A 70,683-nucleotide genomic window follows, 5' to 3' on the forward strand; every position below is an offset into this window, starting at 1 on the left:
AGGACACGGGTGAAGGGAAGATCCATGTCCACCACCAAGGTGCAAAGGACAGCTTGTTCCACTCAGGGTTTGGCCCTGCTGGGCCGGGCAAAAGGGATAGCAAAACAGTCAGAGCTCTAGAGCCAAGACACGTGTGACGGGTAGAGGAAGACCAACTGTGGGGGTCTCCAGCATTTTGCTGGATTTTCAAAGAGGGAGTAGACACTCTCTGTCTTGCTTTCACTCTGAGGAGTGTGTGGCACCTGTGACCACTGCCTACTGCTCACTGACTGTCCTAGGAGATAAAATGGCTTCAACTCCCACCGGGTTGACCTGTCACACTAGCCCACCTGGGATACTCCCCCTACTACTTGAAATTCCCAAGGCCAAGGCCATTGAACAGCTTCTCTGTCAGGAATTGGGGTGGGTGGGGGGAGCTCCCGAGAGCATCTTGCACAGAGTTCTCGGTTTAAAACCAGGATACTTGAAAGGCAGTTTGGACAATGAAGGGTGGAACCATGGGTGGCCTGTGGGCAGTTATAGCCCCAAGGGAGGCAGATCATTCCTTCTTGCTGTGCTCCAGGACACGGTAGGGAAGGCCAGGGGTGCTCCTGGAGCTGTGCTCCTCCTGCTCCACGGGCAGTGTGGCCGGGGTGTAGATCTCAGAAGTGCTATCCTTGTTCTCCAAGGCCCCGTAGGAAAAAGAAGCTTTGAGCTCAGGCTGGACCGTCATCCCCTTTGCATGCATGTCCTGCATCCCTGAAATGACATCCATGTCCCCAGTCATCACGGAGCAAGGGCTGCTGCGCTTCTCCTCTCTCCCACCAGACCAACCAGACCAACCAGAGCTCATGGACTGACCCAGTGCATCACTGATTTCCCAGATGCTTTATGTTTCAGAAGAAATGCTCAGATTTACACCGGAGGAAGGAGTGTGTTTGCATCCCGAGTGGTGGGTGGACAGAACAGAACACCATGCCCTGGGGGTGGTAGATGCCACTTGGCTGTGGAATTAACTCAGGAGCCAGGAGCCTTTTTTGAACCATCAAGGAACTAGGGAGACTTCTGCATCCTGGATACCCAACAGTGAGAGTAGCATTGTGATGACTGGATGGAGTGTTTGCCCTTTGATCTCAACATCCTACAACTGTATGCAGGGTGTGGTATGATTTCTATTAATCAGGACATGCTGATGATGACTTAAATTTACACTAAGGGGCTGGGAGTGGTGGCGCACGCCTTTAATCCTAGCACTTGGGAGGCAGAGGCAGGCAGACCTCTGTGAGTTTGAGGCCAGCCTGGTCTACAAAGGGAGTCCAGGACAGCCAAGGCTACACAGAGACCCTGTCTCCAAAAAAACAAACAAAAAAATTTACATTAAGGGAAAACAAAGACTCTAGCTTTGGTTTTGTTGTTGTTTTATTACCATTTTTAGAGACAGATATCCCTGGCTCACCTGGAACTTTCTACGCAAATCAGGTTGGCTTTGAACTCATTGCTTCTGCTTCCTAAATTCTGGGTCACAGTCATGCATCTCCATGCCTGGCTTAAAGAACTCAATCTTCAGTTCCTTTAAACCTTCTACAATCCTTCCAGGCAGGGGCACCTGACCACTTGGCGGGCAGGGGGTGGGGAATGGGGTGGGGTAATAGTAGAGGGAAGGGGGGGGCAACATTTTTCTTCACTAAATGCCGTGTCTCCCGTGAAACGATGGTACCAGTTGGCCTCTCAGTGTCTGGCATACCTTCTGCCCTGGGCTAACATGCATGGCTGGAGACCATTGTGGTGGCTGAGGTGTGCTGGCGTTTACATGATAACATATTCTGTTTAAAACATTCCCCCAAGTTTGTTTCATATGATCCTTAGGGTCATGGAGGAGGCCTAGAGACAGCTGGAGGCAACGTACCTGGGGGACACAGCTGTTGGGAGGCAGTGGCAGGGATTACCACCAGGGTGTTTAACCGCTAAAGCCTGCGGTCTTAACTGCAGTGGTGTGAGGCCTCCCTATAGACTGAACTAACTCAATCCCTAAACAATCCCTAGGGCAGAGATAAACTACTACAGGGTTCCAAGAAACAGAGCAGCCCTGTGCATACGAGTAAAGGGCAGCTGGGACCTAGCGCCAGAGCCTGCAGCTTTAATGCCAGCTGGGGAAGGCCTCTACCTTTCTTGTGACACAGATTCAATGGATGGTTATTTCAAGGGCCAGTGGAAGGGTCAGTCTGTGGTCGAGGCTGGGCTGCAGCTCCATCAGCACAGTGCTTGCCTGCTTGCCTAACACTCACAAAGCTTTGGGTTGGGTCTCAAGCGCCACATAAAATCAGGCATGTTGGCACACACCTGTAATCCTCAGGGTTGTGGCAGGGCAGGTAAGGGTGTCTGCTGCTTGGGGGAGATTGGCATAGATAGTTTACAGAGTACTGCATAGCTTTGAGTTTTGTCAACGCCTCCAGCCTTATGCCATCAGCCCACCAGAGTCCAATGGTGTGGATTTGCCCTGTAGAAATGGGGTGTTAGGAGTACATATTAGGGGTCTTAGGTTTGGGTTGGGTGACCTGAAGAAGGTTCAGGAAGGCCAGGCTTTGCTTTTGTCCATTTGACACTGTTAGGAAGTGGGGTACTTCTGTCTCTACGGACCTTACCGATTCTGTTATAGAAGACTGGACAGGGCGCAGGCTGTGTGTGGTAAGTTAGCCCTGACTGGTGCTCAAGCGAGGCTGGGATCGGCATCTCTACATTTGTGATTTGGACAATGATGGAGGGTTCCTGTCTATGTAGCCACCATGAACACTCCCTACAGCTGATGTTCTGAGAAACGGTTCTGTTGGGCCAGGGACAACAGAGCCATCAGAGGCTCCACTGCTCCTGATGGCTAGGGCTGCACAGCTCTTTATCTAGGAAGACTCCAGGGATTGGACATATCAAGCCCCTCCAACTGTATGACACCAAACTAGGTGGTCAAAGGCCAGACCATAATACCAGAGAAACCAGGTGACTGGAGAAGTGGCTCCACTGATGATTAAGCCGGCCAAATGCTGAAATACTGAGTGTGTGTGTACTACCACTGCCAGTACAAGTGTTACAGATACTGTTGGGCCAGGCTTTTTGGTTTGTTTGTTTGGTTGGTTGGTTGGTTGGTTTTTTTTTTTGCTTTTTGAGACAAGGTTTCTCTGTAATATCCCTGGATGTCCTGGACTCACTTTGTAGACCAGGCTGGTCTCGAACTCACATAGATCCACCTGCCTCTGCCTCCCTAGTGCTAGGATTAAAGGCGTGTACTACCACCACCTGGCTGGGCCTGGCTTTTTATGTGTGTGTGTGTGTTTATGTGTGTGTGTGTGTGTGTGTGTGTATGTGTGTAGGTCCTCATACTTGCATAGGAAGCATTTTATGTACCACGCCATCTACCCAACCCCAAAACTTCAAAGTTTTTACAACAAAATAGAATCGAAGGCAAAGTTAGCCAGGCATCTACCACATCTCAGGCATGGTGCCAGAAGCTTGGCACATGCAGCCCTTGACCCAGAAGTAAGGAGTCCCCGTGTATATGTGAGGGCGACAGGCCTCATCACACCACACAGTGGTAAGTGGCAGAGGCTGGATCTGAACCAGGCCATGTGAGCTCTGTTTGTCCAGTAGGATTGTCTCAACAGCAACAGGACAGGGTCTCCAACACTGCATTTTCTACTGTTCATGAGGTACAATAGCCACACCCACAGACTGGCCATGGAATCCTGGCATGGTGGATCAGCTGATGTCACCCCTTATCTCCCATAGAGAAACACATTTATAGGTATGTACAGAGAAACATGTGCAGGGAAAGACACACAGTTTATAAACACACAGACACAGGGGGACAGACACATACTCGCACACACAGAGTTGACACCTCACCTAGCTGGGATTCAGCTATCCAGCGCCCTCATCTATCCGGAACACAGCCGAGAAACAAGGAAGTAAGCAGAAAAGGCGTCTGAGCAGCCAGGTTCGACGTTTAACACAGCCCACGCACTTAACAGCCCGAGCCCTGAACTGCCAGGAGAAACCTCAGGGCCCCACTCAGCCACCCTGCAGTTATCCACACATGGCTGAGTTGGGTCAAATGAAAATGCTGACATGGGGTGTTCTCTACCCCTACTCAGGCAGGCTGGCCACAGCAAGCAGGACAGAAGGGCAGCTTTTAGTAGAGCAAGATAAAACAAACAAACAAACCAACCAGTAAGCAAGCGAACGCAGCTGGGGTCACTCGACATGGGAACATGTCAATCGGTCCGGAGAACACACTTGGGTCATGGCATCAAAGCCTAAAACCTGGGTCATGACACTATGCCACCCAGGCTGGTCTCGAACTCATGATCCTCCAGCCTCCGCCTCCTAAATGCTGGGATTTACAGGCTTATGGCATTACGAACATTTACCAACTGCTCTTGACTAGGCAGGTGTTGTATGTGGCTGACGTATGTGTTCATGCTTTGGTCACAGGTTATGTGACTGATGCCGTGGAGAGATGTGGAGGAAGATGCAGGGAGGACATGGCAGCCAGCCTACCTGGCACACCGTGCTCCTGAAGTCAGAACACTGAATTCTGAGGTAGCGTAAGTAGCCCACAGCTGGCCTATGGGTGAGTCTGCACTCTCCAGTCTCCTTTTTTAAAAAGATTTATTTATTATGTATACAGTGTTCTGCCTGCACACCGGAAGAGGGCACCAGATCTCATTATAGATGGGTGTGAGCCACCATGTGGTTGCTGGGAATTGAACTCAGGACCTTTGGAAGAGCAGTCAGTGCTCTTAACCTCTGAGCCATCTCTCCAGCCCCCTCCAGTCTCCTTTAATGCACGTCTTCCACACACAGGCCCTGGTGGTGTGAGCGTTCACTGTCCAACCTGAGGTAAGGCGCTAACCAACCACAGGCTTCCACTATATAGTGGTTGCTCACGTCAATAGAGCAGACGCTGGTCCCTGAAACTGTCTCTGGAGTGGCTAATGTCCTCACTCTTTACTGACCTACAGGCACTGCTGTCTTGTTGTGGGATGGCCCACTAAGAGAGAGGGGCCATCTTATTGTACATAGAATAAAGGTTATGTTGGGTTCAAGTGGTTATGCTAGTAGGCAGTCTGAAGAAATTATATCAGCCAACTTAACCCAGGCTAGCCCAGTCTTAAATGTTCCACTCTGTTCTTCTAGCTCACTATAAGCTCCACTCCTTCCAATTGCCTTGTATTTGACTGACTGGTAAGTGTTTATTCTCGCCAAGGTTGAAGCCTTTGGGCCTGTGTTCTCAGTGTGAGCTATCAATCCCCTGGAAAAGTGTGGTGACCCAGGAGCAAGGTTAGAGGGTTGGAAATCCATCCATGCTATTCCTCTTGCCCTCTGGGATCACTCTGTCTCTGTTTGCAGGCTCAGGGCTTGGCATTGCTGGTTGGAACCACACGTAGTGTGAACTGGGGTTTTCTTTCTTTCTTTCTTTCTTTTTTTTTTTAAGATTTATTTATTTTTTAATTATGTATACAGTGCTCTGCCTGCACGTACACCTGTAGGCCAGAAGAGGGCATCAGATCACATTACAGATGGTTGTGAACCACCAAGTGGTTGCTGGGACTTGAACTCAGGACTTTTGGAAGAGAAGATGGTGCTCTTAACCACTGAGCCATCTCTCCAGCCTCTTGAACTGGGGTTTTCTTTAGGGGACGCTATGACAGAGCAGGGAACTGGCATGGGGTTCTCGAGGCCGACTGAGATGCCTCAGCCATCGCCTCCTCTTCTGAAAGAAGAGATTGAGATACAAAGCAACAAAGGACAGAGCCAAACTCACACCACGGCACACCCTTTCCGCACCTCGCCCAGCGCTGGCTGTCTAGTTTCCAACACCAAGCAGCACTCATTCTACAAGGGCAGCCAGCAGGGCACCGGGGCTTTGTCGTTACCTGGCATGGCGTCCATGGAAATATACGGCTCAAACGGAATGGCCCTCTTCCTGTTTCGGGTGATCAAGAATACGCCCAAGAAGGCAATGAGGCACCTGAAGAGACAAGGAGAGGGAGGGGAGAAATGAGGCCAGGAGCAACCATAACGTCAGGACCCAAGGGCAAATGGCTAAGGGAAGGTTGAGGCCATGGGGCCTGCACCCAGCGATGAACGAGCTAGGGGGCGGGTGTGAGGGGCTGCACGTCCACAGTCCCCACAAGTTGGGTTCAGAGTGGATTTGAGTCTTCAGGGGAAACGCTTGCAGCCTGTGTTCTCAGAAGCTTGCCTTTTATTTTTATTTTTTTAATTTATTCATTTTTATTTTATATGCATTGGTGTTTTGCCTGCATGTATGTCTGTGGGTGTCAGATCTTGTAGTTACAGACAGTTGTGAGCTGCCATGTGGGTGCCGGGAATTGAACTCAGGACCTCTGGAAGAGCAGTCCGTCCTCTTAGCCGCTGGGCCATCTCTCTAGCCCCGAAGCTTGCCTTTTAAAAAGTTTTGCTTTGTTTTTCTTTCTTTTCTTTTTTGTTTCCTTTTCTTTTCTTTTCTTTCTTTCTTTCTTTCTTTCTTTCTTTCTTTCTTTCTTTCTTTCTTTCTTTCTTTCTCTGAGACAGGTTTTCTCTGTGTTAGCCTTAGCTGTCCTGGACTCACTTTGTAGACCAGGCTGGCCTCGAACTCTCAGTGATCCACCAGCCTCTGCCTCCCAAGTGCTGGGATTAAAGGCATGCGCCACCACGCCCAGCCTTAAAAAGGTTTTTTGTTTGTTTGTTTGTTTGTTTTCCCTGAGACAGGGTTTTTCTGTATAGCTTGCTCTGTAGATCAGGCTGGCCTCAAACTCAGAGATCTGCCTGCCTCTGCCTCCCAAGTGGTGGGATTTAAGGCATGCACCACCACCACCTGGCTTTAAAAAGTTTTTTTTTTTAACTAAAAAATTCTTTATGGCTTGAATTCAGTTGGTATATAAGTCTAGCAAAATGAAAATGAATAAACACTGGGAAGTCCCTGTATCTCCTACTCTGACTGTCTCAGGAGCTGGACTGTCTTGGAATGCTCCCTCAGGCCAGGCAGAGCGTCACAGTGAGACCGACACACACATTCTCTCCCTCCCCTTCTCCCTCCCTCCTTCTTCCTCTCCCCCCTCTCTGCTCTCTCTGTGCCTGTTTCTCTGTCTCTTTCCCCCCCACCCCCCACCACTATACACACAGGGAGAGGAAGAGAGAGGGATAAGGGGAGGGGGGGATGTGTGTGTGAGTCTCACTGTCGCTCTGGCTGGCCTGGAATATGCCATGTAGATCAGGCTAGCCTGAACTCACAGATTTACCAGCTTCTGCCTCAGTCTCCACCCCCAGTGCTGGGAGTAAAGGGCTGTGCCACCCAACCTGGCTTTTCTTTCAGTTTATGTAAATAAGCAGTTTCTCAAAATCATTACCTGCAGTAATATATGAATCCAAAGAAGAAAGATGGACGGCTTATTTATATTAATTTGTGTGTCTTTCTCACCTGCCAGGTCAAGATCAAAAGACTTCCATCCCTGTGGGGCAGCGGGTCTCAGCCTTCCTAATGCTTCAGCCCTATTTTGTTGCTACTCGATAACTATAATTTTGCTACTGTTATGAATTGTCATGTAAATATTTGATATGCAGGATAGACGATATGCGACCCCCTGTGACAGGGCCATTCAAACCCCAAAGGGGTTGTGACCCACAGGCTGACAACTGATGTTCTAGAAGGTTCTATGCAGCCGAGGATGGAGGGTGACCTTGAATTTCTGATCCTCATGCCTCTACCTCACAAGCGTTGGGATTAGAAGTGTGTGCCACAAGGCCTGGTTGTGTGTGGTGCTGGGGATGGAACTGGGATTTTAAGCACACCAGGCAAGAACTCTACCAAACGAGTCCCAGCCCCATCTTCCCGGAAGGCCCTCTGGCCTTTTCATGCTCCACCATCCCCAGAGTGTCCGCTCCGTGGCTTCCCTTCCCACAAGTTAGATTTATCTGATTTTAGGAATGATAAGAAGAGAAAATGATGCAAGCCTTCGGCGAGGGGGGGGGGGGGTTGCTGCTCACTTTTGGGGCCAGTAACCTCCAGCTTGCAGCTCTCCCAACTCCAGGGCCAGGGCTGAAGCAATGGGCGGGAGGCGAGGCCTGGAGGGAGCCTCTCGTTAGCCCTGGCCAGATGGTGTGTGACTCACCCCAGTGCAAACATGCAGACGTGCAGAGCTTCCTCCCCGAGGAAGTCCAGGTAGAAAATCGCACCTGGGAAACAAAGAGGGAGAGGAAAAGTTGAGACCACTTCCGGTCCTGCCCAGTGCCCACCCGGCTAGGCTCTGGCCATGCGTTCTTTCACACAGAGCACTAAAGTGACCAAAGATATAAAGGACTAAGACGTTCAGAGGCAGACAGTCTTCTCCGTCAGCCCTCTGAGGCTCTTCATATCTCCATATCAAAACAAACAAACCTGGCCGGACGGTCGTGGCGCATACCTTGAGTCCCAGCACTCGGGAGGCAGAGGCAGGCGGATCGCTGTGAGTTCGAGGCCAGCCTGGTCTACAAAGTGAGTCCAGGACAGCCAGGGCTACACAGAGAAATCCTGTCTTGAAAACAAAACAAAACAACCCAAAACAAAAACAAACAAACAAACAAACAAACCAACAAACAGACTTTTGGGTAACATTAAACTGTTCCAAACAGGAGAGTTCTCATACACGCTCCTCTCATTGCATTTCCTATCATTAACCACAGTTCACGAGAATTTTCCTGCCTCAGCTTCCCAAGTGCTGGGATTGCAGGCTTGCGTTACCCTCCCTGTTTGGTTGGTTTGTTCCTTCATCTCCCCGGTGCTCGCCACCCCGCCCCCATTTTTTGACAGCGTCTCATGTAGCCCAGGCAGGCCTCAAACTCCTGACGTAGGCAAGCACTAGCTGGAACCTCTCACTCTCCTGCTTCTACCTCCTAAGTGCTGGCTGCCAGGCGTGCGCAGCCAGACCTACTTAATGCGGCACGGAGGATGAATCCCAGAGTCGTGCGCACAGTAGGCCAGCACTCTATCACTGAAGCCCATCCCAGCCCCAGTGACCACAACTGTTGAAGAAGCCCTTGCCCAGGACCCACAAGCAGGAAGACCAGGGGCTGTTTGGATTGTACATGTTCTAATTCTAGAAGGGTTGTGTGATTAGAATGTAAAGCCGAGGCTTGGAGAATTCTCCGAGCTACAGAGTTAGCATATGTCTACTCAAATGCAAGCCTCCACGTCCGAATCCCACACCCTCCAGAAACTGCAAGCAGAACCAGGCAGCAGAGTCAACTGACAGGTAGGCCCCGCCCCCGGCCAGGGACCACGCCCCTCTGCTTAGGCAGGAGCCGGAAACCCAATAAAGGGCTTCTCATACCTGCTGTGATGGCCACCGTGGTGGACAGGATGTAACCAACACTGGCGATCAGGGAGGAGTCATAGATCTGAGAGGCTTGACTCAAAAACCTGCAACACACGGGGCACCGGGGTCATCAGGCTGCGGGGCTAAGAGTGGAATTTGGGGGTGTAAGGCAAGGCATGGGGGGTGGGGTGGGGTAGTTCTAGGTCTGTAAGAATGGCTTCTTCCTATTAGAGGGTATCGCGTATTCCGAGATTTGGGGTCTGTGCCTGGACCCCAGACTGAGGCCTGCCTATAGCACGCCTGGGACTGTGTGACTCTGTCTGGCCACTGCCATGCCCTTCTCCGCACCCCTGGTCCCCACCTCACTGAACAGAGCTGCTCCTGGGACCAGGCTTCGCTCAGGACTTGTCACATCCAGACCAATGTAGTATTTTTTAAAATATGAGAAATGTATTTAGGAGGAAGGGAAAGTGAGCATTGCTCCTAATTTCTATGTCTGTGACAGATGCCATCTTCATGTGTTCTCTCTGGTGACAGCAACACTGCACAGCTGCCCATGTGAACACCAGCCCCTCAGCTAACACTCTGTGCATGGGCTATGTTCCTGAGAGCTCAGGGGAGGACAGTGGCTCTGGGTGCTGGGGGACTGTCTTGACTAGAGCCGCTGGTTGTCTGTGTGACCCTGATCTCAGCAGAGAGCTGTGGACTTGGCAGCGATTCCCCTTGGTAGGGCTATAATGGAATTGAAGAGCTAAAAGCTGTAATAGTCAAAAGGGTAGTTGGGACAAAGCTGGTGGTGTGTGGGGACACCTGTGGGTCTCAGCTGCAGAGGCTGCAGGTGAGTCTCAGAACAGCCCAGCCGGACTGGGAGCCTGATGTCTGGGCTCAGCCCTCAATCTGTCCCTTCCAAGCTCCCTCTGCCTCATCTGTGACCTGGGACAGACAATATTATTGCCATCTCCACCCAAAGGGTGCCCTGAGAATCGGCGAAGGGGAGACCAGCTCCTGCTATGGCTCTCAAGGTCAAGTGGCTGGTGGATGCTCAGCCCAGGCCAAGCCTAGGAAACCTGACCTTCAGGCTGGCTCGGCCTCACCCGCCACCTTGATATCTGCAGGCTGACTGACTCAGGTTATCCGCTGCAATATTCATGGAGTGCTACTGGCAGGGGTCTAGGACTCAGAGGGGACAGGACCTAAGCCTCAGGACTGCAGAGCCTTATGTCAGCCATGCTCAGAGGGAGAAAAGAGCACGCACTCTGTGCAGAGTTCTCAAGGACAAGAAATGACATGTCAAGTGGGACGTGGTGGCACGTGCTTGTAATCTCAGCACTCAGGGAGGCAGAGACAGATGGATCGTTGTGAATTCGAGGCCAGCCTGGTCTACAAAGTGAGTCCAGAATAGCCAAGGCTACACAGAGAAACCTTGTCTCAAAAAACCAAAAAGGCAGACAAGCAAATGCCCCCTAGGTCACTTCAAGTCCCCAAGGTGGGGGGGGGGGGCTGCTCCTCATACTTTGAGGCAGAAGGTGCACTCAGGGCAGGGAGGTGGGGGTAGGGGAAGCTCAGACCCCCCAGGAGCTCATCTCCACCCCAGATGCTAAACTGGCTCCCTGTATGTTCTGGCTCCCCTACAACTTGAGAACCAAACAGAACCAGGCCCAGGAGTGGAGGGAATGCAACGCACGTGGCCTGATAGATGGCAGTGGCCACCATGCACACGAACATCACGTAGAAGATAGGGTAGTCCAGCTGCAGGTTGCCTTGGATGGAGAGCACCAGCATCCCTGCTACTGCCTTGACCGTCACCACCGTCATGGACCCTGCGAAGAGCGAGTGAGGGTGTGGGAGGGGGCCTCAAGAGGATGTGAGGAGTCAGATCCCGAATGGACTTGGGGACAGAGGTGGAGGTCACCAGGCAGGGGGCTCTGCTCCCTTGGCCACGTGTGTGTGTGCAGTGCCCACCTCTGCCCCATCATCCGGACTCTGCTTACCGAGCAAGGCCACCAGGAGGAGGATCACGATGATGCTATTGGCGTTCTTTTCCTTGTAGAAGTAGAGGAGCAGGCAGAACAGGACAATCGCCACCAGCTGCAGGGGATACCAGGGACCACCAAACTCTTAGTCGGGAATTTGATGTGTGTCCCCTGTCCCTCCCCAAGACCCGGAGTGTGTGTGGCAGAGTAGAGAAAGAGGAATGCGCCTGTTGGCCCAGTGGCATACTTGGCAAGGAGGCTACTGCAGGAGGATTGAGAGTTCAAGGCCGGCCTGGACTGCATGGTGATGAGTTCAAGGCCAGCCTGGGTAACTTGGGTCTCAGAATAAGAAAGTAAACGTGAGCTGGGTGGTGGTGATGCACGCCTTTAATGCCAGCACTCGGGAGGCAGAGGCGGGTGGATCGCTGGGAGTTTGAGGCCAGCCTGGTCTACAAAGCTAGTCCAGGACAGCGAAGACTACACAGAGAAACCCTGTCTTGAAAAACAAACAAACAAACAACAACAACAACAAAAAGTAAACGTGGTTGGTACAGACAAATGGGAGAGCATTTTCCAGGCCCTGGGCTCTATATCCAACACCAAACCCCAAACCAACAACAAAAACAAAAAAGCAAAATGCCACCCCTAGAATGGGGCACTTATTCAGGGAGCCATTTGGTGAGGTGACACGTGCATATTCTTGTCGCCGAGCCTCAAACTGGGCACAGCTCCCAGAGCAGAAAGAGGAAGGCAGGGTGTCGTGGCCCATGCCTGTAATCCTGTCACTGAAGGTTTTGAGCTGTAGGCTAGCCTGGGCTATGCAGGGAAACTATGTCTCAATATATCAAAAAGGAAGATGAGTGGTGAATCGGAGGGTAGCCTGGGCAACTTAGTGAGCAGCTGGTTCAAAGTTTAAGAAGTAAAAAGAGGACCAGGGGTATAGCTCAGGAGGAAAACTGCCCAGGTTTCATCTCCAGTACCACAAAATATAAAGATTAAATTAGAGCTGGAGAAATGGCTCAGAGGTTAAGGGCACTGACTGCTCCTCCAGAGGTCCTGAGTTCAATTCCCAGCAACCATGTGGTGGCTCACAACCATCTATAATGTGATCTGATGCCCTCTTCTGACCTGCAAGTGTACATGCAGGCAGAGCACTGTATATATAATAATAATAATAAAAAAGATTAAATTAGATGCATGTTGGTAAAATTTTGGATATAGAAAGATGAAGTGGAAATAACATCTACATCATAATTTCATCTCCCAGACCCAGAATGTCTGTTTTGCCACCTGCCCTTCATAGACACATGGGTTGTGCACACACCTTCACAGACCTCGGGAGACCCAAAGCTGGCAGTGTACTGCAGACGAGTTTGAATGGTGTCCAGGACAGATGTGGCACCAGCATGTCACGTGAACCAAGCATGCCTGCAAGCTCAGTGCCTCAGTGATCCCAACTGCTGGGCTTCTAGGCCCAGTGACTGGAGCTCGACCCCTTCCAGCCCGCTCAAACAGAAGGATAACACCTTCACTTACCATGTACAGGAGAAAAGGCCAGCTCACAAGATGCCTGGCGATGTTCTCGCCTGTCATTTTCTCATGACTATTAGGTGCAAAGGTCACTAGCAAGTAGGTACCTATGATCGCCAAACCGCAGCCAACAAAGGACAAGACATAGCGCCCTGTGGGGAAAAGCAGGGAGGGTAGTCAGAGGGTCAGGCATGGGCCAGGAGCGTAGGAGGGGGACCCTTAACAAATGAGAGCAGCCTTTGCCTGTGTTTTTATGCCAACTTGATACAAGCTGGAGTCATCTCAAATGAGGGAACGTAGTAGTGATTGACGGGAGAGGGCTCCGCCCATTGTGGGTGGGGCCACCCCTGCGCGGGTGATTCCGAGTTCTGTAAGAAAGCCCGCTGGGAGCAGAGGGATGCAAGATGGCGGCGCCGGTCCTGCACTGTGTCTGATCGGCGGGACTGAGCCGAGGGACGGGGCTGGGAGCTACAGAGCACCAGAGCTGAAGTGCCCTGGGTAAGAGGGGTCCACACCGTGTGGAGCACGGGAGGGTCTGGCCTCGGGCCATCCAGCTGGTCCTCGGTGGAGTCCCTGGGTCCCTGCCGGTGTGTGCCCAGTGTCCCGAGTCAGGGTGCATGCCTGCCTGGGATCTGCATCTACGCTCGACATCTTGTGTCTCGGACTGAACTGTGGGCTGCAGGGCACCGGCGTCTGGGTCCGCTAGCCCAGGGGAGACCCCAGGGTGTGGAGCACGGGTGGATCTGACCTCGGATCACCCAGCCACTCAAAGGAAGGATCCAGGGCCCAGACCAGCTTGGGCACGGTCGCCGAAGCCCTAGCCACTTGCCAGCCAGCGCGCAGGACCAAGCAGTGGGCCACAAGGCGCCAGTGTCTGGGGCTTCTAGCCCAGAGGAGACCCCACAGTGTGGAACACGGGTAGATCTGACCTCAGGACACTCAGCCAATCCACCGAGAGTTCGCTGGTCCTAGCAGGTTCAGGCGGTCTCCAAAGCCTAGCTAGCTAGCCACACGCCGGCCAGCGAGCAGCACCAGTGCTCTGTGTTTCAGACAGAACTGTGGACCACAAGGCCTTAAGGTACCAGTGTCTAGGTCTTTTAGCCCAGAGGAGACCCCTCGGTGTGGAGCGCAAGTAGGTCTGACCTCAGGACACCCGGCCAATATAAGGAAAGTTCCTGAAAGGGCCTGATCCTGGAAGGAGAGGGGTCTCAATCTATAGCAGCCACTCACCTAGGAGCTGCTCTCAACCGCCAGTGAAGGACACCAGAAACTACCACCCAACGCCCGAGACAGCAAGATGACTAAACGCCGCCGACGTAAAAACACAAATAACAAAAGCAAAAAAAATAATATGGCATCTCCAGAACCCAGTTATCCCAAAGCAATCAGCCTTGGAAACTCAAACGCAACTGAAAAACAAGTAATTGACCTTAGATCCTTCATAAGGAAGATGATAATGGAGGAAACGAATAAAATCCGTAAACAAATACAGGAAGATCTAGCCAAACACATTGAGGATGCTAGAGACGACATGAAGAAAGCACTGGAAGAAATTTGGGAAAATGGAAACAGTTGGGGTGAAGGAATTCAAGAAAGCAGACTGAACAAGCCACAAGGAGCAAGCCAGTAAGCAGCACCCCTCCATTGCCTCTGCCTCAGCCCCTGCCTTGCTTGAGTTCCTGTCCTGACTTCCTTCAGTGAAAACTATGGATGTGGAATTCTAAGGCAAATAAACCCTTTGCTCCCCAACTTGTTTTTGGTCATGGTGTTTCATTATAGCAACAGAAACCTTAACAGGCACCTGGCACGGTTTGTATTTTTGGTTGCTAAAAATAATAACCTTCCTTAATGTTTTTATATGTGTGTATGTGTATACATATATATATGTATATATTATTTTTGTTTGTTTGTTTTTCAAGACAGGGTTTCTCCGTGTAGCCTTGGCTGTCCTGGACTCACTCTGTAGACCAGGCTGGCCTCGAACGCCCAGAGACCCACCTGCCTCTGCCTCCCCAAAGTGCTGGGATTAGTGTGCACCACTGTGCCCAGCTGACTATGTATTTTTATATGTGAGTGTTTTGCCTGCATGTATGTGCACTAATGAGTACCTGGGGCCTTTGGAGGTCAAAAGGCATCAGACCCCCTGGAGTTACAGACAGCTGTGAGCAACCATGTGGGTGTTGGGAATTGAACCCAGGTCCTTTCCAAGAACACCAAGTGCTCCTAACCACTGGAGCCATCTTTCTAGGTCCCTTTAGAGTGTATGTGTGTGTTTAACTTATTGTTTACTTGATTTGATTAGTTTTTTTTATATTTATTTATTTATTAAGTACACAGTGTTTTGCCTGTATGTATACCAGAGGAGGGCACCAGATCTCATTACAGATGGTTGTGAGCCACCATGTGGTTGCTGGGAATTGAACTCAGGACCTTTGGAAGAGCAAGCAGTGCTCTTTACCTCTAAGCCATCTCTCCAACCCCAATTTTACAATTTTTTAAAAAATTAGTTTTTAGTTGTGTGAGTATTTTGCCGACATGGAGTTACATACAGATGGTTGTGAGCCATCATGTGGGTGCTCTGAACCAGTCCCAGGTCCTCTGCAAGAGCAGCCAGTGCTCTTAACCACTGAGCCATCTTTCTAGCCCATTGCTTTAAGATTTATTTTTATTTATGTGTTATGCATGTGTATTTGTATGCCACCTGTATGTGACATCATGGTACTGAGGGAAGTGCATCAGGGCAACCCTTACACGTGCTCATCGTAAACTTGGTGCACATTTACTCCCTTAAAATTGTAATAAAACTAGCTGTGATGGCGCACACCTTTAATCCAAACACCCAGGAGGCAGAGTGGATCTCTGTGAGTTGGAGGCCAGCCTGGGCTACAGAGTGAGTTCCAGGACAGCCAAGGCTACGCAGAGAAACTCTGTCTCAAAACAAAACAAATGCCAGTCTCCAAAGGGTCCCCATCTACAGGCTGAGAACCCTGGTGTAAAGGCTCTGTAATTTTGGAAATAATGTTTTGTGGCCATTCTAGGAGTGGATTGTGTTTCACTCTTTGTTTTTTTAGTCCTGAGAGAGAGGAACCCATAACTTTAAGTACTGGGCAAGCTCTCCCATTGAGCCATACCCCCAGTCCCCGCGTGAACATTACAGGGAAGTTTCAAACCTAGGATCCCTTGATGAGCAAGCTGAACAGGAAACGAAACTCCCAAAGCAAACTTCACAGCCCAACCTGGTAACTTTTCTTTTTGGATTTTTTTCGAGATGGGGTTGCTCTGTGTAGCCTTGGCTGTCTGTATTGGACTTGCTTTATAGACCAGACTGGCCTTGAACTCAGAGATCTGTCTGTCTCTGCCTCCCTGAGTACTGGGATCAAAGGTGTGTGCCACCATGCCCAGCAAATTTCACAGCCCAACCTGGTAACTTTTTTTTTTTTTAAAGATTTATTTATTGTATGAGTGCTTTATCTGCAGAAAAGGGCATCAGATAACATTATAGATGGTTGTGAGCCACCATGTGGTTCCTGGGAATTGAACTCAGGACCTCTGGAAGAGCAGGCAGTGCCCTTAACCACTGAGCCATTTCTCCAGCCCCGAACCTGGTAACTCTTAAGGATGACTTTGTCCTTTTGCAGCCAGTTACTTAACCTTCTGGCAAGGATCAGACTCAGAGCTGTTGTTACTCCGCCCAGAGGCCTGCCGGGGACCATCGGTGGGACCCAGGGCTGAGTGGAGAGCACATGGTGGCCTGTCATACTCCAGCGGGGAAGGGCCAGCTTAGGCCTGGCCAGCTGTGGGCTGAGAGCTCTGAGCTGCACGGCTGCTAGGGTAGGATTCACTGTGGCTGTTTCACACAGCTCTCATGCCTCTCCAGCAATCCCACGCCTGGCTGTGTATCTGCAGCACTGTGGCAGTTTCCTACCCCCGTAAAATGCTATTTAAAAGACTTCGGACACACAGGAGAGCTGGCTGAATTGCGTTGTGAGCATCTTAGTCCCACTACCTAGACCAGCAGTTCTCAACCTGTGGGTGGGGACCCCTTGGAGGGTCGAACAACCTTTCACGGGGGTCACGTATCAGATATCCTGCATATCAGATATTTACGTTTTGATAGCAAACTTACAGTTATGAAGTGTCAACAAAGACAATTTTATGGCTGGGGGTTTCCACAACACGAAGAACTGTACTAAAGGGTCTCAGTGATAGGAAGCTGAGAATCATTGGCCTAGATGCTTAAAGGACATCTGTCTTTTTTTCTTTTCCTCCTCCTCGCCCTCGTCCTCCTTGTTTTTTCCCTAGATAGGGTTTCTCTATGTAGCCCTGGCTGTCTTGGAACTCACTCTGTAGACCAGGCTAGCATTGAACACAGAGATCTGCCTGCCTCTGCCTCCCGAATACTGGGATTAAAGGCGTGCGCCACCACCATCCAGCTTGTTAAATGGATATTTGCACTCACTTAAGTGCATGTCTAAGTTTCTCTCAGCTCTCTCCTACTCCCCTAGTCTCATTTCCGACTCCCACAGCCTCTCCACTCCTCTTCCTCCCAGTCGGCCCCGTTCTAGAGTAAGTCGCAGATGTCAGTATACACTGCACTCTGGGGACCTGACAAGAATGCCAGTGCCTGGGCCACAGTGCCAATCTCAGAGTCTCTGGGATGGATGGCTGCCATCATGTCACCCCTGCACCAGCCTCTGGTGTCACACACAGACACACACAGACAGACAGACAGACAGACACACACACACACACACACACACACACACACACACACAGACACACACCCAGCTATGCCAGCCACCAATCCCCAAAACAAGACATTTACTTCTTCCGCGGAGCACCTGCACCTGTTGCCCTCTCTGAGTGGCACACCCTGCTCAAAGACACCTTCAGTGATCTTCGATCTAGCCAGTCTGGGCACAGTCTCCATTTCCCGTCCCCCAGGTATGAAGCCTTCTATTTATTCTAGAGCACTTACTATGACCTAAAGTGATTTAGCTGTTCACTCGCTTACACACTGCACTCACAATAGACTATAGTCTCTGAGAGCAGAGCTCCACCGTCCTACTGCCACATTCTACAACACAGCGTGACCTCTTCCCACTCCCCTTGTCTCCAGGGCAGGGACCTTAAATTAATGTAACACTGAAGCCCCTTGGTCCACGGGTCTGTGTTTCTCAACTGGTTAGAATATAAAAAAACAAAAACAAAAAACTAAACATGGGGCTGGAGAGATGACTCAGAGGTTCCGACTTCAATTCCCAGCAACCATGTGGTGACTCACAAACATCTATAATGTGATCTAATGGCCTCTTCTGGCGTGTAGGTATACATGCAGATACACAAAATTAATAAATAAAATTAAAAGTCTTTTTTAAAAAAGCTGGGCGTGGTGGCACATGCCTCTAATCCCAGCACTTGGGAGGCAGAGACAGGCAAATCGCTGTGAGTTCGAGGCCAGCCTGGTCTACAAAGAGAGTTTAGGACAGCCAAGGCTACACAGAGAAACCCTGTCTCAAAAAACAAACACAAAAATTAAACATGGGGACTTGGATCTTTTTTCTCCCTTCTGTGCTTTTAAATAATGTGAAATGATACTAGTGGACCAATACCTGTTTCCTGGGGGTCGGGGAGCAGGCCCAGCTAAGCTGGGGGATCTCTTGGGGAACTACAAGCAGGTTCACTGGGCTGCAAGCTCAAACTCAGCTTTTATTCATAACGAAGCAGTTTCTGGCCTCCTAGGTTTGACTCCCACGGCTTTAAAACTCAGTCCGGACAGCTGGGTGTGGTAGTGGCATACGCCTTTAATCCCAGCACTTGGGAGGCAGAGACAGACAGGCGAATCGCTGTGAGTTTGAGGCCAGCCTGGTCTACAAAGAGAGTTTAGGACAGCCAAGGCTACACAGAGAAACCCTGTCTCAAACAAACAAACAAACAAACAAGCAAACAAACAAAACCTCAGCTAGGGAAGCGATGTGCCCTTCGTTAGTGTTTCTAAAACTCGGACAACAGGCTCAATCAGTATTGACTGAAGGGGATAAAAACACATTCGTTTTCAACAAGGCCACAGGCAATTCTTTTGCATAGCCAGGCTTAGGGCTCTTAATATTCACTCCCAAGAACTTAGAACCCAAAATGGAGTGGGAGGCAGAGGGTCTCTCCATTGAGGGGGGGGTAGGGGGAGGGAAGGGAGCTGGCTCCATTAGAGACTTACTCACAAAGTCCTTAGGTTTCCACTTTTCTTTGATGAATATGATTCCGATGATGGCGCTTGCTGGAAAAAGGCAAGCACAGAGAAGAGGAGTGAGGCTGCTGCCAGGCAGAGGGCCCCTCTTACCCAGGCTCTCTTGATGGCTCATTTGCATGAAGCCTCTTGCAACATCTTCCCAGAGACCTTTAGAGCTTGGTTTCTTTCAGCCTCGGCCACTTCATCTGGGAGAGGAGACCTTCTAGAACCTTCTGTGGATTTCTTATAAGCTAGGGCCCTGGGCCCCAAGTCCCCACTGGGCAGGAGGTAACTTACATTTGTGAGTTTTGGCATGCTCGTCCTTAACGGTGGGTGCTACTGTTAGTCTTATTTAATAAATGGGGGTGCTGAGGCTAAAAGAGGTGAGGCTGGTGTGACGAGGCAAGATATGAACTCAGGACCGTCGGGCCTGAAGAGATTTTCTTCTTCCACTGTATGCTACTTCCCTGCTTATCTCTCCCTGACTATTGCAGGATCACAGTTTTCCTGTGGACAGAGCTGGTAGCCACCATGACTGACTCGATTACTAGCCCAGCTCTGACTCTCCTGGCCACGTGACCCTGAGAAAGTGACAGTCTTCTGCTCCATGAAATGGTGGTCTGGGTCTGGCTGCACCACTTGCTGTCATATACTCACACAGCCACAGGTGCCTTGGATTTGGCCCCAGCAGAGCAGACACATTTACACCGAGAGTAAGATGCCCTGCTCTCCTGTCTCGCTGATCGCTATCTCCCCCGCCTCTCCTCCTCTCTCCTCACCTCCCCACCCTAGAATCGGTCCACTGAAAACTGAGTTATGGGGCAATTAAATAAAGTTCCTATATGCAAATCATTTGGCATACAGTAAATGCTCATAATGAAACAAGTCTTCTTATTGAAGTCACTGGGTGACCTCTGAAGCTCAGACCTCCAGAGGCTGAGCAACTCCCCACCTCCCACCCCACCGCCCCGTCCCCCCCCAACCCCCCCCCCGCCACCCCGCCACCATCTTGCCAGACTTCAGCCGACTTATTTGTTATGACACTGGGGATCAAAACCAGGCCACCATTCTGAATGCCTGGCTCTCAGCCTCTAAATGTGAAGAGTTTGGCTACTCATTCAAAGTCAGAGACCACTGTTTACAGTGTTGGTCACTCTGTCACTTATGCCTCACTGTGAAGGAAGGGTCCAGCGCTGGACAGAACAGAGACAGGGATGTAAATCTATCAGTGGGGACTGGGTAGTGCCTGAATGCAGGAAGCAATCCAGAAGATGACAGGGGAAGGTGGCCATGGCCAGAGGACTTGCTTAACTACAGACATTTAAACCACCTTAGGAAAAAATAAAATACTAGGAAAAGAAAAGTACTGGTCCGGTCTAGTATCTAAGGAGCAAAGCACTTTCCCAGCATGCATAGGGCCTGGGAATCATCTCCAACACTTAAAAGATGATGCTGGGTGGGAAAAACACAGCACTGCTTACATAGACTGCCAGGTTACCAGCCCTGCTCAACAAAGGAAGGTTCTAATAGCAATTCTGAAATCTAATCAAGTTCCCCACTTTACCAATTTCTTTCCCGCCCCCTTGGTTTTTCAAGACAGGGTTTCTCTGTGTAGCCTTGGCTCTCCTGGACTCACTTTGTAGACCAGGCTGGCCTCGAACTCACAGCGATCCACCTGCCTCTGCCTCCCAAGTGCTGGGATTAAAGGCGTGCACTACATTGGCTGGCCCCAAGAGTGGTTTTTTTTGTTTGTTTGTTTGTTTTTTAATGTGAGCGCTCTGAGCCTCATGGTGGCACTTGGGCCACACAGACCATGGGGTCCTGGGTGAAGGGAAGGTTGGGGCTTACCTATCACAGAGACGGCGCTGAGGGGCACGATGAGCGAAAGCGGGGCAAAGGCGTAGGAGGCGAACACACCTAGTTCCCCCAGCAGCAGCAGGAGCAGCCCCAACCACCATGTTTTGGTCTTGAAGTAGGCCCGGGGGTCCTTGGAGCCTGCCAGGCGGATGTGGCAGTATTTCTAGAAGTCCAAGCGGAAATGCAATTTAACCAGATGTTTGGAGAAAATGAAAGGCACTATGAAGGAATCCAAGGTGACGCTCCGCTTTTAAAAACCATACCTGTGGGCCTGAGTGTGGTTTGAGGGAGATTTAGGTAAGACCTTGATGGACGTGTGTGTGTGTGTGTGTGTGTGTGTGTGTGTGTGTGTGTGTGTGTACAGTCACATTTATGTGAATATACATATGTGTGTAGGGGGGTTCACATTCACATGTATGTGGGTGTGCACACACATGTGGGGGGCAGAGAAAATAATCTTTCATCATGGTTTTTGAGACAGTGAGACTCGGTGGCCTGAGTGTAACAGGTAGGCTGGGCTGGCTTGCCTGGAGCTCCAGTCACTTGTCTGTGGATTACAAATGCATGCCACCATAACAGGCTGTCTTTACATAGTTTCTAGGAATTGAACTCAGGTCCTCATGCTTGTGAGGCAAGGACTTTAACCACTGAGCTATCTCTCCAACCACCTTTCTTTCTTTCTTTCTTTCTTTCTTTCTTTCTTTCTTTCTTTTCTTCTTTCTTTCTTTCTTTCTTTCTTTCTTTCTCGACATTGTCTCATGTAGCCCAAGCTGGTGCCCTCTTCTGACATCCACAGGCACCAGGCACACATGTAGTACACATACATACATACATACATACATACATACCACTCACATGCACAAAAATGAAATAAATACATCTAAAAAAGAGAAAAGAAGCTGGGCGTGGCAGCACAGGTTTTTAATCCCAGCACTCAGGAGGCAGAGGCAGGCGGATCGCTGTGAGTTCAAAGCCAGCCTGGTCTACAAAGTGAGCCTAGGACAGCCAAGGCTACACAGAGAAACTGTCTCGAAAAAAAAAAAAAAAAAAAAAAAAAAAAAGAGAGAGAGAGAGAGAGAGAGAGAAAAGAAATCACAACCTTTCTGCCTCTGCCTCCCGAGTGCTGGGACTAAAGGCATGCACCACCACATCTTGTTTTGAAACAGGCATCCCTGACACACTCTACAGGTGAAATGCAGTCTGGGTCTAAAGCCCCTGCTTTGTCTGGGCCCCCGAGGTGACCTTCTGGCTGCCATCCTCAGGAACCCCCACATGTGGATGCTTGGTGAGCCACATTCTCCTGCGGAAGGACGGCAGCTCCTGCTTGGTGGCTGTGTGGGTACCAGAGGGCCTGCTCTCCTAGTGGCTCAGGTGTGCACTTAGGTTCTCATCTTCTGGAAATAGAAAATTGGGATACAGAAACCAAAACCGTAACTGAAGAAGACAGAAAGAAGGACTTGGGGGCTACAGACCATGGGGATGCTCAGGGAGGCTGGTCTGGACAGAAGAAAACCAGCCAGACCAACGGCTCAGACGCCACATGGCGGAACATAGCCGCTTCCACAGCATGCTGCTGAGGAGTTCAGGGCACACTCATGTGACTTCCGGTATAATAGACTCATGCCTGCCCTAGAAGTAGGCAGCTCATGGTCCCTAGAAGCAGGGAGCACCTGGTGCACTATGGGATTTCTTGGGGTAACAGTTCCAGGTCTGTGACTTGGTTTCCCAGAAGTGGCACCTGAGACAAAGACCTAAGAGTTGGAAGTTTATATGGGAGATGATTCCAGAAGGGACAAGTGATGGAGGAAGGAAGGGAGGCAGACAGACAGGCTAACTGATGAGGGCCGTGTCCTTAAAGACTTAAGGCTCTCGGGGCTCAGCGCCTTGGAGAACCTCTGAGAAATCTACCAGAGGACATTTACTCATTGACTCCTGTTGTCACCTACCAAAGTGGCCACCAGCATGGGACACTCCTGTCATTCCCTGGGACCTCAGGGAAGCTCCTCAAACTTCAGCTCGCTCTACAGCACAGCTGTGGTCACTGTCTTTCTTAGGCCCTGCAGCCTCCCTCCTCGAGACTTGAAGCTTTGACAGTACAGGGAATCAAACTGAAGGTGATGGCACCATGAGAGACAAGGCCAGGGCCTGTCTCCACAGCTTGAGGGATGGGGCTGCACTGGGAAGGTGGCACATGGTGGTGGCACTCGCCTTTAATCCCAGCACTCTGGAGGCAGAGGCAGGTGGATCGTTGTGAGTTCGAGGCCAGCCTGGTCTACAAAGCAAGTCCAGGACGGCCAAGGCTACACAGAGACACTCTACCTCAAAAAAACAACAACAAAAAACCCAACCCCGCCCCCGAAAGCCAGGCATGGTGGGTGGTACATGCCTTTAATCCCAGCACTGGGGGCGGTTGGGGGGGGGTAGGAAGAAACAGGGGAGGCAGAGGCAGGCAGATCTCTGTGAGTTCGAGGCCAGCCTGGTCTACAAAGAGAATCCAGGACAACCAAAGTTACCCAGAGAAACCCTGTCTCTTGAAAATAAAACAAACAAAAACCAGCCTCTGCAGTGGGTACCTATAATCCTAGCACTTGGGGGGTGGGGTGGGAGGGATGGGGGACGGAGACAGGACAGAAACAGGAAGTCTTGCTGTCACTGAGCTCCAGTTTCAATTTCAGTGAAAGACCTTGTCTCGGGAAAATAAGGTGGAGCTGGAGAGACGACTCAGCGGTCAAGGGTTAGTGCTGCTCTGCCTGAAGTCCCGGAGTTAAGAGTCTCGACACCCACATCAGGTACCACACGTAAGTCCGGCCCCAGGGTAATCTGATGCCGCTGGGCTCTACACTCATGTGCACACGCCCACGCTCTGACACATATAATTCCAAGTAAAACAACTCTTAAAAAAGAAATAAGGGGGCTGGAGAGATGGCACAGAGGTTAAGAGCACTGGCTGCTCTTCCAGAGGTCCTGAGTTCGACTTCCAGCAACCACATGGTGGCTCACACCCATCTATGATGAGATCTGGTGCCCTCTTCTGGTGTGTGAGTGTACATGCAGGCAGAACATTGTATACATAATAAATAAATCTTGAAAGAAAGAAAGAAAGAAAGAAAGAAAGAAAGAAAGAAAGAAAGAAAGAAAGAAGGTGGAGAGTGATTGAGAACGGTACCCACCATTGACCTCTGGCTTCCATGTGCAGGCGTGCACCCTTCCACACACATGAGCGCGCGCACACACATACACACATGCACACATATAAAGAACACTGGAGGTTCTAACCTATGGGAGCCTGGTGGGTGGTGGGTGGGGGGCGGAGAGAAAGCAGGACAGACATTGTAGGGAGATTGAGGGAGTAGACAGGGCCCCCCAGAGAGCAGCAGCAGACCTGACTCTTCTGCGGCTCCTCTGCCTGGGACAGTGCTGGCATCCGAGACTCACCTGCAGGTTAAGGGCGATGCTGACCACGAGGTGCCCGAAAATCGCCAAGAGAGCGCCAATCAAGTTTTCCTAGAAGGAAGAAGGGTCACAGAACAGACGTGAGTGGCACTTAAGCCTCTGGGTTCCAGGATATGCACGATATCCAACAGTCTACCCCAAAAGAACCCTGAATCCCGGAAGTTGGAAATTTGCTACTTAGGCATCACCCAGCTGCCTTACAGATTCCCAGGATACTGTCCTGGGTTGGCTATAGCCAGAAAACACTGCTTTGATTGTCCTTGTCTTGGTGACCAGAGCAGACTTTGTTTTGTTTGGTTTTTTTGAGACAAGGTTTCTTTGTGTAGCCTTCACTGTCCTAGACTCACTTTGTTTTTGGTTTTTTTGGTTTTTTTTCTTTTTAAATTTCTTTTTTTAAGATTTATTTATTATGTATACAGTGTTCTGCCTGCATATACACCTGCAGGCCAGAAGAGGGCATCAGATCTCATTATAGATGGTTGTGAGCCACCATGTGGTTGCTGGGAATTGAACTCAGGACCTTTGGAAGAGCAACCAGTGCTCTTAACCTCTGAGCCATCTCTCCAGCCCTAGACTCACTTGTAAACCAGGCTGGCCTCGAACTCACAGCAATCCGCTTGCCTTTGCCTCCCGAGCGCTAGAATTAAAGGCGTGCGCCACCACTGCCTGGCTGAACTGAGCAGGCTTATACCAGCCCTACTGACTCCAAAGATCCATTGATCTACCATCTTGTACAGAACAGCAATGTGTAGAAACCAACGCAGATGAAGGAAATTCAGGCTGGGCCCTACCATCACCCTATTGTCAGGGGAGCCTTATCGTCCTCTGATGGTTCAGCAGGAACCTCTCTACTGGCCAGCTTCCACGGGGACTTTTCCGTTACTTAACCAATAAAAAACTCCTTTACATCACTCTAGCAATAAGATACAGGCTGGCATTTTTTTTTAAAAATAAAAAAGTCACCAGACAGATATTTATTATAGAATAATTAGAAAAATCAGGGCTGGAGAGACGACGGCTCAGTGGTTCAGATCACCCAGGGCTCTTACAGAAGACCCGGTTTGGTTCCCAGTACCCACACGGCAGCTCACAAACTTGTAACTGTAGTTTCAGACATCCAACACCTCTCTGAGGATTCCTGAGCACACATGGTGCTCAGACATACAGATAGACAGGCATGCATATGTGTGTGTGTAAGCGCTTACACACACACACACACACACACACACACACACGGACATGGACATAGACACACCAAAATAACAAAAAACAAAACCTCCAAACCAAACTAAACCCCCCAAACTAACCAAACAGCAAATGCCCCGAAACAGCCCTGAGAAGCACTGTTGAACGGAGTTTCTTCTTAGCACCAGAGCTGGAAGCTCACGGAGGAATAAGATGATAAACCTCAGAGAAGTGACACAACCTGCCAGGGTACAGACGGGAGGGCTGGGGACCCGGAAGGGTGACTTCTGACCTCCTGTAACAGTGCTCCAGTGTGCTCTCTGAGGAGTTCATTCAAGAGTGACTGGGGGCGGGGAGGGAGGTTTGGGACACTGTGTAAGCACTCCACTTGATGCTGACGCAGGCGGCTGAGTTTTCTCTCCAAAGCCGTTTGCGCGGCACATTAATCTTAACATCTAATAGCCGGTTACAGACAGACACGGTGAGTAACAGCAGACATCACTCATGCCCTGGGATCTGAGGGCCTCATCCACGCTAATTATGCCCCCGAACCCTTGTGAAGTGGTGCGTGGTCAAGTTTTAATGAACATTTAAAGTCGTGGACAGCTGCCACCACCCAGGGGTTACACAGTCTGAATACACATCTACCAGCTGCCCTCAGGGCTTGGCACGGGGACATTCAGAGCCAGAAACGATTCGGCCTGAAGTTCCTCTTGTAACCTCCGAGCTTGAAAACAGGTCTCCACTTCTGGAGGGATGGCCAACGGCGTCCTCACTGGACCGTTAGCATGATGTGGTAAATCCTAAGATAATTCCAGCAATCCTATGGTTTCTCTTCATACTTAATTTTTAAAAAAATTTTTTATTTGAAAGACAGTGTCTCCTGCGCCCTGGCTGGCCTCACGATGACCTAATCCTCCTGAGTGTGCCGCCAAGCCTGGCTCCCGTGACTAACCTTACTACCATTCTTACTGGCACGGGCTCTAGGCACCTTCTGAAGTTTGTGTTTTCTAATCCCAAACTGACTTTTTTGAAATCCCTTATGACTCTGAAAGAAAGTGAAGTGTTTCCAGAAATGAGCTGCACACGAGAAGCAATCTCTGTGTGTGGATATTGGCATCTAGGTGAGGCACTCCACACGCCATTGCCAAGGTCCCTGTCAGGTCTGCTCCCACCAGCCTCCACTTAAATACCACCACCTAGCCGGGCGTGGTGGCCCACGCCTTTAATCCCAGCACTCTGGAGGCAGAGGCAGGCGGATCGCTGTGAGTTCGAGGCCAGCCTGGTGTACAAAGCGAGTCCAGGACAGCCAAGATTACATAGAGAAACGCTGTCTCAAAAAACCAAAAACCAAACCCCAAACCCAAACCAAAAAAACAAAAACAAAAACAAAAAAAACCTAAATACCACCACCATCCCAGGCATCACTTGGCATTTGAACTGACCTCCCACAATGCTTTGGGCTCAGAGCCGTAAACAAGTAAGAAAGGTTCAGCCTTACATGCTGGCTGGCTTTCTAAAGAATGCACTCAGGCGAACCAAGTTCTGCCACACCTGCAACTTGGCTTCAGGCCAGCTCCTTGCCACTGTCTTTAACAGATGAAGCACTACCTGCCTTGTGACAGCCATAGTCACACTCATCACCAGTGGCAGGAACAGAGGAAGCCCTAGCAGAATTGCGGGCACAACGTAAGCAGCATAAAATAGTGGCTGGACCCCTGCAGTGAGTAGACGATTCAGGTTCCGGCTATATGACTGTGTTGACTGTGTGGCCTCAGGCAAGTTCACAGACTTCTCTGTGCCGGTTTCCTTCCAAGTAAAATGAGGTTATCACAGACTCTTTGTCCCTGGGGCTTTTGGGAGGGTTGGCTACAACACAGTCAACACTCAACACACACTCACTGCTCTTACGATGCGATGCGTGTGGCAGTGACTATTAACTGACAGCTAAAGGGCCTATATCTCCCACTGGGAAGTGTTGGAGGAGCAGGTGAGGGAGCTGGGTGGATGGGAGGGTTTCCAGGCAGAAAGGATGACTCACGTGGTTTGGGGTTCTTCATTCTATAGGGTGGATGTTGGCCTCCCCTGCAGGAGAGTCTGTCGTTTCTTAGGTTTTAATTCAAGATATGCCAAAGCTAGGACTGGAAGTCAGCCTGTCTGAGTCCAAAGTCCAAGGCCTCAGCATTCTGATACGCCACCTTTCTACTGCATTCTTCCTTCCTTCCTTCTTGCCTTTTTTTTTTTTTAATAAAAATGGGGACTGAGTCTCATTATGTAGCCTGGCTGGCTTGGAACTCATAGAAATCCACCCGCCATTGCCTCCTTTAATTGTGGGATTAAAGGCATGCATGACACTTTTTTTTTTTTTAATGGTTTTTCGAGACAGGGTTTCTCTGTGTAGCCTTGGCCATCCTGGACTCACTTTGTAGACCAGGCTGGCCTCGAACTCACAGCGATCCGCCTGCCTCTGCCTCCCGAGTGCTGGGATTAAAGGCGTGTGCCACCACGCCCGGCTCGACACTTTTTTTCTTTTTCGTTGTTTTGTTTTGTTTTTTGAGGCAGGGTTTCCTCTGTGTAGCCTTGGCTGTCCTGGACTCTCTTTGTAGACCAGGCTGGCCTCGAACTCACAGCAATCTGCCTGCCTCTGCCTCCCAAGTGTTGGGATTAAAGGTTCGTCACCACGTCTGGCCCCGACATTTTTTTCTTAACGACAGGCCTCTGTTGAGACCCGGCTTCCAAATTTCTCTCCTGGCCCCCAGGGATAAGATGCATCTCCCGCATCCACAGAGTTGCCCTGGCACACAGTCTGACTGACCTGAGGCTGCTTTGTAAAGCGCAGCCTCCAGGATTCTGTCCTAGGTCTGCTGGACCAGGATTTTTGCAACGGGAGAGCAAGGTGGGTGGGGAGGGTGCAGGCAGAGAGCTATTAACAAGACTGAGAGAAAGCACCCAGATATGTCTGGTATTCAGTTCCCAGGACTGGGGACCATCAACCAACTCTAGCTCTTTCTGGTGACAGAGACAGAAACTGAGGCACTGAAGGAGAGGGCCCGACATGTCTGAGATCAAATGTGAAGCTGAGATGGATTCCAGGTCTCCCGATTTTCATGTAAGGCACTGTGTCAACCACCCACCCACCATCCAAGAGTGCAGCCGTGGCCCCACGAGGGAGGTGGAAACGACAGGCTCCCATGGGAAGAAGATTAAAGTGCAAATAAATCACGCCACCTCAGCTTTGAAACAGACCCAACTCAGCTTAGGAGCTTTCTAGGTGGGATGGAATCGGCGAGGAGGGTCTATAGAGACTTTCAGGACTCTAATATATGTGTTACTCAGCCTCCCCGGTCGGATGGAATTAAAATGAAAACAATCCTTCCATCTTCCCTGTGTCTCCCTGCCCAGCGCCTCCTTTGGCCCACAGGGTGACAAAGGCGCTCACATATGATGCCGAGAGGACACTGGCTGGGGAAGCCGTGATGCCGGCGACGTGGCGAGGAGCATGGTATACCATTTACCCTCATGCCTCAGGCCCCTTGTCCCCAAAGCAGGGATGAAAACGCTGCTCGCAGCCACCCACTGAAGGCTAGTCTCTGTATGTGGGTCACTGTTGCAAGCCTCATTGTGGCTGAATGCATTTGCTCCTCCTAAGTGCCAGGAGGCAGGTATTCCTGTCACCCCATTTTATAGATGAGGGGGAAAAAAAAATCAGCTTTTGGTGCTGGTGAGATATTCGCTGCCGGCAGCGGGAAGGACTCAGCGCAGCACGGGGCAAAGTGAAGGCTCGACACGTGTTACTCACCGTGATTATTATCGTTATTCAGAGCGAATAGCAGTCACGGTTTTTCCTGTAAATGTGTCACCTGATCTCAAACATGTCACGTCCCACTATTCGGACCCATTTCCCCAATCCGTAAAGCCAGGGTGTTAGATGAAATGACCCCTGAATCTCCTTCAGCTCAGGGTGTTATCAGTCTTGACTGTGAGGGCTACCTTAAAAAAAACACCTGTTATTGAATTTTATGTGCACCGGAGCGCATGTATGTGCACCACATGCGTGCAGCGCCTGAGAAAGGTCACAGGAGGAGTTGGGTGGCCTGGAGTGGCCACGTGGGCGCTAAGAACAGAACCTGAGTGGCCCTCCTAAGCACTGAGCCATCTCTCCAGCCCCTGCGATGGTTGACAACATTGGTCAACTCGGTACAACCTAGAATATGCTGGAATGAGTCTCAGTGAAGGATTGTCCAGATCTGGTTGGCCTGTGGGCGTCTGTGGAGACTGTCTTATGTTAATTGATGTGGGAAGAACCGCTCACAGTGGGTGGGCGGCACCATTCTCTGGATTTGGGTCTGGGAGAAAGGGAGAAAGCAAGCTGAGCACTAGCACTAGCACTAGCACGCGTTCTTGGTTTTCTGACCCTGATTATGGCTGCCGTGTGACCAGCTCCCTCAAGTTCCTGCCACTGTTACCTGCCTGCTACAATGGGCGGTACCCTGGAATTATAAATTTCTCCCGCCAAGTGTGGTGGCGCACGCCTTTAATCCCAGCACTCGGGAGGCAGAGGCAGGCGGATCACTGTGAGTTCGAGGCCAGCCTGGTCTACAAAGAGAGTCCAGGACAGCCAAGGCTACACAGAGAAACCCTGTCTCAAAAAACAAAACAAAAACAATAAGTTTCTCCCTTAAGTTGCTTCTGTCACAGCGGAAGGAAACTACGAAACCAACTAATTCAAAAAACAAAACAAAGCAAAACAAAATGAACGAGTTTTAAAAACAATTCCAGTCTTTATATGCTTCATTAGGAACGCTGAGGTTTGGCCCTAAAGCAATATAAAGCACACCCAAGGAAATAATCAGAGATGAGCGCCACGGTCTCGGCACCCACGTCATCCCACATTTGAAACAACAGGAATCCATCACACAAATCCCTGTACAGCAGCTCAACAGGCACCTGGGCAGTCCGCCATCCCAGAAGTATGCTTTGAGGAAGTAATCCCCTGTCAGCGCCACGGGGGAGGCACAGCAAGAAGGGGAACCCAAACCACTGAGACCCAAAACCTTGTGAACAACGCAGTGCCAGATCTTACAATATTAGAAAAAGACAAGGCAGACCGAGACACGAACGCAGAGGCTCTTCAACTGAAACCCAAAGCTTCTGGACCAGACAGATGGCTCAGTGGTTAAGAGCACACACGCCTTATGTTGGACCGAGGTTCAGATCCCAGCACCCTCATGGTGGCTCACAACCATGCCCAGCTTACAAATCTTAAAAAACAATAAACAAGCCCCATGTCTCCTAACTGGAAGTGTGCCCCCTTTTAACTCTGCATTTAAGATATGTCTCCAGCCAGGTATGGCGGCGCACGCCTTCAACCCTAGCACTTTGGAGGCAGAGGCAGGCAGATCGCTGTGAGTTCAACGCCAGCCTGGCCTACAAAGTGAGTCCAGGACATCTAAGGCTACGCAGAGAAACACTGTCTTGGAAAAAAAAAAAGAAAGATATGTCTCTAGCTGGGCGGTGGTGGCACATGCCTTTAATCCCAGCACTCAGGAGGCAGAGGCAGGCAGGTTGCTGTGAGTTCGAGACTAGCCTGGTCTACAACGTGAGTCCAGGACAGCCAGTCTACACAGAGAAACCCTGTCTTGAAAAACAAAACAAAACAAAAGGAAAAAAAAGGAAAGAAAGGAAAAAGAAAAAAGAAAAACTACAAAATCCCCAAAGGAAAGTAAAGTGCTTGCCTTGTAGGAGAAGGAGCCCTCGCTGCTCTGGCTCGCGGAGGTGGCGCTGCTGGTGGGTGGGAGCGGCTGCAGCTGCAGGCCCGCGCCGTGGGCTCCGTCCATGGCTGTCTAGTGGGACATCCTGCCCGGCCTGGCTGGGGGCTGGAGCTGCTGCTCCTAAGCAGGGGATGAACTGGAAGCCATCTCTCCCAGCATTCACCTTGGTCCAGCAGCCGCCTAGCTCTCTTCTTCCGTCAAACGAGTTCTCTGGGCTCTTTTGGTTGATTTACAGCCTTTGCTGCAGCTCTTATGTCTTCTCCCAAGAGGACAGATGAGGGCGTGTCTTCCGACTCTGGCCAAGCTTCTGAGTGGTGGAAGAGGACATAAAAAATGCATGTGCGTGAGACACAGCACCCAACTTCACTGCCTGAGAAAGCTCTACCCACAAAGGATGACTGGCCATGCAAAAGGAGACCATGAAGGCATGGTTATCGGGCTTCTGAGCCCCTTAATAAAGAGATCTTCCTTAAAAAGCTTTACCCTGGCCCTTAGACATCCCATTTCCTCTCCTCCTCCACTTCCTTCCTTCAATTACATCCTAATTTAAACGCCTGAGGACAAGAAAGATGACCACCCAGATCCGCCTCTCCAGGTCTCCCAAAGCAATCAACCAACAGATCCCACAGGCACCAAACAGGAACCATCAGGAGGTTGGCAGTCCAGGCTTGCAATCCCAGCACTCAGGGGGCTGAGGCGGGACCACAGCACCAAACCAACAGCAACAACAATAGAAACCGAACCAAACACCAATTCATGGCATTTTCAACTTAGGAAGGAAAGAATGAGAAGAAAATCCTGGCATGAGGGAGGGGTACTGTCCTGGGAAGTGAGACCCAATGCACCAGGTCAGGCTGGCTCGGGTGACTCAGCGGCTCATCAGTAAAGTGTGGACAGTGATAATGGCTTCCTGTAGAAAGGGATGACAATCACCCTGTTAGCCTCACTGGACTGGTGCTTTCAGTGTTTCTCAAACTTTCCCCCCAAACAAAGAAGAGAAAAAAATCTGTACTAAGAGTTCATGGTTGAAACCCTATCGCCTCATTAAAAGGTTCTGTGAAGTCTTTCTATGCTAAAAAGAAAAAAAGAAAGAGAAAAAAAAAAAATTAAACATACAAAACAAAACAAAAACCCAGTCCAAGGCACCAAACAAAAATCCTATATATTACATATGTTATGTAACATTATATATGTTATAATCATTAATGTATTATTGTCCCGTGTGGAGTTTGTGGGAGTCCGTTCTCTCCTCCCACAGTGGGTTTCAGGGATTGAACTCAGGACATCAGGCTTGCTTGACAAGTCTTTTCACCTGCTGAGGCCCTTAAGATGTTTTAGACTGCTTCTGATCTGCCACGTGCTTAGTTTCTAACATCCGTTTGTGTGTGTGTGTGTGTGTGTGTGTGTGTGTGTGTGTGTGTGTGTGTGCATGTGGGTGTACATATGCACCCGTGGCACAGTGCACTGCAGAGGTCAGAAGACAGCTCTGTGAAGCCAGTTGTTTCCATCCTACACGTTGGTCCTGGGGATCGAACTCAACTCATCAAGCTTAGCAGCCAGTACCTGGTCCCACTAAGCCGCCTTGCAGGCCCCCTCCCCAATTTAATCCTGTAGTTTATTCATACATACATGTTCTTATCTCTCCAGCATCCACCCAAGAAAGAGTTGAGGGCTTGGCGGGGGCCCAGGTTTCAAAAATTGCGTAGCCAATAGTTTCTGATTCCTTTCTGCCCCATGTTCCTGACCCAGGAATGTCAATAGCATGCAATGATCTCTCAGGGGCAACCCCATGCCAAATGCAGGCTTAGTACAGGGCAGCCATGAAGACCTCTCTGGCCAGGTGGCCCCTCGTCGAAGGCCTTGAAGTCATTGCTGCTGCCTTCAGTTGAGACCGTGTTCCTGCCTAAGACATCCTCATGTGGTATCTTTGACTTATACCCTATGTTTCTTACCTGTAAGACTGTACGGATATGGGATTGCTTGGGAATCATAATTTTCTGGGAAGACTAGGAGGGCATAATTACTCTTAAATTAAACTGCCTGTGTGTGAAGGCAATGCTGTGTTAAAAAAAAAGGAGGGCCGTTTAGGGTTCCTTCTACCTGCGAGAGACTTAGGGCTGCAAACAGTCTGGAGTTGAAGGGGCCCTGGACTGAAGACACCTGTCAGGTCTCCTGCTTCCCCTGGAAACCCAGCTCAGAGCCTGGTAAGGTGGCTTGCGTATACACCGACTCCTGACTAAATGTAAAGGCCCCGGTACACTGGTAAAAAAAAAAAAAAAGGAAAAAAAAGCCTTACTCAGGACTCAGGACCACAAACAGATAAACCCAGGCCCACCCACAGGATGTCAGAAAAAGCAAACAGGCCTTGGGGACTAGCTAGGGAGGACGGCAGGAATTTGGGCAGTGTAACCTTCTCTAAGCCAGTTGGTTCTGTCTCTGTTTCTCTCTCTCTCTCTCTCTCTCTCTCTCTCTCTCTCTCTCTCTCTCTCTCTCTCTCTCTCTCTCTCTCTCTCTCTCTCTCTCTGTGTGTGTGTGTGTTGAGTTCACTAGCTACTTAAACAGCAGCTTCAGCTTCCCTCTCTACCTGGGGAACCCCCAGAGCTCTGAATGCACAAAGACAGGGAGAGAGGAAGGCTCCCCCACCCACAAGCCTTCGTGGACTCTGTAAGTCGCACTCCCTTATAAGGCTCACACTTTGGCCTGGTGACGGTGTTTTGTTGGTCTCAAAACACTTTTCCAGGACTGACATATGTCCAAGAGGCACACAGCCAACTCTGTGTTGACAGTCACAATCACAGCTCATGGTCACTGACCCGAGTGGGGAAAGAGAATTCACAAAGTGCCTGCTTTCACGCCAATCCCAGGGCCTCATCTAAATGATTAATCCCACTGAGCAAGTTTTCCAGCTGGTCATCAAATTGGCTGTAACCGAAAACAAGAAGGGTGTGTGGGTGCATGGAGGTCTTGTCACCACCTGACGATTCAGTTTGACTAGAAAATGTCGGTTCCGTGCCAAGCTTTCCCTTCGCGATGCTTTTGGGCACTGAAGGGTGACGTTCTCCGGGCCTTTCCCAATGAGCCGGGCATTCGATCGCCAGGGGAGACACATCTCTCTTCCAGTAACGAGCACACGGCTCCCTTCATCCACCTGCTAGCTGCACCAGCTATTTCTAGCATGCTGGAGCCGGCAGTGTCATCCACTTCCTCATCTGGTAACGCCCAGCATCACCTGCATTAAGGCAAACCCGTGCCCACCCTCCTTGAAAATATGGAAAAAAAAAAAAAAAAAAAAAAAAAAAAGAGGACCCAAACTGACAAGGCTGGCAACAGCAAAGGGGACTGCACTTACACCAGAGGGTGGTTAGATAGCTAAAAACGCGTTGCTTTTCCAGAAACAGCAAGCCTGAATTCCCCCTTCCCCTCAGTCTTGATCATGACTCACCCGTGGCGTTCCTTTTAGATCCACCTATGCCAGGTTCTGGAGAAGCGACCGGGACACTCTGTGCCACCCCTAGGAACAGCCTCCTGGATCCCTTCCCAGCTCCGAGTTGCCGGAGGGTGGGGGGGCTGTAGTGTTTTGCTTTCAAGGGTCGCGACTTGATTTGTTACCCTGTCTGCCAGTCCCAAGCTGGCGCAGGCGAGTGGCTGTTGGGAGGGGATGGGCGGGACATCCTGAGAAAATTGGCTGCGCTGCCAAGCTCGCTTGAAGCGTAGGGGCGAGACCTGGCACTCACCTGGAGGAGTTCCCTCTAGCGGCCAAAGGAAGAAGTCCGGGCTGCTTTGGTCCCCAGGTTATGGCTGCTCACCTTCACCTGCCCGACAGGTGGGTTGGGCTTGAGCAGCCCGCCAGGTGTCCCCGCAGACTGCGCTAACAGTCATAGAAGGTCCCGGGCGGTGCCCCTGCTGCTTCCATTTGGTAGCTTCAACATCGACACCCAGCAGAGTCCTGACGTGTTTAGGGGACCATGCGTAGTACCCCTTCTTTCCAGCGCCTGCGTCCCACCTGTTGGCTCTCTTGCGTCCTGAATCTCACAGCACGCCTTCAGCTCAGCAGCCCCGGAAGGCTGTCAATCATCCTACTCCCCGGCTGCTGTTTCCCAGCTGTGACCATGAAACTGCGCTTGGAGCGTCCAGCGCGCACATTTTCCTGCACACACCATTCAGTTCAGAGCCCACAGCAACCTCTGGGGGAGATGTTGAGACCACACACGTTTGAGGAGGAAATGACATTGAGGTGACCTCAGCGACGCAAATGGGCTCTCCGTGTGGGCCGGTAGAGCGGGGAGGGGGCGTTCAAGAGAGGATGGAGCTGTCATATTGTGTTATGGAAGATGCCCAAATACCAGCTGGGCTGGTGCGAGATTTTTTTTCTTCTTCTTGAGGCGTGGGTGGCAAGAGCTGTGATCAGAGGAATGCGCCGAAGACAGTTATAATAGAGGCGTCTCCCATAAATTTAAAGGAGCCACTGGTGGGTTGAAGCAGGACTGTGAAGGGGCGTTGTGACCGCGGCGAAACGGGGAAGGGGTAAAGAGCTCTTAGAATACTTGCACGGTTGCCCTTGCGGAACTGTGTCATCAGTCTTTTCTCACACCCAGGGCGTGGATGGATAGAAATGCTCAGGTTTATTCCTTGGGTAGGATTTTCTGAGTGAGCAAAATTCCTAGGCTTTTGGGTTGCCCTATGAATTTTAAGAAGTCACCAAAACAAACAAAAAACAAGACCACAAAACCAAGCCCCAGAAACAAAAACCTTAAGAGTTCCCTGCCACAGGTCCTGGCATAGTCAGCCCGAACCTCCAAAATTCTGGTAGCTTCTTGGCTAATGATTGGTCAACAGCTTTTCACGTTAAAGAAACAGAGAACACCATTGGCTACAGTTAGCTTACTGCCTGCCACTGGACTCTGGGATGTTAGGCCAGTGGTTGCCATAGCGACAGGGTGCGGCTGAGAGGCTAGATTGACTAGGTAGGAGCCATCTCCTGTTAAGGGACCGGTCCTTGAGGTCGTGAGGGCGAGTCAGCGCACTCCATGGGACACCCACTGAGACCTCCGGACTCCGGGTGCGTGCGGAAAATCTGTGCCCAGTTAGGTGGTGTCTCGCGAGTCAGACAGTGCCGTTTGGGGCAGCGGTGGGGTCAGTGTATGCACAGTGTACTCATCTGAAAAGTGGACCCTGTGAGCGAGTTGGCCATCTGATGCCCGCTACCTCAGTCTTTGAGGGGACACCGGTACAGGGTAACGGATGGCCTTCCAAGAGCTGAGCTCTGGTAGTGCCCCTCGAGCACATCCGGTCTTCCTCAGCAAGTCTGGGCCTCATCTTGGCCATCTATAAAATGAAAGGCTGAGACTGAAGTCTCGGGGCCACGAACCAGCTGCTACAGTTCCATCCAGGCCTCCGACACACTCTCTCTCACCAAACAAAAGCCGGGAGGTGATGGCTCACGCCTTGGGCTGGCGGATCTCTGTGAGTTCCAGGCCAGGCTGGTCTACAAAGTGAGTCCAGGACAGCCAAGGCTACACAGAGAAACCCTGTCTCGTAAAACCAAAACAAAAAACCCTAATGGATCGGTCCTCTGAGGCTTTGAAAAGCCTTTTGGGGCCTGTGTGCCTCCCACTTCCCTCTAGGAGGGATGTTCCAAGTGGGAGGAAATCATGGTAGATTCTAGGCCATGGCCACCTGTCATGACCCACCAAGTGCAGGAGGCTCACCTGGCAGCAGATGGGCACCTGTCCAGAGCTAGGCCATACCTGTTCTCTACCAACTGCATGGGCAGTCCACAGAACACTGGAAGGTTAACATTTGTTGCCTTTTGGTGGTAGAATAATGCATTGTTTGACATTTTTATAATTGCTTAAATTTTTGAAAAATATAATAATTTGCGTGAGAAATCTAATTTTAAAAACCCTCTTGCAATTTTGTTTTTGTTTTTCCAAGATAGGATTACTATGTGTAGCCTTGGCTGTCCCTGGACTCGCTTTGTAGACCAGGCTGGCTTGTAATTTTTTTTTTTTTTTTTTTTTTTTTTTTTAAAGACAGGGTCTCATTATGTAGTCCTGGCTAGCCTAGAGTGCTCTATGTAGACCAGGCTGGCCTCAGACTCACAGAGATCCACCGCCTCTGCTTCCGGAGTGCTGGCATTAAATGACTAAGCCACCACTGCACAATTCCTTGGTTGTCAGTTTTTAAATTATTTTTTATTTATCTCATGTCTGTGAATATCCTATCTGTATGTAAGCATGTCTGTACGTCCTGTACATGCCCGGTGCCTGTGGAGGTCACAAGAGGTATCGGCTCTCCTAGGACCGGAATTACAGATGGTTGTGAGCCTCCATGTGAATGCTTGGAACCGAACCCAGGACCTCTGGAAAAACAGCCAGTGCTCTTTACCACTGGGCCATCTCTCCAGCACTGTCGTTTTTTGAGATAGGGACTTGACATACAGCCTGAGCTGGCCTAGAACTTAGTGTGTAGTCAGGCTGGCTTTGAACTTCTGATCCTGTTGCCTCGTTTTACTTCTTGGGTGCTCTGACTACAGTATTGCCACTGCTGATCCAGCCGGGCCTTTGCGCTTGCTTGGTGGCATTCTGCCACAGGAGCCATATTGCCAGCACTCTGACACAGCAGCTTCATTAAAGGTGGGGCTGAAAACAAAAACAAAAAATGGTTCCTCCTAAAACAGCGAGGTCGCCCTGTGGTGTGGCAAGTGAACACTGGCTGCTTTTAGAGACACTGAAAGACACTGTTCTCTGGCCGCTATTGAATTGCTTTGAAATATCTTAATGTTTTAAAGCTGTCGTTCCCCATTAAATCTTCAAATCTCAGATTATCAGAAAAGGCTACAAGTGCTGCTGTGGAGATGAATCCGGCAAGGAACTCACGTTGAGGAAGCAGGGGCTGGCTAGATGGACATAAGATTATTTACTCAATTTAGAGATGGTTTAAGTTCCTTGCAGGGAAGAGGGGGGTGGGTAAAGGGTGGGAGGTGGGGGGGGGGGAAGTAAACTGTATCCTGAGTCTGCTCATGAAAAATTTACTGCTTTGGAGATGAAACGGTGTTCATGCGATTGACAACTAAAAACGGAACAAAACAAAACAAACCACAAAAAACAAACCAGCCCCAGCTACACAGATTAGGAAACTCTTTATGAATCAGGCAGCAGGTGGCACAATAATGTAGCCCCTGAGCTATGTTACCCTCAAGTAGTGAGCTCGGGAGTAGCTTCCAGGCTGTTCTGCAGGCAGGAGGGGAGTGGAAACAAACTCTAGTTTCCCTGATAGAAGTGCCTTAGAGATTGAATCTTGGGTGGCCCCCAAAGCCTGTTTGTTGAGAACTTGGACCCTAGCCTTTGGGGTGTGTGTGTGTGTGTGTGTGTGTGTGTGTGTGTGTGTGTGTGTAACCTTTCAAAGGTAGGGCCTAGTGGAAGCAAGTCAGGTCCCTGGGCCTGTTCTTTTGAAGGAGATCTGGGGATCCAGCCCTCCCTGTTTTTTCTTTGCTTTCTGGCTGCTGTGCTGTGAGGAGGCCCTTCCCACTATGTCGAGCTCCTGGTCTGACACTGCTGAGCAGCAGGACCCGTGACTAGAGACTGAAACCCTTGAAGCCACGAGCCAGCACAAGTCTTTGGTATTTTTTTCCAGTGATAGAAGGCCACCTACCATAAGGACATGGGGGTCCGAGTTCAGGGAAGCCAGAGAGTCCAGACTGTGGTCTAAAGTACCCGAGGAGAGAGTTGCATAGAAAAACAGTTGACAATCTGAAGAGATCTCTTTGAGCCCTGGCTGAAGAACAAACAACCAGAACAACCCAACAAGGAACAGGAGGCGAACATTTCCCGGAGCCATGGAACTGACGACATTTCATGTTCCTGTAAGCCAGAATGGAGGGTCACCGTGTTAGACAGCACCGTCCCTAGTGACCGAGGCTGTGGCTCAGCTGGCAGAGTACCCGCATGAATGAACCCCTGAATTTGATTCCCAGCACCCCATATCCAAGGGGCGTGGATGGTGGTGTATCCGGGTAATCCATCAGGCAGGAGGTGGTGGCAGAAGGATCAGAAGTTCAAGGTCATCCTTAGCTATGGAGTGAGTTTGCCAGCCTGGATACAAGGAGACGCTGTTAGAAGAAAATAAAGTATGGCACCTCAGTAGCGCAAGTAAATTCCTTCCAGAATCAAAGGTGTTCTGAATCAAATCTGAAGGCTTGGAGGTCGGGGGAGGTGGGGTGGGAGGGCAAAGGAATCTGCAAGGTACTAAAAATAAGCCAGGAAAAAGAAAGAAAGAAAGAAAGAAAGAAAGAAAGAAAGAAAGAAAGAAAGAAAATGGAAATTTCACCCTCTCTAGCACCCAGTACAAAGCTTCAGGGAAATGGACTGTAGCCAGGAGAGCAGTCCCAGCAACGACAGAGCCAGCAAAAGGAACGCTCAGAGCAGCCATTAGAAGCCAGACAAAACTGCTGCAGGAAGTGAAGAAGCACACAGTCACCATGAGGCTGGACAAGGAAGGTCTTTTTACAAGCAGAAAGAAAGAAAAAAGATACTCCCGGTGTGTGTGTGTATGGGTTAGTTTTCCCTGCTGATAAAAGAATTAAAAGGGCGGTGGTGGCGCACGCCTTAATCCCAGCACTCGGGAGGCAGAGGCAGGCGGACCTCTGTGAGTTCGAGGCCAGCCTGGTCTACAAAGTGAGTCCAGGATAGCCAAGGCTATACAGAGAAACCCTGTCTCGAAAAAACAAAAAGGCGTGTTCCCAGGAGTCTTGGGGCATCCCAGCAGAGCCTCATACGATGCTGGAGTACTCGGGGTCCCTTCTTGGGATTCTTGGTTCCCTAACAAAAGAATTGAGGAAGGAACACAGACAGAAGCTCGGGGACAAAGAACTGACTCAGACCGGAGCTGAGGGCGATGTGTTAGTCTGAAATAAGAAGCCCAGGGCCGGAGAGCTGTGAAACCTAACCCTGACCGCTGGCGGGAAGGCAGGAGGATGGAGGAGAGCAGCCGGCACGGAGGTCAGCTACACCACAAGGACAGACTCTTTAGAAAAAGAGTAAGGAAGCTCAAAGCATTGGGGAGTTTAAAAGCATCCTTGGGCTCTGGCCAGCATCTGAAAGAAAGAGAATAGGTCAGTCCAGCAGAACCGGCAGCTGGTAAGACTGCACTGGGGCCAGAGAGCCGGGTGGGATGGTGGTGGTGGGGTGGGGGGAGGTTCACAGAGGAGACCAGATCAGTGAGTTTGAAGCTGGACCAATCTGGGCTGTCTGAAGGAGTGGAGAGATTAAACCAGGTTAAGCTTCAAAGACAGGCTTTTGGCGACTTTTAGGAGAACACCAGGGTACCTAACACGCGCACAGCTGTCACCCCGGAAAAGGAGAGAGCACAAAAAACTATGTGAAAAAGGAATGCAAAATGTTTTTAGAATCCGATGGAAGCCACAAACCTACAGATTCAGGAAATGCAGCCAATACCAAACATTACAGAATCCTGAAGAAAACATGGCAAAGCATCAACAAAATTAGATGAACCACTGGGCGTGGTGGCGCATGCCTTTAATCCCAGCACTCAGAGGTCCTGAGTTCAATTCCCAGCAACCACAGGGTGGCTCACAACCATCTATAATGTTATCTGATGCCCTCTTCTGCAGATAAAGCACTCATATGCAATAAATACAATAAATAAATCTTTTAAAAAGAAATAAATTCGTTTTGTGAAACAAAAATCAAAGACATTTTAAAAAATAGAAGAAAACTACCATTAGCAGTCATGTACATAGATGTAGCACTAATTATAGAAATTCTAGATCAGAACATTTTGACTAGTGTAAATCAGTTTATACAGCCACAAAGAGTAATGACAAGGTCAGCTCTACAAACAATGACAAAGTGTTCTACAGAATTCAAAACCTGGTACTATATAGAAAAAAGTTGTAGGAAATTAGGATTAAAACTGAAAAATATTTCTATTTAAAAAAGAAAAGCTGGGGCTGGAGAGATGGCTCAGTGGTTAAGAGCACCGCTTGCTCTTCCAAAGGTCCTGAGTTCAATTCCCAGCAACCACATGGTGGCTCACAACCATCTGTAATGTGATAGGGCGCCCTCTTCTTGCTTGCAGGAGTACATGCAAGCAGAGCACTGTATACATAATAATAAATAAATATATCTTTAAAAAAAAAAAAAAAAAAGAAAAGAAAAGCTGCCGGGCATGGTGGTGCACGCTGTTAATCCCAGCACTCGAGAGGTAGAGGTAGGCGGATCTCTGTGAGTTTGAGGCCAGCCTGGTTTATAGAGTGAGTCCAAGACAGCCAAGGATACACAGAGAAACACTGTCTGGAAAACAAAACCAAGACAAACAAACGAAAGAAAGAAAGAAAGAAAGAAAGAAAGAAAGAAAGAAAGAAAAGAAAAGCTTCCTAGAGCCAAATGTGGTGGCGCACACCTTCATTCCAAGCGCTTAGGAGGCTGAGGCAGGAGAATCACAAGTTCTAGGCCAGCCTGGGCTAGTAGTATATAAGGAGACCTTGTCTCAAACAAACAAACAAACAAACAAACAAACAAGTAAAAAACCAAAATCAAACAAAACTTTTAACCAACATCATACTTAATGCAGAAAAACTCTATATAACCCTACTCAAGCCAGTATTAAAATAAATGTCTCCTTTCACCAGTTACATTCAGGGTGGTCTGGGTGCCCCAAACATTGCAGTGTTATAAGGGAAAAAAGTAACAGCCCTACATTAGAAAGGGAAGGAATCACCCCATTCTTCACATATGGATGGCTATATGTATTAAATTTCCTAATCTGTAAAGAAGCCTTCAGAACGAAAAAAGGAGGCTAAGTCAGAGGCCACAAGATCAATATGGAAAAATATCACCAGAAACAGAGAACTCCGAAATGAGCATTTTGTGGGGATATAGCTGGGGGCAGAGTGCTTACCTGGCATCACCCAAGGCCCCGGCTTCAATCTCCAGCACTGTAAACCAAAAAACAAATAAAAAGGGTCTTGTGTCAAGACTTTTAAAGGATTCCATCTTCGTGACACAGAAATACGACACCCCTAGGGTTCTACTTAAGAAAATCTCTGTTGGGGTGGGGAGATGGCTCCCAAGGCAAGGCACCATGGGGGCCCGGATCAGGGTGCCCAGAACCCACAAAAAGCTGGACACAGTAAGCAAGGTGGGAGGCGAGGACTGTTCTCTGACCTTCACATGTGCACTGTGGTGCCACGCACGCCCCTCTCTCACAGGGGTTCACAAAAATAAGCAATAGCTATACATCTGTAAGTACAAACACCGCCGAGAAGTTTAGCTCTATCAAAATAAATGGACACCCGCCATATTAGTGGATAATAATACTCAACGAGGCTAAGATATTCTCACTGAATTTTTGATGCAATGCCAATCAAGTTCTAGGAAGAATATTTTTTTTTTTTAACGAGCAGCCTTTTTCTTTTTAGCTGTGTGTGTGTGTGTGTGTGTGTGTGTGTGTGTGTGTGTGTGTGTATGCATATACAGTGCAGGTGCCTATGGAGGCCATAAATAGGCATCCGATGTGCTGAAGCTGTAGTTCCACACAGCAATGCATGCTGTTAATCCCTGAGCTGTCTCTCCAGCTCCCCCCCCCCCCCCGCCCGCCCACCTCCCCGGGGAAGATTGTGTTGGTAGCACTTGATCTGCTGGTGGTAGCATTTGTGTAGCATTATAGAAAGGTAGCTATTGTGACAGGAAGCACAAATTGACAGAGGCCAGGTCCAGAGGGAAATGACTACAAAAGCACAGGGCAGCTTTGTGGGGTATGGATAACCTTAATATCTTGGTCGTGGTGGTATACAACGCAACTGCACACATTGTCAAAACTTAGACTCATTTTTACTTTACCACTGATGAATTTTACGGTATATAAGTTATATCTTGGCCACACCAAATTAATAATGAAAATAAGATCTAAAGTCCCAGAAGCTGTATGCAGCAGTGATGGTGACCTTGGGTGGCTTTCCTTAATTCTGTGTCCTTGGAACCTGGGGCGACCCAGCAGTTGGTGGGTGTCAACTTCTGCCCCACAAGATCTCTCAACCCAACCCATCGTAAGCACAGAGCTGCTCTGGTATAAAACGGCCCCTGCAAATGCTGTATCTTCTTTCAGGTGTTTAGAAGAATGCGAGGCTGAGGCTTCCCTCAGAGAGACGGAACATGTCCCATATCGTGGCTAACCCAGATGAAGACCCTGGCAAACTTAAAAAGCATGGCGACAAAGTACAGAAAGGTCTAGTGACTCTAAATTACCACATGTCCACTCTAGTGCATGGGATTACAGTTGGAAAGATTAGTAATTCTTGGGTGCTGGCCGCAAGGCCATCCTTCAGGAGTGTACAGCACGGATTGCCTTTGCCTCCCGCTGACCCTAGAGTGTAGACAGAAAGAAAGGATGACTGGGACCGACCCTCCAACAACAACAAAACAACATGCTATTTTCATATGTCCAGCAAGAATCGTGTTCTTTAGTTTCAAATGTGTGGCAGGTCTTGCTTGCTTTGTTTCTCACAAATTAATTTCTTATCACAAGTCCCCATTCTTTTTGCTCCTGCCTCCCCCTCCCCTGAGTTTTATAGTTGAAATGTATTTCTTGTAGGCAGCATGTAGTTGGGTCTTTCATTCTTACCCAGTCTGACAGTCCCTGCCTTTTAACTGGAATGTGTAGGTCACTTACATTTAATGTGGTCATCATCATGGAAGTCTGTTGCTTTGTGACCTGCTTTCTGTCTGTCCTATTTGTTCATTGGTTCACTCCTTTGTATTGAGTATTTTAATTTTAAAACATTTATTTTTATATGTTTGGTTCTGCAAACCACGTGCATGCAGTGCTCGAAGAGAGTCCAGAAGAGGGTGCTGGACCCTCTGGAACTGGAGTTATAAACAGTTCTGAGCTGCCATGTGGGTGCTGGGAATTGAACCTGGGTCCTATGGAAGGGCAGCCTGTGCTCTTAACCTCGGAGCCATCTCTTCAGTCCCTGTTTTAAATTTTAAAAATTATACTTAGGTATCTTGTATGCGCATGCTGTGGAGCACATGTGGAAGTGACAGACCAATTTTTTGGGAGTTGGCTCTCCTTCTACCCTGGGGATCTTGGGGACTGCTCTCAGGTGGTCAGGCTGAGCCCTTGCCCACTGGGCCATTTTCGACCCTGTATTGATCCTCTGTTTTTAATTCAAAGAGGACAATTTTATTAGAGCTTAAAAAGAGAAACCCCAGAGCAGACAAGCTGTACGTCCCAGCAGCTGCCAGGAGGGAACAGAGAAGAGGAGGAGGAAGTGCCACACTGGTAATGGTGCTCAGCCATATGTCATTAGGCAGCCACACATTGGGGGTGGGGCGGGGCGCGTGTCTATAAAGAAAGAGTAAGGAAGTCCAAACTACTAATAGAAGCCTACTCTGGTTCCAGCCACATCCGAGAGAAAGAGCTAGAAAAGGAAAATTTGTATCTTTCTGAATCACAAAGGTGGGCAGACCACCGGAACCTCATTGACTGCCTATATTGAGTTCTCTTCTGTTAGTTCACTAAGACTCCTTTGGTTATTTATTCATTTTGAGACAGGGTCTCATATATTCCAGGCTGCGCCACCACACTTTGGCCTTAAACTCCATCAGTGGTAGGCAAGGGAGACCTTGGATTTCTAATCCTCCTGCCTCCACGTCCTGAGTGCCACAAGTACAGGTGTGTGACACCACACCTGGCTTTATGCGGCGCTGGGGATGGAACACCTGCCAGCCAGGCTACATTCCTTAGCCTAGGATGACTTCTCACAGCGTTTCCCCTGCAGCTGCACTGAGCAAGCGCGGGCAGCACGGCGCTCACTGATGGCTGTCTTTTTGATGTTGTTGTTTAGGTTTCACCGCTGCGTACCCAACACAATCGTCCATTCCTTACAGATACCAAACATCATTAGTCCCAGAATCAGAAAAAAAGGGATTTAACAGCCAAGCCAGGAGATTTTATCACAAAAAGGTAAATGACATTGCCTTCAAAAGTCTTTGCTCGGATTTTAGCGGCTGTGTTTCTCTATGAGCAGCAGAGGGCGGTGTCACCCAAGGAGCTGCACCATCCTCCAAGGAGGCACACTATCAGTGTGGTAAGAACCAGCCTGAGGGGCTGGAGAGATGGTTCAGTGGTTAAGAGCACTGTCTGCTCTTCCAAAGGACCCGGGTTCAATTCCCAGCACCCACATGGCAGCTCACAACTGTCTGGAACTCCAGTTCCAGGGATTCTGACGCCTTCATACCAATGCACATAGAGTAAAATTAAATAAATTTAAAAAAGAAGCAGCCTGAAATGGATAGATCGATCGATTTGCTGTGTTGGGGATTCACCCCAACACTTGGCAGATATTGTGTGCTATGTGCTTGGGAAACATAACTCGGGGTCTTGGTGTGTAGCCCCACCGGCTTTGTACTCAGGGTCTTCTTTCCTTGGTCACCTGTACATCTGAATTGAAGAAATGTGCCAGCACATTCTGTAGCCCAAATTATCTTTATTTTGAAAAGGTTAAAAATACAAAAGCTGAGCCAGCACTTGGGAGGCAGAGGCAGGTGGATTGCTGTGAGTTCGAGGCCAGCCGGGTCTACAAAGTAAGTCCAGGCTACACAGAGAAACCCTGTCTTGAAAAACAAACAAACAAACAAACAAACAAACAAAAGCTTCCAAATCCTATGTATGTGTAGTAGAAGCTAAAAACACCCTACTGTGCTCCATCAGAGGGGATTACATAAGTCCTCTAGATAACATATGGACAAACAAATCGCTTAGCAGGTAAAAGCGCCTGCCACCAAGCCTTGAACCCTAGAGCCCACTTGGTGAAGAGAGGCCAATTCTTTTCAAAGTTGTACTCTGATCTCTACATGAATGCCAGGGTATGCGCGCACACACACACAAATAGATAAATAGATAAATAAATGCAATTTAGAAATAATTCTATACCTGTGTTTTCCCCACCCAACCCCCTCTTCTCCATATCTCCAAGTCCAGAAAGTTATGAGTGTTTCCGTACATGCCTTTATTTAATTTATTCCTGAGATTCCCATTTCTTACCAGCAGGGGGCGGTAGCAGTTCACGGGCATCCCTAGCATCTTCATTTCCCTCACTCTGACATAGACACAGAAGAGGACGGTCCAGTCACCTTCTGCTGCACTCTGCTGGTGGCTGTATTATCTCTACACTTTCCCTAGATGGCAGCTGGGGGGGGGGGGGGGGGGAGGACCCAGGCTCTGAATACAGGTGAAGTGTGCCAGTGAGGAGCCTAGCTAGGCAAAGCCCTCATCCCAAAGCCCGGTTCTGCCTCTGTGAGGTGGACTGCAGAACTAGAGAGCGGTCTTCGTTCTTTTAACCTCTGATTTACCTCAGGATTCTATGAAGCCAGCATTAAGTAATATGGCACAGCTGGGCGCAGTGGTGCAAGCCTGTAATCCCAGCACTCGGGAGGCAGAGGCAGGTGGATCTCTGTGAGTTCGAGGCCAACCTGGTCTACAAAGTGAGTCCAGGACAGCCAAGGCCACACAGAGAAACTCTGTCTCAACCATAAAATAGAATAAAATAACACGACACACATACTTAAAAATCTCGGCTGGTAACTTCCTCAGGATGATATATATTTCCTCATGCTTTTTTCCTTTTTTCTCTAGTTTCTCTGTATTTTAGCTGTTGGGTTCTCCCTCACTCGCTGTCTGGGCACCTATCAATCAGCTTTAATGGTGGCGTAGGCCAGGCAGGGTGTTTGTAGCTCAGTTTCCAATAAAAGGAATAGTAGCTGTCGTGATGGATCCCTTCTATGTGTTAAAGCATTTTCAGATGGTATCATCGCTCCCTAGAACAATGCTAAAAGGAAGGGTTTAGTGTCTTCATTTAACAGAGGAGGAAACCGAGGCTTAAGGAGACTAAGTGACCCACCCTTGGTCACACAGGCCAGGGTTTGCCACATAAGAGGCTCTAAATAAATACTTGCTGAATCAACATCAAAAGAATTAGACCTCGACCCAGGCGCAGCTCACTCCAAAACCTCTCACTGTTTCCACACCGAGCCACGCCTGCTTTTGTGGTCTTCAAGGCTGTAAATTCGGTTGATGAAAGTCAGCATGCTTCTGGACCGGCCTTGGCAAAACAGACTGATCTCCTGGGGATGGGGGTGGGGGGCGGGGGAAGCGGAGAAGGGAGGCAAAAAGTGCTCCTTGCTGGGGCTCCATCCCGCAGGACAAGCTCTGAGGACTCTGTCCCAGGGGCTGGAAGTACCCTGTGACTTCCTATCACATCTCCTGCCTGCGAGCCAGCATGGCCACCAGCTAGACCCACAGGCAGCATCTCCTATGGGCAGAAACTGCTCAGAAGTTTGGTTCCAAATTTTCCAATGTGCTTGCATCCATTTGGTGGGAAAGCTTTCATCTCTGCCTTGGAAAGCATTTTTTTTTGCAAACGCGTGGCGTCTCTAGAGACCCAGCTCCCGTGTTCTCTGTCCCTTAGCTAGGAGCCTTGAGAGCAGGTGCTTGTTCTATTCGGCCATCAGTTTCTGCATCTGAAACATGAACGTTGGGCTTGTGTAATTACCGAGGGCTTAAATAATCCCCCATGACTTTAAATGAGAGAAGCATGAGAGAATAGCAAAGTAGAAGGATCCAGAGGGTCCTAGAAACCTATAAGTAGAACATTATGATAGGCAAATTTGGGCCCAGGGGTCCCGCTCAAACTAAGGCACCAGCCAAGGACAATACAGGCGGTAAACTTTAAACCCCTACCCAGATCTAGCCAATGGTCAGAGCATTCTCCACAGTTGAGTGGAGAGTGGGATAGGACTTTCTCACGTACTCTGGTGCCTCACATTTGACCATGTCCCCTGGAGGGGGAGACCTGGTGGCACTCAGAGGAAGGACAGCAGGTTGCCAAGAAGAGACTTGATACCCTATGAGCATATACAGGGGGAGGTAATCCCCCTCAGGAACAGTCATAGGGGAGGGGAAGAATGGGAAAATGAGAGGGAGGGAAGAATGGGAGGATACAAGGGATGGGATAAACATTGAGATGTAACAAGAATAAATTAATAAATTTTTTTTAAAAAAAGGAAAAAAAAAATAATCCCCCGTGTCCCCAGCACTGAGGACCCATCCTTCTGAGGTCTGTGCGTGCCGTTCTCATTCTCCTCCTGAGGGAAATGAGCATAGAGAAATAGCGCACTTGCGTGACATCACCCAGTAATTTAGTGAGGCAATGCAAGTTAACAACAGACCTGAAACCTCCCCTGCCTCGCCACCCTTCTTAAGACTGGAGCCGCACACGCCCTGTGCCGAGCCCACACCCGGTCGGTCGTCTGCTTACCTTGGAGCTGTGACCCACTTAGCCCGGCTTTAACACGGCACCCTCGGAGGCAGGCTCTCTCTCTGCTGCAGCTGGGCCTCAGGCCAGTGTACATTCCCTGTAAGAGACTCCTGGGATGCCAGTGAGATGGCTCAGGGGGCAAAGGTACCCACCGCCAGAACTGACTTCCACAGGTTGTCCTCTGAACTCTATACTCTCATGCTGTGGCACACGTGCATCTGTCCCTGTCCCCTTCCCCCTCCCCAAAAAACAAACAAACCATGGTTTCTTTGTGTAGCCCTGGCTGTCCTGTTACTAGCTCTGTAGACCAGACTAGCCTCAAACTCAAACCTGCTTCTGCCTCCTGAATGCTGGGATCAAAGGTGTGTGCCACCACTGCTATTTTTTTACATTTTATTTTAAGCAAAAGGAATCTCGCCACTGGGAGTGGGGGGCGGGGGTAGGTGGAGATGAGAGTTCTGCCTGCACAGACTTGGGTCTAAATTGGCAATTTGGATTGCTAGGAATAAACTTTATGATTTTTTTTTTAAACAAATGTGTAACTAACTTTACATTCACGAGGGAGACATGTCTCTAGGCTGCACAGTCTGATGGACATTTTCTTTCCTGCCTCTCAGCATCACTTCACCCAGTTTCCCAAGCTAAGGAGCTGTAAGGACAGACATCACCTAGCATCTCTGCATCTGTTTCTTCCTCTTCAAAACTAGGATGTTACAGTAAATTAGCTTTTCCTGGGAGTGACGAGAATTGCACATAAATGAGCACACGCTGGCAGGACAGGGACGCGGTGTCCTGTAAGTGGGCACCGCTTAAGTGGCATGATGAAGGGGCTGGAGAAAACGGCTTAGTGGTTTAGAGCACTTGTGATCCTTGTAGAAGACCTGGGTTCAACTCTCAGCATCCATATGGCGGCTCATAAAATGTAGGGTGAAATTGAGTGTGTTGGCCCACGCCTGCACTTCTAGCCCTTGGGAGGCTAAGGCAGGACAATTGGCGCTTCAAGGTCATCCTTGGTCATGTAGTGAGTTGAAAGGCCAGCCTGGGATATAGAAAACCCGCTTCAAAAACAAATTAGTTAGCTAACTAACTTGTTAGTTCCACACAGGGTCTGACAGGAATCCACCGTTCCAAACAGTCTGAAGCCAGAGGTTTTGTTTTTTGTCTTTTGTTTTTGTTTTTGTTTTTGAGACAGAGTTTCTCTGTGTAGCCTTGGCTGTCCTGGACTCTCTTTGTAGACCAGGCTGGCCTCGAACTCACAGGGATCCGCCTGCCTCTGCCTCCTGAGTGCTGGAATTAAAGGCTTGTGCCACCCCCCCCCCCCCCAGGCTTTGAAGCCAGAGTTTAAACTGTGATGAAATCATGCAAAGTTGCGGATTAAGTCAGATGGAATTTAGGATATCAGTTGGAAGCCGCAGTATGTAAGAAGCGACCCCTGGCTCTAGGCTGTGCTATCCGACTCCCCCCCCATCCTCCCACCCCCGAGAAACATGGGAAGATACCCAGGCCCAGGATCTGATATGCCAGCTCCCTCGTGACCTCTTCAGGCCCATCCCAAGGTCAGGTGGACAAGACTCACTTCCCACTCCTAGCTCACTGCCAGTCTAGTGAGCCCTCCAAGCGCTTCTCAGCCAAGTGTCACCCAAGGCGTGTGCTGGGTGGGGGAGGGGAGCACATCAGCCAACCATTGCTTGCTCAGCCCCATACCCATCGGTGGTCCTGGCTCTGCGGTGGGAAATGAACTTCTCTTCTGAATATTTGGTTTTTGCCTTCTGAGGTGTTTCATCTATGAGACCCCCTCCCCCCTTCTGGCAGCCTCCTAAGGCCCCTCTGCACCCGAATTCTCTGTACTTGTGAAGTCCCTCTGCAGAGGGCCTGGTGGTGAGAAGGTAACTTCCCCACCCTTCCCCACCTGGGCTGATTTCGTCACTGTAAATATTCCTACAGTGGCCAACTCCAATGACCACTGTCAGGATTTTAACGGCTACCTTCACAGGCCAGCTCCAGCATACTTCAGCCTCAAGAGAGAATCTTGGGACCTTCGTTGAGAGCAAATTTCATCCCCACAGACTAAACAATGACACCCCTCTGCCCGTTCGCCCTGGACTCTAGCTATTTTTCAGTCTTCAGTTGCTGGATGTCCAGTAAAGTTGACAGATTTAGCAAAGAAAAATACATATGCTTGGATAAATTTGAATTGTAGATGGACAATGAATTGTTTTTAGCCCCAAATACTCCATGGGCTCTATTTAAGCAAAACCAACTATTTGTTGTTTGTGATTCTAATTTCACTGGGTAGGTTGAGATGGAGCAGTGGGTGTATGCGGATGGACCCGGGGGCTAGAGATGTTCATCACATACCAGGGGCTGGAGAGAGCTTGCTTAGAGGTCAGAGCACTTGCTGCTTTTGCAGAGGACCCAGGTTCAATTCCTAGCATCTGCGTGGCAGTTCACAACTCTCTGTGACTCCAGTTCCAGGGGACCCAGTGCTGCCTTCTGGTTTCTGTGGGCACCAGGCACAGTGCTGTTCACATACATACAAGCAGGCGAAGTGCTCATGTACATCATCGTCAAAGTTAGTCGCCTGTAGCGCTACAGTTCCTGTGGGGCAGCTTTCCCTAGCCACAGGGACCCTGGACCCTCACCAGGATCCCAGCACCTTAGATTTATAGATAAGGAAACGGGCCCAGGCAGGTGAGTTACTCAAGATGGTGTAGCCAGCCAACTCGGAGACCAGAGTTCCCACTTCATGACCCTGGGGAAGGGGTTTTCTTGTATCCTGAACAGCCTCATCTGAGAGGCAGTGACTGGCTGTGGTTAGAAGACTCTACCATGAGACTGCCCAGGTTCAAATCCTGCCCTGCCCTTCGCCGGCTGTGCAACATTAGGCTGTCTCTCTTCGGCCCCATCTTCCCAGTTCCCCAATGAAGACTCAGTGAGCCAGCCGCTGCGAAGTCTCAGTGTGCTGTTGGGCACACTGCAGTGTCACGCTTGGGAGGCTGTGTCCTCTGTTCTCACTGCCTGCCTCAAGTGTGTGTGTGTGTGTGTGTGTGTGTGTGTGTGCCAAGATCCTACAAACATCACCTATTCCTCTCCTCCTCCTTCTTTTTAAAAAATTATTTATTATGTATACAGTGTTCTGCCTGCATATATACCCACAGGCCAGAAGAGGTCTGCATCAGATCACATTATAGATGGCTGTGAGCCACCATGTGGTTGCTGGGAATTGAACTCAGGACCTCTGGAAGAGCAATCAGTGCTCTTAACCTCTGAGCCATCTCTCCAGCCCTCCTCTCTTCTTTATAATCAACTCCAGTCACTCTGTCCTCACTCTCCAAATGGGAACATTCTGGAAGGCATCAGTGGTACTTCAGGATCTCTGCCTGAGTAAAGCAAGAGGTGCAGGAGAGTTAAGATGTATCTGGGATGACAGAGCAGAGCTAGCAAACTCTGCAACCAGGGTCCATGGGCTCAAATCCTGCGCTTACTGCTTACAGCTTACAGCCCCACACGCCTGGCTTCTGTGGTTTTAGGTGGCTTTGGTGACACACCCACTTCCAAGAGCACACACCGTGTACTCAGCATTTGGACATCAGACAAATTCATCTTCATGTGCCTCATTTGTGAACCCGGGGACAGTAATCTCTTCCTCATTGGGTGATGGTGAAAATAAGATTAGCTTTAAAAAGCTCCCAGCACCGGGCAGGACCAGGAAGCTGTCCCAACAATGAAACATCTCATTTCATGCCACTTGCTCCTTCAGCTTTTGTCAACACTGCTGTACCCTTAGTAACTAGCACCAGAAACGAGCTGGAAGCCTCTGGAAGTTTACATGGCTTGCAGCAGCAGAGCTAGCTCTGAACACAGCTTCTGCCGGCTGCTCCCTTCTTCTGCCCGAGTCTCAAGTCACCCTTGAGCCCCATGGCTCATCTCATTTTTATCTTCAAGTTCAAGATGGCCTCATTTGGAATGAAGGTTGTTTTTGTTTCATTTTGCTTTATAAACAGAAACACTCTCCAGTTTCCCTCCTTAGAGGCCTCAGGAGGAAGCTGAGTCAGGTGGGGTGTGGTTACTGTAAAATCGGTCACCCTCCCCTTACCTCAGGCTTGGCTGACCCAGTCAGTCCATGCGGGCTGACATGCACACCAGTGCAGTTCCCTAATGACGTGAAAAACAAAAATCTCTTCCAAAACAGTGTTTCCCTTAGAACTCAGGATGGCGACTTAGTGGAAAGAGCAGGGGGCTTTGGGGGACCTGACCTGGATTAGAATTCCGGCCCCTCCCATTGGTAACTGAGGTAGAGATTGGGCAAGGCAGAGAAATGCGGAGCCAGGCTGTCACCCCAGCTAATGGCGGAGCCGGCCAGCCCCGTAGGATTAGAAGGAGGCTTAGCGTTAATGGATGGAAAGCTGGTAGAGAAACGTGTTGAAGTGGCCGTGCCCAATGACACTGCATTCTTGTCCCTTTCAGGATGACATTCCGGGCCCTGGGTTCTACAACGTCATCCACCAGTCTCCAGTGTTCAATAGCGTCTCTCTCTCCAAGAGAGGAACCTGCGCTTTTCCCTCCACGGTGAGAGCCCTCAGGTGTTAACCGGGTCAGTAATTTCCTCTGCTCATTGCATAATGACACGTTGGACAGCTGGCCCTTTCTCTCCAGCGATCCCTGTTCTGATTAACACAGCAACCACTTCCTGTGATTTCAACAAAGACAGGCCTGACCCCGTGACCTTAGGCCATTTGTCTCCGTGGATGCTTGTAGTCGAGGCAGGAAGAGAAGGTAGAACATGGTTGAGCCCAAGAAGCAGGTGCCCTCCTCGGGCTCCTAGGTGTGCCAGGCTGCGACCTTCCCGGAAGTGAGTTTTAACACTTGCTTTCATGTAACTGGGTTGGTTGACCCAATGGGAACACGGATGCAACTAAAAGGAAACTAAAGGGGGACAGTTTGATGGGGAGGCAGAGGAAGAGAAGCAGCGCCTCTGCCCAAGCTGATGGCCTGAGATGGATGGCTGAGGCTCGTGGGCGCAGTAGGAGGGAGCTGACCTCTGATGTCCACACTTGAATCATGGCTTGTGCATCATTCTTCTATGAGAGAGAGAGATAGAGAGAGAGAGAGAGAGAGAGAGAGAGAGAGAGAGACAGACAGACAGACAGACAGACAGACAGACAGACAGACAGAGTCAGAGACAGACAGAGACAGAGAGACAGACAGAGAGAGAGACAAAAGAGACAGAGAGACAGAGGCAGCCAGACGGACACAGAGAGGAATAGGGAGGGGAGGGGAGAAGGAGGGAGGGAGGGAGAGTGTGTGTGTGACCAAGTACTGGGCCTGAAGGACAGGAATCCTCCTGTTCCATCCTCGGATCTTATCTTTGTTGGGGCTTCTTGCAGTCAAACATATAAAGGAAGCACCTCTGACCCTGAGCAGATGTGGGTGAAGACAGCATTCTGGTTTTTTGTTTTTTTTTTTCTTGTTGTTGTGGTGTGTGGATGCCAAGGCTGTTAAGGGAATCAAGCAAGGCTTGAGGGAAAGAGACACACCTGAGGGAGGTTGCCTGAGGTGGAACAGCAAAGGGGAAGGCAGAGCTGGAGTCTGCCATCAAGAGACACATGCAACTGCTTGTCCTCCCCCCCAAAGGTCATGACAGCCTCTTGCATAGACATATATAATGCCTGACACTAGAGCTAATCTTCTTTTTAATCTCACACAAAGGGACCGTTTAGGGCCCACCGAATGCAGCCTTCTCTTGTTGGGAGTTGGGCTGGCATTGGAGAATGTTCGGGGAGCAAACTGGCTTCGGAGCAAAGGCTCCTGGTCAAGAGAAAGACCCCCAAAGCAACCATCAGAGTGCCACATCACAAGGCACCAGCATTGGCCACAGGCCTGCAGACCTAATCCTGACTCAGCTGTAGAGCCTGAATGTGACCTCAAGCATGTCACCCTCCTCTGTGTCTCTGTCACAGTTGCCTCAGAGACTCCTGGGAGGCTCTCGGCAGTCTGCAGTGAGAAAGACTTTGAAATTGCAGAACAGTGCAAACAGGTCACTGGCTATACTGTCAGTACCTGAGTCACCCTGCAGATTTCCCAAAGCGCCTGGGTTCCCTCTGAGAACTCCTTTGCCAGACAGTGTGCTACCATTCCTTCTTGGTGTCACGAAGGGACTGGATTGGTGACAGGGTCAGGGTCCTGCCAGGCTTCACTGTCATTAACTTTCGAATGGTTCAGCTATCTATCCAAGAGAGAAGGCACAGGAAGGTCTGAATCTTAGTGGAATCTGATCAGGCCTTTCACCTCTTAAAAAAAGAAAAAAAGAAAAAAAGAAAAAAGAAAAAAGAAAGAAAGGAAGGAAGAAAAGGAAAAGGAAATATGGGACTCCTCTCACTTTGATGGCTCTCAGACTTCAGCTTTATACTTTTTATTTTAAAGAGGATGCTCTGGGGAGGGGGGTACACTGGGGGAGGGGCAGAGGTAATGCACACATGAGTGCAGGTACTACAGAGGCCAGCAGAGGGCGCCAGGCCCCCAGGAACTAGAGTTATAGGCAGCTCTAAGTTGCTTGATCCGGTGCTAGGAATAGAATCCAGGCCTTTTGGTGAAGTGCTACAATGTTTGAGCCATCCCTCCAGCCTTAGCTTTATATTTCTAAACACTTGCATTTAAAAAAAATTCTTGGGAGGGGGGCCCTAAGTGTTTGCTTGTAATATCTGACTGTAAAATCCCCCACGTGGTCGCTAGTTTCTGTCTGCCCTAGAGAAGAGACAAAGGGCCTCTCCACCACTTCCTGATCCTAAGACTCTGGGAATTCAAATCTCTCGCCTCAGAGGAAGATCACGATGGCTTAGGAGTGTGATTGGGGTGAGGCCACCCCCAAAATGTCCGTGGGCCTATAAATTCTCCGTACTTCCTGGTGGGCATCAGGGCGACAGCACGGCACCTTTTGAGACTTGTCATCTCTCGAAGTTCAAATGGTATAGCATCTCATGAAGGCACCCCAACTTTTTGTTCTAGAATCTTCTACAACCCTGACCAGGAAGCTAAATGAGGCAGGTGGGTGGGGACTTTGGTGGCCTTCCTGGGTCTCACAGTGGCGGGGATGGCTCTAAAGGAGTAAGAATGTGTCACGGAGAAGTTCTCAGGTGCCAGTGTGGGGCCCGATTGGAGACCACAGGCCTGGCAGATAAACGCAGGGTGTGGACCTGGAGAATGACACTAATCTTATCAGGATGCCCCAGGGAACTCCACATCATGGGGACGTTTGCAGAGCGCCCCCCCCCTCAACCCCACCCCCAAACATAAAAGCAATAAGTCTCTGAAGGCCAAAAAAAAAAAAAAAAAAAAAAAGGAGAGCAGGCTGGGAAAACATTTGCTGTTCCTCCAGGGCCGGGCCTCCTGACCCATTTCTCTTTTGACTGTCATGTCTGATCTTGGTCACCGGGTGGAGGCAGAATGCCTGGCCGAAGGTGTTGGCTCCTCAAGCCTGTCACCCCTTTCTGTGTCCCAGTTGCGTTTCTTCTTCTGTGAAGAGGTCCTAACATCCACTGCTCAAGAGTTGTGAAAACCAAAGGCAGCAACAAAGCCTTGGTAAACAAAACCAAATAGTGAAGGCCGCGCCTGGTGGCATAGTCTTTGTGGCTGAGAACCTCAGGGCTGGAGCCTGAGTTTGAACCTGAGTTAAAATTCACAGGAGGACAGCTCTGCTTCTGGTGAAATCGCTAGCCCCACCCCCCCCCTCCCCCCCCCCCCCCCCCCCCCCCCACCCCTGGGAGCAGGCTGCCGGTGGAGGGAAGGAAAAGTTGCTTTCAGCGTCCCTCGTCCCTCCCTACCTGTGCCTGTGTGGTTAGTGACCTCCGCTGAGTGGAGAAAACCCAGGACAGGGTTCCCAAGCTGTCACCATGAAATTATGGGAACTTTCGTGTTTTATCAGACTCTAATACCAGCCATGCTGTCATAGGGTTAGGAGATGTTATCGTGGGGTTTCTGTGGCTTTTGCCCCCAATCATTTGGCAAACACTGGTTGTGTTTGTTTTTAAACTGAAAAGAGTTTATCACGGTTTCTGGAAAGGACTAGAATTGGTTTTGTCGGAACACAAGCATTTTAGGGCTTCATGAATTTGCTCTTGTTTTTGGTAATTTCTGTTTTATTTTATTTTATTTAGACAGTGTCTCACTGTGTAGCTCAGGCTGGCCTCAAAACTCCCTGTCTTGCTATCTCTGCCTCCTGAATCCTGGACCTCAGGTGTGTGCCACCACACCTGGTGTGAAAACAGTGATTTGATAGGAATAAGGAAACGTGAGTGGGTGGCCACCTCTGAGCAGCCCTGTCCCTTTAAGCCACCCGGAGCAGCTCTCTGTAGACACTGGAGGGTGGGGGGTTGGGGTGGAAGGGAGTGGGGGGTGGGGTGGGGGGTAGTCTAGCTTCCTGCCCGAGGAGTTGCCCCACAGCTGATGAGGCAGGTGAAAGTGGCTGGGGGACAGGATGCAGTGAAAATGCACTGCTGGGAAAAATCTTTCTCTCCGGGTCCCAAACAGGGCACGGATACTTTCAGTTAGTTTACAGAAGTCAGACCAGGTCTGAACTTGCATTGAGCAGCAGCCAGCCTTCAGAGCCCGAGGGTCTGACTACCACTGTTAACTTGCTACAGTCTTGCTTCTTAGGGGGGAAAAAAAAAGTTTGTAAACTGAGCTTGGTGGCTAGTGCCCAGCATCCCAGCGTTGAGGAGGCTGAAACAGGAGGAAAGCGGCAAGTCTGAAGCTAGCCTGAGCCCTACAGTGAGCTCTAGGACAGCTTAGGTTACATGGCGAGACCCTGTCTCAACAAATAATCAGACAAGCAAGCAAGCAAGCAAGCAAACAAACAAACAGGGATGGGCTGGGGCAGGGTCCTTGTCTTCCAACCTGTCTTTCACAGTCCCTGGATCTTTGGTAATGCCGATTCTTTCCTCCCCGCCCCCTCCTGCAGTGTGCCCGGCTGGGCAGCATCAATTCTAAATATCCTGCTGCGAATGCGTACACCATCCCGTCGGACTTGGTTTCCAAGAAGGACTTCAGCAATTCCTGCTCCAGCATGTTCCAGCTGCCAAGCTTCATGAAAGTGGTCAAATCTGAAACCCCTGCCCCAAACCATTACAATGTAAGGACATCTCACGGGCCCTTGTCCAGTGTCCACGTTGAAGGGGTTGGGGGTTGTCAATGCGCAGGGAAGGGTGTGAAGTGTGGGGAAACAGCATTTTAACACAGAGGGTCATCAGCCAGTGAGCATTTGTGAGCAAGCTGGGGGTGGGGTGGGGTGACTGTGGCTCTAAGACTCTGAAGAGCAGCCAACAGCAGAGGGCAGCAGGGAGCTGCAAGAAGTGCGGGGTTCCAGGGTCTTGGTTTTCTACTCTGTCACAGCAGTATATACTTAACCACTTCAGATGCTCATAGTATTCATTTACCTTTTAAATTTGATAAAAACAAAACACTTTTTTTTTTTTTTTTTTTTGGTTTTTCGAGACAGAGTTTCTCTGTGTAGCCTTGACTGTCCTAGACTCATTTTGTAGACCAGGCTGGCCTCGAACTCACAGCGCTCCACCTGCCTCTGCCTCCCAAGCGCTGGGATTAAAGGCGTGCGCCACCACTGCCCGGCCCAACTTCTTTCTATATATGAACATTTTCCGTGTTTTTGTTTTGAGACAGAATCTCACTATGTAGCTCTGCTATATATAGTCAAGGTTGGCCTTGGACTCATAGAGATCTGACTGTCTCTGCCCCCTCAGGGTTGAGATTAAAGGTATCTTGACGTGTGTGTGTGTGTGTGTGTGTGTGTGTGTGTGTGTGTGTGTGTGTGTGCGCGCGCGCGCGCGCGTGTGTGTTAGCAGTAGTGCCCTGAGCAGAATGGCATGGGTGGGAAAGGGTGCCTGCAGGTAGCTTGGGCTCAGATCTCCACTCTGCCACTCTCTGTGCCTTGCCTGTGCTCCACCAGCCTGTTCAGGACTTGGTTTGTAGCATGAGATCTTCGTGTTCACCTGCCGGGCTTGACGAAGCCACTCAGTGGGAGAACGCTCTGAAATCAAGGCGTGGCCACATGGAAGCTGAAGGTGGCAAAAGGCTGCATTCAAAAGGCTTTGGTCCCAGACACCTTAGGCTCAATTTCCTCTTTTGAAACACGATTTCTAAGTCATGTTTATCTGTCTACAGAGCTCTTGCCCACCCTCTATGACTGGGCCAGTCAACTGTAGCGTGCTCAGAGCAGGGGCGTGCCCGCTGGCTCAGGACTTAGCAGTAGTAACTTGACAGAGACAGCTGTGTCATTTAGCAGTTTCTAGTAGCAGCGTACAGAACTAAAAAAGAGTGGGCGAGATTAACTCTTGTACTATAGCTCACTTAAGCCAGTAGACCCAAAATGTCATTGTTTTGACATTGTGTGTGCATGCACGTGCGCGCGCGCACACTCGCACACACATACACAATTATTGATGAGCTATTTCAGGAGGACCACGTTTCCAGAGATGATTGTGGCTACTGTCTTGGACTTGCTGTTCTAGAATGTTCCCCTGGGATAACCCGACTCTGATGATGACGACGTGATGATGGTAGCAGAGGTTTGCCTGGCCTGAGTCATGCAGTTCTTACATTCATTCCTAACAGATTACCAGAACGCTGTATTTAATGGATTACCTGATTCCAGTTCACAATAGAAGACGCTAAGATGTGTGTGTGTGGTGGTGGTGGGGGGTGTCAAGGTATCCTTGACTTAACTTTCCTAGCTCAGTGACTCTGGTCCTCAGCAAGAGCAGTGTGTGCTCTTAACTGTTGAAGTGTCTCTCCTGCCCTGTGCCAGCTCCCTTGTAATGTGGGTTCCCAAGGCAAATGCTGCCAAAAGCCAGGTGCAGTGTCCTCAGGGTCTTCACATTACACACACACACACACACACACACACACACACACACACACACACACACACCACACCCAGGGTCCAGGTGTTTCCTGCTTAGCTACATCTGGAGTTGCTCTCTGCGATGCTTTATAACTCAGCTTTGTTCTGTTTTTACCTGCTGAGTGTTTTCACAGTCTAATGGCCAGCTCTTCCTGTTGGACTCACGGGCATACAAAAATGCTCCCCTTTTCCACAGGTTTGCTGTCTGCGCAAAGAACAAAAGCCAGGGAACTGTTTTGTCTGCAGGAGGCTTTTCCCTGACCTGGGGAACAATGGTGCCCCATCAGGCAAGGAGCCCCAAAGCCATAATCCACTTAGCCATGCTGTGCACTGAGCAACTTGCAGGGCCTTGGTCCCAGCTTCTCCTTTGGAGTCCTTTGCTGGCGGGGGCCGCTATTATCTCTCCCTGGCCCTGCTCCTCTCCCCGTCCTGGTAATTAGCCTGCCCATCTGGCGTTTGTGTCGGAACCTCTCTGCATGCAACCTGCCATCAGGACCCTGGGAAAGGCTACATTCCTCCACCTCTGCGAGCATAGAATCAAAACGCTCACCTGCATTTCTCAAGGAACTTTTTTTTTAAACAGAGAAGTATCTGGGAGAATCAAGCCATCTCAGCCCCCAGCACATAGTTTCACTCATTCAGCAAATATTTCCGGCACTCTTGCACAGGATTTTTATTGCTTCTGTTATCTAACGAATACAGGAGACTTGACTACAAAATTGGCACTTCAAATATTTGTGATTTGTGCATGACAGAAGAATGATCTCAGTCCCCACAAAACCAACACACCTTCCTCCCCTTATCAGTTTTAGAGCTCTGAACCCATGGGACACTCTCATCTGTGTATTGCGTGGATCAGCGAAAATTCTTAACTTCTGGTCCGTCGAGAAAAGCAGAGAAGAAAGTGACTGCAGACTTGATCATAATCTTGAGCGATCTGGACTCGGGGGTGGGGGGGCACCCTACATGCTGTGTTTAGAGAGCACTGTTTGCACAGAGAGAAGAATGCAGCTGGGGACCAGGTTGGGGGGGGGCACATGAGGACTTGTCCTGGGGAAGGGTAAAAATGACAGCAAAAGAAATGAAAGCAAATTGTGGGTAATAGCATTACACCTCCTCAGCAAAAAACACCTCCTCAGGTGCAGTGGCTGCAGCTGGCCTGTGGTGCACAAGGCCCCAGCACTGAGAAAAGAAAGAAAGAAACAAACAAAGCCCCCACTTTCTCTAGATGGTTTGTGATGGCCTCCCCTGTCCCCAACAATGATCCGAAACAAATAGAGTGGGGATCGTCTGATGCACTTTACAGAGAGAAAACTCAGGCTCACAGAGATTAAACCATCAGAGCAGGGCCTTATATACAGCCTCCAGGGCCCTATGTACAGCCTCCAGGGCCCTATGTACAGCCTCCAGGGCCTTATGTACAGCCTCCAGGGCCTTATGTACAGCCTCCAGGGCCCTATGTACAGCCTCCAGGGCCTTATGTACAGCCTCCAGGGCCCTATGTACAGCCTCCAGGGCCCTATGTACAGCCTTCAGGGCCCTATGTACAGCCTCCAGGGCCCTATGTACAGCCTCCAGGGCCCTATGTACAGCCTCCAGGGCCTATGTACAGCCTTCAGGGCCCTATGTACAGCCGGGCCTTATGTACAGCCTCCAGGGGCCCTATGTACAGCCTCCAGGGCCCTATGTACAGCCTCCAGGGCCCTATGTACAGCCTCCAGGGCCCTATGTACAGCCTTCAGGGCCCTATGTACAGCCTCCAGGGCCTTATGTACAGCCTCCAGGGCCCTATGTACAGCCTCCAGGGCCCTATGTACAGCCTCCAGGGCCCTATGTACAGCCTCCAGGGCCCTATGTACAGCCTCCAGGGCCCTATGTACAGCCTCCAGGGCCCTATGTACAGCCTCCAGGGCCCTATGTACAGCCTCCAGGGCCCTATGTACAGCCTCCAGGGCCCTATGTACAGCCTCCAGGGCCCTATGTACAGCCTTCAGGGCCCTATGTACAGCCTCCAGGGCCTTATGTACAGCTCCAGGGCCCTATGTACAGCCTCCAGGCCCTATGTACAGCCTTCAGGGCCCTATGTACAGCCTCCAGGGCCCTATGTACAGCCTCCAGGGCCCTATGTTACAGCCTCCAGGGCCCTATGTACAGCCTCCAGGGCCCTATGTACAGCCTTCAGGGCCCTAATGTAACGCCTCCAGGGCCGTATGTACAGCCTCCAGGGCCTATGTACAGCCTCCAGGGCCGTAATGTACAGCCTCCAGGGCCGTATGTACAGCCTCCAGGGCCCTATGTACAGCCTCCAGGGCCCTATGTACAGCCTCCAGGGCCCTATGTACAGCCTCCAGGGCCCTATGTACAGCCTCCAGGGCCCTATGTACAGCCTCCAGGGCCGTATGTACAGCCTCCAGGGCCTTATGTACAGCCTCCAGGGCCGTATGTACAGCCTTCAGGGCCCTATGTACAGCCTCCAGGGCCGTATGTACAGCCTCCAGGGCCTTATGTACAGCCTCCAGGGCCCTATGTACAGCCTTCAGGGCCCTATGTACAGCCTCCAGGGCCTTATGTACAGCCTCCAGGGCCCTATGTACAGCCTCCAGGGCCCTATGTACAGCCTTCAGGGCCCTATGTACACCCTCCAGGGCCCTATGTACAGCCTTGGCCAGGCAGAAGAGGGGCCAGCCACCAGGGTTCCCTTTGATCTTCCTAGCCATTCTCCTCTGGCTTCACTGTGGTAAGCTTGTGTGCATGCGTGCGTGCCTGCGTGTGCGTGTGTGTATAGTGTGTGTATGCGTGTGCATGCATGCATGTGAGTACGTGTGCCTGTGAGCCTGTGTGTATGTGTGCTTGTATGAATGTGTGTGCTGTGTGTGCGCTTGTCGCAGACCACTTGAACTTGGTAGATGACAAAAGTTCATTCAGCTCAAGTCAATTCTACTTTTAAGGCCAGGGTTAAATTTGGCTCACATTTGCCACCTGTCCAGGCAGGGTGACAAGAACAGAAGGCGGGCAGGCACTGAACACCTGGGTTGTATTTTTTCCTGCCGCCACAGACCTCCATCGCCTATTGCAAACAGAAAAGCAATGTCTGTGCTCGAGCCGGGTTTCTATCGAAAACACCGAGAGGATTCTTCCCCATGGGCAGATCCGGAGGGCCAGCACCAGGTAAGGAGCTGTGTGGCTTTTTGCCTTTGCCTTTGGTTCTCTGGGCACCCAGCTCCCTACAGGGAGCCTATTTAGAAGGTTGGCATGGGGGAGGGGGTGGCGGTGAGAAAGTGCTCAATATAGGAAGGATAAGGGTCCTGGTGACTCTGCACATGTCCCCCAAGTGTTCTTTTTGGCTTGGCCTTTCGGAACCAGGCATACCTGCTCTGGGCAGCCAGGTAGGGAAGTGGCCTCGGCAGACCACTGACAGGGAGGGAGAGAGAAGGTGACACTGCCTCTTAAATGGCCAGGTGCTGACTGCATTTCCCAGCATTTATTCCACAGGGAGTGTTTTTGCCTGCTCGTGTCCATAATCTTGCTTTCTATGTATGGAAGAAGATGCTCAGAGAGTTACATAAGCTGGTCCAGTGTCACCAGAGGTTAAATAGCACACTTGGGCCCGAGGGTGCTTGACTAGACCCCTACTTCCGGTTGGGTCCTTGGTGCCTCCTAGAACCAGGATCCAGGAGGACCTCAGGGGCCTATGTTATTCCCTGATGTATTACAAAAGGTGTCAGTACCCTGTGCTCCTGCAGTACCATCCGCGGAAGCACGCGTCCTAGAAGATTAGTTCAGAGGTATCCAGTAGAGTCTGCGCAGCACCCCCTCCCCCGCCCCGACCCCCCTCTTTCCCCTACTTCCTCTCCTCCCAGTCTTACCCAGCCAAGCCTGGAGCTTTGGGCCCCAGAACCTAGAGGAGGGGCAGGGAGCCATAGGGTGTGGAGAAAATTGCAGGGCACGTCAGATTTCAGCAAATCCAGATTAAAGCCAGAAGATCAGGCTGAAGCCTAGTAACAAAGCCAGCACTAATTAGGAGGCTCAGTGCAGCCACAGCACCCCCCCCACCCACCCCCACCCCAACCGGGTCCTTGCACCATCCCCACAAAGCCCCACCTTGTTTGTTTATACAGCAGAACAAAGCTGGCACCCTTGGGGTTTAGCCAGAGGCCCCACCACAGAGCCCTGGGATAAGGCATCACAGTCAGCACATCCTTTCAGAGGCTCCCCAGGGTCCCCTGTAACAAAGGACAGAATGGGGACCAAATTCCTCCTCAGCACAGGGTGAGGGCTTCTCTTGTTCCCGAGGAGGCATCCGGCCTTCCTCCCTGATGCCTTTCCGGGAGGCAATACTGTAGCATTACACACACCCTGCTTTCTCTTCATCACATTTCCTTTTCTTTTTCTTTTTTTGTTTTGTTTTTGTTTTTTCGAGACAGGGTTTCTCTGTGTAGCCTTGGCTGTCCTGGACTCGCTTTGTAGACCAGGCTGGCCTCGAACTCACATTTTCAGTAGAAAAGTAAGTTCTGTTTTAAAGCGAAGTCAACCTCTCGGAAGACGGAAGCGAGAGGATGACCTTTGGAGCGCGGCCGGCCAGGGCTATAGTGTGAGGTGCTCTAAAACAGAAACCCAACCGCGACACAGTCCAATTTACAGTGCTCTGGAAATATGAAATAATATCCCCGTGATGCTGCCACTACTATGAGATTGTTCCCACGTTTCAGGGTCCCCACCAACTCTGTGGAATTTTCAGAATTTTCTTTTCCTGCCATGACCCCCTCCTGATGCTCCCCAGCCCCGCCCCCCCCGCCCGCTCTCATTCAGTCATGGCCACTTGTTCGCAGATGCCATGACAGTATGTATAGGCTTTCAATGTACTACTACGTGGCACCTGTCATCCCAATTGTGATAATATGAGACTCTGTTTTCTAAAGCGGGTGGGGCCTAAGGAGGCGAACTCCCCCACCAAGTGGCAAGGCCAGGTGGGGTGGCAGAGACAGGAGGATTGCTGGGGCTCGCTAGCCAGCCAATATACCCAAACCCACGACTCCAGGTTCAGTGAGAGACCGTGTCTCAATAATGATGATGACGACGACAATAATATGGTAATAATGTGGAGGGCTGGCAAACTGCCTAGCAGGCAAAGATATTTTTTCTCAACCTGATGACCTGAGTTCAGTCCTCAGGACCAAAATGGCACAGTCCAGCTCCCTTATGTTGTCCTCTGACCTCCGCGTGTGTGCTGTGGCACACCTGTAAAGGCACAACACATGCAGTTAATAAAACAAGAGGAACTGTGAGAGGCAGCGAGCCGTTGAGGAAGACACTTGCAACGGAACTCGGGCCTCCACCTACACCAGCATGCACCAGTGCACACCTGGTAACGTATGTACAAATAACTAGAAGTACGAACAAACAAATCCACAGAACCCAAGCCACGCACGAGTGGCCTTCTGGCGTTTTGAGGACCGTCACTGTGGAAGTTGCCTCTTCCTGCTGGCTTACTCCCTGTACTGCTGGTCCTGGGCACTGAGGCCACTCACAGTGCTCACCCTGGGGTGCCTGCTGTGTGTGCAGCTTCACACGGAGAGCTCTCCCCTTCCCTTGACTAAGTCCCCTAAGTTTTGAGTGCTGGGAAGCCTGCGTCAATGTGAGTAGATGTCAGCGAGGGCCTTTGCCCAGTACTACCCATCTCTTCTCCCAAACACCGGCACCCACTCTGAGAGGTGCTGAGAATTTGGGGCATGGGGGGGGGGGGGAGGGGCTAAGACTACTCTCCCTGAAGCTCAGGCCACTTTCTCCTCCTTGAAGCTTGCACACAAGTGATGTAGATTTGATTGTGGTTTCTAGAGACAAGAGCATGGGGCATGGACTTTAGAACAGCAGCAGCTCTTGACCTTCCTGGTGCTGCTACCCTGCTACCCTTTAAGACCAGTTCTTGTTGTGGTGACCCCCAGCCATAAAATTATTTTTGTTGCTACTTAATAACTGTAATTTTGCCACTGTTATGAATTGTAAACAGCTGTGCTTTCCAGTGATCTTAGGTTACCCTTGTGAAAAAGGTCATTCAACGACCCCAGGGGTCGTGACCCTCAGACTGAGAACTGCTGCTTTAGGGGAAGCTAAACTTCCCACACAGCAGATTCTCAGCAAAAGCCTACTGTGCAGGCACTGGAGGAGTGGCTCAGTGGTTAAGAACACTTGTTGCTCTTCCAGAGGACCCAAGTTCAGTTCTCAGCACCCATTTCAGGTGGTTTACAACTGTCTAGAATCCCAACTCCAGGGGAATCTGTCCCCTCCAGGGGCACTTGAACTCATGTGCCCACATGCAAACAAGGATACTTAAAAATAAGGAAATTTTAAAATGTTTAAGAAAAAGCCCATTGAGCAGGGCGTGGTGGAGCACCCCTTTAATCCCAGCACTCGGGGAGGCAGAGGCAGGCAGATCGCTGTGAGTTCGAGGCCAGCCTGGTCCACAAAGAGTCCAGGACAGCTAGAGCTACACAGAGACTCTGCCTTGAAAAAAACAAAACAAGCCGGGCGTGGTGGCGCACGCCTTTAATCCCAGCACCCGGGAGGCAGAGGCAGGGGGATTGCTGTGAGTTTTAGGCCAGCCTGGTCTACAAAGTGAGTCCAGGATGGCCAAGGCTACGCAGAGAAACCCTGTCCCGAAAAACAAAACAAAACAAAACAAAACAAAACAAAACAAAAAAGCAAAAACAAACCAAAAAAAGAAAAGAAAGAAAAAAAAAAAGAAAGAAAAAAGAAAAGAAAAGAAAGAGCCCATTGCTTGGGGGCTGGGGTAATTACTTTATAGACATGAGGATCTGAGTTCAAATCCCCATGAGCTACGCAAAAAGCTGGGCATAGTCACACATTCGCTCATAACCCCAGTGTTGTGGCGAGCAGAGGCAGGGGAATTGCTTGGGTTTGGTGGCCACCAGCCTCTTCAGTGAGAGATCTCGGTTTTAAGGAAATAAGGCAGAAAGTGACAAATAGGGCAGGGCATCCCTGGTCTTTGTTTGCACACAGGCATTCTATTGAAACTATCCTGTCCTTCAAAAGACTGAGTGCTGTTATTGTTTTGAGGGGAAGCTATGTCAGTATGGGGTTTACCATGTTGGTGTGTCCCTTCAGTCCCTTGTTGGATGGATGTCCTCTGACTAGCTAATTCCTATCTCTGGGCTGCAGGGCCCTGGGGATAGGTCAAAAGAGTGAGACCCAGGCAGCCAGGCTGCTGTGAGGCCCACGGGTTGAAGTGTGTTCTCCGATTGGCAGGTCTGACCGGCAGCCTGTGAGGGCTGGTGACAGGTGGGGCTTTTTCACTGATCTGAGGAGGGCGTCTCATCCCATGACAACGTCTCTGTTCAGGGTATTACAACGTCAACGAGTCCCTGGTGAAGCAATCGCCCAAGATCTTAGTGTCCTGCTTCAAATCCAAAACTGGCCGTGGATTAAAACTGACGTCGACAGGCCCAGGGCCTGCGTACTACAACCCCAACGATCACACCAAGATCCTGAGAAAGCCTCATATCCCGTGAGTCCTGCGGTTTTCTTCTGTGGTAGCTCCAGGGGACCCTTGAAGGAGGCAGGGCGAGCACAAGCACCATTTAGCAGGATTCAGTCCAGGGCCCTTGCTGCCAAGTTACAAAAAGCCATGGGAGAGCAGAGGATTTGAACTGAGTCGCATCTGCCACTCTGATGGCAGAGCCGACACCCTTGCTTCTTAGAGGAAGGAGCTTCCCTCGAGGTTGAGGGATTTGCCAGAGTCCACACAGCTCATATCCTGCAGGAGAGACTCTGGCTCAGGGCTCTCAGGGTCTTTCTGTGTTCCCTCTGAAGCTTCTCCCAGAGCCATGATGGTTCTGCTTTTATAATGTGGAGCCTCCCCTGCGCTTGGGGGGGGCGGTGCAGAAGTGGGGACAAACTCAGTGTGGCGTACTGATGGAGAGCTTCTGGCTTTGACCTTTGGCTCTGCTGTGTGCAGGCTGCATGCACGCCTTGGGCAGTAAGTGTTACACTCTGTGAGCACCGCCCCTTCATCTGTAAAGCTAAATGTCAGGCGTACAGCAGGTCCAAACAGTGACTAACTATCAATAGTTAAAAATATCAAAAGTTAAAAAGAAGCGGAGCTGGGCAAGGTTGGTGCACACTTGTAATCCTAGCACTTTGGAGGCGGAGGAGGCAGGAAGATTGAGAATTCAAGGCCAGTCTGGCCTACATAACTAGAGCCTGCTTCATCAAAGCAGGGGTGGGGAGTGGAGAGAGAGAACTGTATCACCATTTAACATATATACCATTTGGAAATGTGCTTATAGGTGTTTTGCCTGCATGTCTATCTGTGCACCATGTGTCTACAGTGCCCATGGAGGCCAGAAGAGGGCAGTAGGTCATCTGGAACTGTAGCTATAGATTGTAGTTAGCGGCCTGGTGGGTGCTGGGAACCTAAGCCCAGGTCTCTGCAAACAACCAAGTGCTCTTTGGCACTGAACCCTCTCTCCGCATCACTTCTAATGTAATTTTTTTTTTTCGAGACAGGGTTTCTCTGTGTAGCCTTGGCCATCCTGGACTCACTTTGTAGACCAGGCTGGCCTCGAACTCACAGCGATCCGCCTGCCTCTGCCTCCCGAGTGCTGGGATTAAAGGCGTGCGCCACCACGCCCGGCTTACTTCTAATATAATTTTTGTCTTCTGAGAGACTCAAAGGTATTCAGGGCCTAAGGATTCCTCAAATGGCTGTAGAGCGTCTAGAACCAACTGCACACAAGGTTGATCTTGTCACCATTTGAGCCCTCCCTCCTGTTGGAGCCCCTCTTGCAGGTCCAACCATTGGAAGGGTGACCATTGGGCTGAGTGTGGGGACACCCGAGCCCCTCCACAGAAACGAGGCAGATGTCAGGGCTACAGCGGCAGTAGGCTAGACACCCAGGCAGCTGGCAGGGGGCCAGAAACATTGGTCACTATCTCACCATCAGCCTGGACCACAGGGCAAGAACACAGGAATCTGTCGGGTCAAACAGGTGCTGGAGATGTGACTCAGGCTCGGACAGAGGCTACCAGGTTAAGTCCCCTCCATGTTTCCATTGTGGGACTCTGCAGGATCCTTCCCAGGGGACCAGGATGGCTAGGCTCCTTCTAAAAGTCAGAGACTCCTGCCTTTAGGCTGGCTCGAGGCCCCTCTGCACACAGACTTTTCCTTAGTCTTCCAGGGAGATGCTGCGGTAAGGGGCAGGCACGTGGGCAGGGGACTGTCCCCACGGAGCCTCCCCTCCTTGCCCCATTGCTGAGAGGAGATGAAGATCTTCTCGGCCGTGGCTCCCAAGAGGCTGAGTGAAGCAGAACTCGGAAACAGCTTTTACTCCTTCCCAGCTGACGCACAAGAGCCGAGCATATTTATGGAGACCATGTGATGTTTTGATGCATTACCTAATGTTCAGACCAGGAGAAGCGTCGGTGGCCTCAGACCTCTGGCTCTTACTTATTACAGCTGAGATTATGCTGTCTCCTACTGAAACAGTATACAGCTGCTATTTGGTACAGTGGCTCAGGCCTACAGGCCAGATCTGGAAGCTTCCACAAGGAGGACAGCTGTAAGGCAGTGGCACCTCAGAGGCTGGTACTTGTGCCTCATGAGCCGTGGCTGAGGAAAACACTGTAGGGGGTTCTTAGCCTTCGGCTGCCCAGCTGACTCAGAGCTAGGAGGATTTGTTGGTGTGGGGGTTGACTTAAGAAGTGAAGCGAGAGCCAGGCACGGTGGCACACGCCTTTAATCCCAGCACTCGGGAGGTATAGCCAGGTGGATCTCTGAGTTTGAGGTCAGGATGGTCTACAAAGGGAGTTCCAGGACAGCCAGAGGTACACAGAGAAACCCTGTCTCGGAAAAACAAAACCAAACCGATGTGAAGTGAGTTGTCAGGCAGGATTTCACATCTTCTGTTGTTCAGTAGCTGTCTTGGGGGCGTGACTCAGTAAGGCAGGGCAAGGCAAGGTGAAAACTTTGAGATCAGAATGGGGTCCTCCCAGTGCCACCTGCCAGGGGAAGGACCACCCTGAGACTCCTCCCTGGCCACTTCCTGGAGTCGCTAAGCCTCCACCTTTGCACAGTATGCCGTCCTGTCAAGGGTAGCTTGAGAATCAAGCCCCTTGGCAGGCTCCAGTTTAGCAATTATGCTAGGCCAATTATGTCCACCTAAGGTTCCCTGGGGAGTGGGGATTGTCACTCACTGCGGGATGCATCCTCCCAGGCAGCTATCTGTCACTGCCCCTACCCTGCAGGACAGACACTGCATTCCACCCAGAGGCAATCGTTGCCCTTTAATGTGGAGAATTGTGAGAAATTGCCTCTCTCTCTCCCTCCCAGACCTGGGAATCCCTGAGGCAGAGAACCTGGGAGTGTCCCAGGGGTCCTAGGTGCCTTCTACAAGTGACCTGCTGAGACCTTGAAGACATCCATTATCTCTGGGCCACTGACAAAGGGGTCCCTTGCAAACTGAGGTGTGCTTAATCCCGCTGCGGCTCCTGGGAGAGCTTGATAGATGTTTTCATTCCTTTCTAAGGCATGAACTCCATCAAAGGCTGGTCACACCGCATTGCTGGCCATCCTGGGTGTGACCGCAGCTGCAGCACGTCATGGCGGGGATGGGGGGAGTCTGGTGTCTGGACTCTATCACTTTCTTTGTACATTCCCCGACTCCCCCACAGGGTTTGGGACACAAGAAAAGAGGATAACACCCGCTTCAGTTCTCTGACCCTCTGTCATTTCTAGGTTGTTTTCTTTTTTCTCACAATTCCTCCACACCCCTACAGACCCAATGCAAAGTTAAGAGGGAACTCTGATTATGATTTTTTTTTTTTTTTTTTTTTTTTTTGGTTTTTCAAGACAGGGTTTCTCTGTGTACCTCTGGCTGTCCTGGAACTCCCTTTGTAGACCAGGCTGGCCTCGAACTCACAGCTATCCACCTGCCTCTGCCTCCCGAGTGCTGGGATTAAAGGCGTGCACCACCACACCGGGCTAATTATGACTATTGAGTCACACTTTCCCTTCTAGAATGACCCAGAACAACACTGCTCCCAACCCCGTGCCTTTGCCCACACCTATGTGTGCACACATACACACATGCACGCACATGC

General features: G+C 50.2%; 2 protein-coding genes across 2 annotated transcripts in view; one reads left to right on the plus strand and one right to left on the minus strand.

Annotated features, from left to right (window-relative positions):
• Positions 1-498: 498 nt before the first annotated feature.
• Nipal3 (NIPA like domain containing 3) lies at positions 499-31,384 on the minus strand. The gene is made up of 11 exons (XM_051171075.1): positions 31,283-31,384; positions 24,345-24,413; positions 20,901-21,072; positions 19,041-19,100; positions 12,833-12,978; positions 11,315-11,411; positions 11,008-11,143; positions 9,339-9,427; positions 8,142-8,205; positions 5,907-6,001; positions 499-738 (listed from the first exon to the last, which is right to left on the minus strand). Exons 1-11 carry the CDS (start codon positions 31,382-31,384, stop codon positions 539-541), a joined length of 1,230 nt encoding a protein of 409 aa, XP_051027032.1. The 3' UTR covers positions 499-538.
• A 4,771-nt stretch (positions 31,385-36,155) lies between these two features.
• Stpg1 (sperm tail PG-rich repeat containing 1) overlaps positions 36,156-70,683 on the plus strand; it is a 40,532-nt gene continuing 6,004 nt past the window's right edge. The window contains exons 1-7 of the mRNA XM_051171925.1: positions 36,156-36,377; positions 43,445-43,564; positions 45,186-45,304; positions 53,124-53,225; positions 57,613-57,783; positions 62,625-62,736; positions 66,925-67,090. Coding sequence (XP_051027882.1) covers positions 43,492-43,564; positions 45,186-45,304; positions 53,124-53,225; positions 57,613-57,783; positions 62,625-62,736; positions 66,925-67,090 — 743 coding nt within the window. The 5' untranslated portion in view covers positions 36,156-36,377; positions 43,445-43,491. The remainder of the gene's footprint in view (positions 36,378-43,444; positions 43,565-45,185; positions 45,305-53,123; positions 53,226-57,612; positions 57,784-62,624; positions 62,737-66,924; positions 67,091-70,683) is intronic.

Source organism: Acomys russatus, chromosome 29, assembly GCF_903995435.1.
Source record: "Acomys russatus chromosome 29, mAcoRus1.1, whole genome shotgun sequence".
Classification (NCBI taxonomy): domain Eukaryota; kingdom Metazoa; phylum Chordata; class Mammalia; order Rodentia; family Muridae; genus Acomys; species Acomys russatus.

Coding starts and splice junctions, on each gene's coding strand:
- Nipal3 (XM_051171075.1), bottom strand. CDS start 31,384: ATGGACGGAGCCCACGGCGCGGGCCTGCAGCTGCAGCCGCTCCCACCC. Junction 24,414..31,282: donor AGGGCTCCTTCTCCTACAAG/GCAAGCACTTTA, acceptor TCTTCCTTCTAG/GAAAACTTGATTGGCGCTCT. Junction 11,144..11,314: donor CCTCCTGGTGGCCTTGCTCG/GTAAGCAGAGTC, acceptor CGCTCTTCGCAG/GGTCCATGACGGTGGTGACG.